The 62,006-nt window shown below is 42.5% G+C and overlaps 3 protein-coding genes across 3 annotated transcripts; all 3 read left to right on the top strand.

Annotated features, from left to right (window-relative positions):
* Positions 1 to 23,430: 23,430 nt before the first annotated feature.
* On the top strand, positions 23,431 to 31,506 carry kcnk13b (potassium channel, subfamily K, member 13b; the record flags this gene model as incomplete). The annotated part of the gene is made up of 3 exons (XM_079180339.1): positions 23,431 to 23,767; positions 26,996 to 27,783; positions 31,351 to 31,506. The coding sequence occupies 3 exons, from the start codon at positions 23,431 to 23,433 to the stop codon at positions 31,504 to 31,506; spliced, it is 1,281 nt and encodes a 426-aa protein (XP_079036465.1).
* Positions 31,507 to 34,747: 3,241 nt separating this feature from the next.
* Positions 34,748 to 44,222, top strand: LOC306711583 (26S proteasome regulatory subunit 4). The gene is made up of 11 exons (XM_079180591.1): positions 34,748 to 34,766; positions 35,314 to 35,367; positions 35,951 to 36,047; positions 36,329 to 36,453; positions 36,642 to 36,827; positions 37,111 to 37,239; positions 37,495 to 37,591; positions 39,312 to 39,501; positions 40,787 to 40,938; positions 41,857 to 42,011; positions 43,925 to 44,222. Exons 1-11 carry the CDS (start codon positions 34,764 to 34,766, stop codon positions 44,057 to 44,059), a joined length of 1,323 nt encoding a protein of 440 aa, XP_079036717.1. The 5' UTR covers positions 34,748 to 34,763; the 3' UTR covers positions 44,060 to 44,222.
* A 4,249-nt stretch (positions 44,223 to 48,471) lies between these two features.
* LOC306711565 (calmodulin-1) lies at positions 48,472 to 60,161 on the top strand. The gene is made up of 6 exons (XM_079180566.1): positions 48,472 to 48,582; positions 53,336 to 53,366; positions 54,048 to 54,191; positions 57,863 to 57,969; positions 58,265 to 58,400; positions 59,087 to 60,161. The coding sequence occupies exons 1-6, from the start codon at positions 48,580 to 48,582 to the stop codon at positions 59,113 to 59,115; spliced, it is 450 nt and encodes a 149-aa protein (XP_079036692.1). The 5' UTR covers positions 48,472 to 48,579; the 3' UTR covers positions 59,116 to 60,161.
* Positions 60,162 to 62,006: the final 1,845 nt, after the last annotated feature.

Here is a 62,006-nt window from a genome sequence, read left to right on the forward strand (position 1 = left end):
AATAAACAATAATCAAATGCAGAGACAGTTATTTACCAATATGTTAGGAGTAGTTACATTTACACAGTCTGACATTTACAACCGGCCCTTTGAGGGCGACCGTGATGCTGATGTGGCCCAGAGTGAAGATGAGTTTGAGAGCCCTGGTTTAGGGGCTCAGATTTGGTTGATCCCATTATACAGCCCCCCTTTATGCTCATGGTTGACAACATGGTCAACCATAGTTGCTCGTATTTCATCAGTGATTGTGTTCCTGACTCCCCTTCCTCTTCCATGTCCTCTCCTTCTCCCCCGCCCTACTTCACCTCTTCCTTCTCCTCCTCTTACTTCTTCCCCTCCTCGTCACTCCTCTTACTCTCTGTCCAATATTGACCTCCATTGCTGTCCAAACCAGATGAGTACCTGTGGGCAATTTATAGTGCTCAAGCTCTGATTTGTAAGTGAACTCATTATCGAAAAAAGTTTTCACATTTGTCAATGTAGAAGATTTAATTGGCAAAATAGTGTAGCAATGTAGAGATCAATGTTCCCCGTTTTGCTAGAAGTGTGTTCTTAAATTGTAAACTGAGTGTAAAGCAGAGAAGGGCCATTCAGTGTGGCACACTTGGTAAATGCATTGGCTACAAGTGTTAATGTGTTTAAACATTTAGAAAAAAATGTAAATGCTAGGACAACAGGTAACAATTTGGCCACTTGGAGGCAGCAGAAACAAGTTTTTAACTCAACATTGACACCTTTAAAGTTGATATAGTGAATGTGTTAGCAAACAGTTGCTTACTTACACATTCCAGCAGATATGGAACAACATCAGCATTCATTTGGAGTTGTGTTTCTAGCCACCTGATGAATCTAAATCCAGTATTGTCTTTTAGCTCTGTTTTGGTCTCCACCAACAAATCATTCACTTTGGCCATGTATTTATAAAGAGCCTTAAAGATATTTGATATAAATATTCAATTGCCTTTGTCACAGAAGCTGACTAATACAGAAGTTACATGGCAGGAGAGGTCCTCTACATTGTTCCTCCAGTCCAAGGACTTTAACCCTCCTGTTATGCTACGGTTTCAAAGTTTGAAAATCTAGAAAAAATATTTTAAAGTACTTTTTCTGTATGAAACTTCTTCTGCTTGCCTTAATTATCAACGTGAAAAAAAAAAAATACATATCATGTATTTGCAACCCCCCCCCCTGCAGGTTTATATAACAGAGATGATGTTCGGGTCAATTTGACCCGGCAGTGAAAGTGGAGGCTATAAGGGGTAAGTTTAGACCATTTCTTTCTTTGAAAATGTGAGACAAAGTATCTCTTACTCCTCCCAACATGTTTCACCCCATTTCACACACACACACACACATACACACACACACACACACACACACACACACAGGTGCGGTCTCACTACCGCACCTGTGCGAGAAAGATACTATTTTGGCGGGAACCTTTTTTTTTCTCGCGGGAAAACTCCGCCCACTCTTAGCAGGAGAGGGGAGAAACATATGAAAGGGTTGCTTGGGAGTCCTACCAACATTAGTCTCTGCAGATACATACAACACACCAGCTAACTGGAGGACAGCATGAGCAACAGAAACAAAAGGATGACAGCCCTGGAGGCTCTGGAGCACATCCTTGATCACGACAGTGAAATAGAGGAGGATGTGTCTGAAGATGAAGACCATCTTGAGGTCAATTCAGATTATAATGGAGCTGATTATGACCATCAGATGAGGAAACTGATATACCTGATCCTCCAAGCGAGACATTCGTGTCAAAAAATTGTGAAATACAGTGTTCATCCTCACCCAATACACGTATACCGAAAATATTATAAAGACAGTGGCAACAAGTATTAGCACAAAGCACACCGTGACGACATGTCACTCGTGTGCTGTGTAGACACACACACACACACACACACACACACACACACACACACACCTCATTCATTGTGTTCATATCTTGTTCATTTTTGTAAATGTCTGTTTCTTAACACTATAAGTAAACATGAGTAAAGTTTACTTTCAATACAAATCCTTATGACTCATTTAGCTTGATTTTGAGTGAGCGGGTCAATATGACCCTGAACAGCAGAGGTGTCTCATCTCCATTTATCTACATCACCCCATGAAAAAAATAATGTTTCAAAATGTAAAAATAATTTAGAGAAAAATACATGTTATAGTAGACTAATGCAATTTACATCTAGGTTTTTCCAATGTACCTAAAAAATAGTTTTAACATGTATTTTTCATTAAAACGAGTGAGTTATCCTCATTGAACTATGATCTATGGAGGGGGGAATTACTTCATTCCACTAAATACTGATTGAATTGTTAGTAAGGGTGTTGGTGATGAGGTACAAACTATATTTATTAGGATTTTTTGGTTTCTGACAACTTTTGGATGATTAAACATGCACCGGGTCATATTGACCCGTGAACATCATGGCTGTACCTAAGAAACGAACATAACAGGAGGGTTAAATAAGCTGCTGGTGGAGGGGGACATCCTTGCTGAACTGATACGCATTGTCAACAGTCACAACTGACCATTCCATAAACAATAAAGCTAAATGATGGCTTCCTGTGAGTTAAATTAAAAAAATACCACTCAGGAAAATGGCATAAACCTCTTATGGATCAATAACAAACATCACCCTTCCAGGTTTAATTCTAATTCTACCATTTATAAAGCACTTGTTAAAGAAGCCCAGTCTTGTACTGTAAGCTGCTGAGGTGTCTTTCCCTCTGGAGTGACCTGTTGACGCGCTGGTTGAACGTCTAATTACTTTAGTTACAATTGATGTGCATTAGGTACGTCATCCATAGACAAGTTTGTTGAACTTCCTTCAGAGTGGAACAACGTAAAACCAGTCCAGTTCTTTCCACCGACGTTAAACGCACCATTTGCATAAACACATGAAACTGTTATCGTAAAGCGGTCAAAACTCTTTGCCCTTCCGGGATCAAACACCTGACAACTACGGTGATTTCAGGATCTACTGTATATACCTGAGCCCAGGACATTAGTACAGCGCCACCCAATGCATACACAGAGAAATACAGTTGTATTTACAACAACATATTTGGCTCTAACAGCACTTTTTAAGGTTTCAGGCTGAAAGTAACATAAAAAATATACATATATATATATATATTATAAATCTATTGCTTTTTGTCTGTAATATACATTGTTCGATTCAAGTACTAAGCTTTGATTGATCAGCTTTTATACAAGTTGATCTCTTTCCTCCAACATAACCTGCTCCGGAGCAGTTACCCAGAGTTAAGCCTGAAGTTACCTCCATAACCCCAAATCCTGCCTCGTGGTACAGGCCCCTGAGCCTTCCTCTTGAAACAGCCTTTGGATGTTGACACTTGCTCCCATTGTCTCACTATATGGTTGTCTAACTGAGATGAGAATGGAGTCACTCTCCCACTGCTGTTCATTGAAATGTGACTAGAATATGTGAATAATCTTTTTACCGAAAAATGAATAAGAAAATGAAAAAGTTATAAAACGTATTAAGTTAGCAGTGATGGGAATGAAATACATCAGTGCGTTGCTGATTTGAAATAGTAATTGAAATTATGCATTTAATTGCAAAAATGCAATTTTGAAAAAGGATTGTGAATTTCATTTTGACGTGTGTAAGCAATCGCAGAAAATGTTATTAGGCACCATAAGTGGTCTTTCTTGTTTTAATATTGCGTTACAGCTCTGACCGTTGCATAGTCTAGTGGATGCATTTCATTCTTGTCCACCATGAAAAGGGATTCTTATTGAATTTCTATTGGCTAGTTGTTGTGCTTGGTGGCAAGGAATAACTGGACAATGTGTGCCCCTCTACCCCAAACCAATAGATTGCATTTTGTGACTATTCCACAACCTGCCATGACACTGCTGGCTGGGCCTACATGTGGGCTCCTTCAGGAATGAAGGGTTTGGGGGATAAGAAGATCAAAAATAGCTCTCACCGCACACACACACACACACACACACACACACACACACACACACACACACACAATCAGCAATAAGAGTCATTTTTGGTCCTTCAGTAGCAGACTCATTTATCTGGCACAAGAGTCATTTGTGCCTGCCTGTAAGGTCTTTCTCATCATAATCACTTGTTATCTTGTTCAATCCAGTTTTTGTTCATCTGTTTAGTTTCTTTTTAGCTCTTTGTTATATTTCCAGCTGCGTGTGCAAACTCCTACTAGACCTCAGCTGTTTAAGCAACAAGCCAACTGATGTTGATTGCCAAAGTGCCGATTCATGTTTCAGTCAGCTAAATTGAAAGGAGGGCGAGCGCTGCACATGAGTGGAATCCTCTTTCTTTCTCTTTTCTCTGAACCACTGGTATTACTTAACGATAGATTCTTGATGACAGCAGAGTAAACGTTCTTGACCTTTTGACCCCTGTCCTAGCCCAAACTTAAAACTTGCTGACCGTAATGTTAAAGGACGGTTACCATGACGCCCTCAAGTCCAATCAGTGCTTGAGTTCATCTCCAGAGTCCTTCAACAAGGCTCCTGATCACCCCCCCCCCCCCCCTCTTAATACAGATGCGTCTCCACCTTTGCCTTTCCCACCTTCAGTCCCTCCATCGCCAACACACCTCCCACCTCAGGGTTGCCAGGGAACGGCAGTGAGTCCTTGAAGTTGTGTGGGCGGACGAATGGATGGGTGAAGAAGACTGGAGAGTGAGGTGTGATGAATGAGCCTTGAGCGCTCTAGTCTGTGCTCTGCTTTTCTTTTTAATCTTCTGGCAGTCAGACACTGTGAGCCCAATTAGACTTGGACTTTTTCTCACACCACAAGAACTGATTGCTTTTTAACCGTTTTGTTATTATGTGCTGGTGCAGAATGTACAGTTGTTCTTTGGACATTCATGTGTCATTGAAGGGTTAAGAATCTAGCTAATGAGGCACTGGTTTGTGTTTTGGTGGACACTACAAAACAAAGTAGTTGTGTTTAAGTACCAACAGTGACAGGGTTAAAGGCCTTACTGCATGCTGTGCAACGCACTGGACAGCACCATTTCTACAGTTACACCCTTCCATTTATGTAGTCACACCTTTCAGAGGATGCACAGCAGGATCAGAAGTCCTCTAAACATAAACAGTGTGAGATTCACTGGCTCCCATTAGGAACATTGAGCTGTCATTCATATTTTTTATAGTAACAATGGATAAAATGACAAATCCACAGAGATTGGACCTGACTGCAGTCCTCCTCAGCTCTACAAAGCATTTTAGCATCTTTCAGCTCATTGTTGTATTTTTCCTTTTGTTTTCACTAGTTCTCACTGACCCCAGCACCCAACATGCAAGCACTGAACAACCGACAGGGTTAACAACTAGCTTGCAAACATAGTGGAGTATTTAACAGTTAAAGAAAGTTGGTGGAGATCAAAGACAGAGCTCAAAGAGAGTGAACATTGGACGAACATTTGTCAGGCTACTGTTTGTTAACATGTTCGACATAACTTTAAAAGGAGATTTTATGTCAATGTTGTGATTACAGATAGTTGCCCTGCCAAGTGGTTAATACATCTGAATACATCTTTAAGCAGATTTCTACCAACTTTAAATTATTTTCTTCCATGAACCACAGCTAATCCACAGCTGTTCACATCACATGTCTTATTTCTTCGAGCCTGTTTAGCCGTCACCCTACTGAAAAATGACATCTGTATTCAAAGCTTTAGACCACCTTCAGAGACGGATCACTGAAGGTAGATAGTCAAAAATCTTTTGGCTTATAGATAGTTAGGTTAAGGCAACAAAACAACTTAGTTTTTGGAAAAGAGCATGGTTGACGTTAACTTGACTAACAACTGACGTGACTATTTGTCAACTTTACTTTTAGTTTTGCATCAAACACAAATAGCCTGGACAAAAGTCCTGTGTTTGTTTGACTCATCTACGTCCCCTCCCTCCCACCCATCCTGTGTGGACTATCTGGCTCTTTATACTACTTCAGTTGCTCTGAGCGTGTAATAAGGACACGGGTGTGTGTTAGTTGCAAACTCGGTGTACCGCATACAGACGCTAAAGGGGGCCTCCGTGCGTCAATATAAAACCAAGTGGTGGATTTTAACATACTGATTCCGAGTTGAGTAAACTGTGATACCATTACCTCTGGGAGTTACTGTTTGTACACGTGAAGGCACTAGACAAACCTTTCTAAAAGTCTTAAAGAGAGTAAAGAGAGGAGACATGGGCAAGGACAGAACAATACCCTCACTGTCATGAGTACACAGCTTGTGAGCTCTCTCTGCTTCTGCAATATCAATTTAATAGATCCCCGGGTCTCTGAGAAGGTTTATAACAGGGCCGTGCTGGTGGCCTACTGTTGTGAAACTAGATGAGGAAGGGAGAGGTGTTAATTTACAGCTGGTGCAGGGACGGCACAATCACTGAGGGGACATGAATTGCTTCCACTCCAGCTGGATGCGGCGGCGTTGATTTGGATGGTGCTTGGTTGGTTAGTTAGCGTGAGTAAAGTTAATAATACAGCTCGGAGCTGTAATTGATTTGTTAGTGTTTGATTCGTTGTTTATTATTCAGGAAAAGGCTAAGCCAAGGCGAGCCGAGCTGCTGTTTGATTAATACAACATGTCCATGTGTCCAGGGAAAGGTAATAGAATTTTCTCATTTTAAATGCATAGATCTGTTTCTATAAATTTCAATGTAGCTTGCAATGATATCTTATATGCCAATTGTACACCACATGAAGCATTAAAGGTCTGGTATACTCTATGCCTGGTGTACATTACCAAACGTCGCTTGCACTCTGTGTGTATGAAAAGACACCGTCTTTTTATCTGTACAGTGATTATAACCCTCTTAACATTCACACAACATCTTCATAATTCCTGCAAAACAACAAATGTTTAGACGGCGCTCCTCTAGGCCTCAGTTCTAACAATGAGCTTATTTGTGTGTATGATATTAAAGGGGATATCTGGGGACTTCTCCTCTCCCTTTCACCTCATCCAATCTGTCGGAGGGTGCTGCGAGGCTCGTTGTTGACCTCCACCACATTGCTGCACCAGTCTTATTTGCACACAAAGATACTTCACTGTAGGAAAAGCTAACAATGGAACTCTGTTTTTGCATTGTTATTGCTGTACTTGAAGAAACACAGGAACAGTTTGGTGTCTCTTGTGGTTTTAATGGCTCACACTCTGGTGGCAGTAAAATGTTCATATTGCACTGCCTTTCACACTGCTCAATGTAAAAAAGAACCATCTTCGACCACTAAATCATTATAAAATGAATAGCATCCATTTTCAGATCTTACATTGTCAAAAAAGCAACCTTTCAACACCTCCTCTTGTGCATGAACTTTACCCTGAAACCATGGTGATGGTATTTATCGTTGGGATATTGGTATAACTTATGCTGCTATATCCAAATCCAGAAGTGTTTCTAATTATGTTCTCTGATACCCTATTACCCGGTAACCATCCATTCATCCACCCAACCATTTATTTATCTACACTGTCTGTACGTTATCATGTTATAACAGCTCTCTCTGCCTCCCATCCCTCGTGGTGCACTTTGACAATCAGTTCCACCCAGAATCCACCTGTCAAAGCTAAACAAGGTCTACCTTTCTGTCGACATTATCAACAAACTCCAGTCAGGATTTTTCTCCAGCCAAAAATAGACAATGACAATGTCATGTAGGTTTAGTAATGATAAGGCCCTTTCCACTGCAGCCATTGTGACATGTTATTGCAGGGTAAACACAGGTGTTATTAACTATGCCACTGTTCTTTATGTGGGCCACTGGCCTGGTATGTGCATGCTGGCTCCAAGCACACCAGAGTTAGTCACAGAGTTCCGCAAGGTTCTGTGCTTGAACCAATTCTATTCACCATTCATTCGCTAAACTTCAAGCAGCCTTAAGGACATAAAAAGCTGGATGACCTGCAACTTCCTGATGATAAACTCAGACAAAACTGAAGTTATTCTACTGGGCCCAGAACACCTCCGAAATCGATTATCTAATGATATAGTCCAGGCATCCAGCACGATTGTGAGTTTGTAGTTATTTTTGATCGATTTTAATTTATCCTATTAGCCCACTAGAGAGCTGCGCTCCCTAAAGTCAGGGTTACTTGTGGTTCCTAGAATCTCAAAAAGTAGGATGGGAGCCAGAGCCTTCAGTTATCAAGCTCCTCTTCTGTGGAACCAACTTCCAGTTTCAGTCCAGGGTTCAGACACACTCACCACATCTAAGAGTAGGCTTAAGACGTTCCTCTTTAATAACACTTATAGTTCTATATAGCGCTGGCTCAGGTTTATAGTTAGGCCTGGCTCAGGTTTGCCTTGGACCAGCCCTAGATATGCTGCTGTAGGCCTAAACTGTTGGGGGACTTCCTAGGATACACTGAGCTCCTCTCTGTTCTTCTCTCTCTCCTTCTCTATGACTTCATGTCCCATTAATGATCATTACTAACTTTGCTTCTACCCTGGAGTCTTTGTGCTTTCTCTCTTCACAGGTTTCCATGGATCGTGGTTATATTGGACCCTGGTCCTGCCTCCTGACTCAGGTAGGTGCCCTACCTGACACCTACTGCTACGATCATTATTATTAGTAGTCACATTACTATTACTATTACCGATACCATTACTGCTTTCATTATAATTATTATTCTACTATCCAACACTGCTGTTTTTATTCGTAGTCATACATTTTCCATCATTATTATACTTACTACACTCATTATATGAATCCTTTACATATGCATTGACTGTGTTATAACTCTGTTATGTTGTTCATTCTGTACACATTACATCTATTGCACTTCTGTCCATCCTGATCCTCCTCTGTTGCTCTCCCTAAGGTTTCTTCCTTCTTCTTTTTTTGGGGGGGGAGGCTCTGTTCAGATGCAGGAGTCCTGGGACAGAGGATGTTGTATGTGTACAGATTGTAAAGCCCTCTGAGGCAAATTGGAAGAATTGGAACAATTCATTTGATGAATTACACCTGTGTTTACCCTGCTATGATGTGCTGCTGTGAAAAGGGCCCATGGAAGCTTGAATAATTTCACAAAATGTGTGATTTTTCCTTTGAGAGACAACTTGCCATTAAGAGGTTGTCACACGCTGTATCTTCCAAATTGAATATCTCAATATAATTTAGCATACAAGGGATTGGTCCCATATTGATGACTTGATTCCCAGCAGGGTGCCGCGGCTAAATGAAAGAGTAGAGCACCAGTGTCAGATCAGATTGGTTGACCAAAGTGCGGTACAACATCGGTTGGAAAAGCTGCTATGACACATCAAAGGGCCAGCCGCTGGAAAGAGCCATGGCAACCAGTCTGCCTCACCATGACATCAGCACAGAGGGCAAAAACACCATATGTGGTCTTTTAGAATGTTTTATGATTTGTCTGGTTCACTGGGGCACAGAAAGGATACGAAAAAGAAGAAGGAGGTCAAACCCTTTGAACTTAAACTGTGTTTGGTTGTTTGATGTATGTTGAAAATGTAAAACCCTGTTGAAATGAAATTGATTGTATCGTAGGATAGTAGCTGTAAAGGTTCTTCTTTCTGGTGCTTTCGGTGACACACTTCTGATTTTGGAAGCAAATCGTATTCCTTATATTAGTACTACAAATCCGACTGACACATGAAAAGACTCAGAATTTTGCCATTTCTTTCATTTAAAACTAAGAACTGAATGCACTAAACCTTATAATACAGAAAACTACCTTGTGGCCCTTTTTTTACCCTAATAAGGGCTGTACCTATTCTGTACATCAACAACTTAAAGCTACTGCAAGGAACTTTGATTTCGAATTGATTTTGGCAGTTCCCGTGAATAAAAGTGGTCGTGTTTCAGAACACCAGATTCCCCTTATAAAACATCTAATTTGTCTGTCAGTCTGGCCCGCTCAATCCTGGTTCTGATTTTACCTTGCCTCCAGCGGGCCCAGAAATGCGGCCTGGGTCTCCAGACTACAGGTCAGAAGCGGGAGCAAAGCCGGATCTGGGTCACATTTCATCTCAATTCTTGCACAGATGACAACCATTAAGATTTAGTATACAGAAATAGCATCCGTATTAATGAAGATTGTAAAAGGAACCTTATAGTAACCTTAAGCAAAGTGCAGGATACATAAGCAACGAAAATGGACCACAAGAAATGGGAATTTGATCTGTTTGCAGTTAAAATGTTTGTTTGTTTGTGCAACTGCATGTTCCCTGAACGATAATGTAACTGTAAGAAATAAAACATAATTATCAAACTTTATTGTGAAGTTAATCAAAAGAGGCCAGAATGGAATTGATTTTAAAAACAGTACTTAAAGCTGCTCTTTAGGAATGTCACTCATGTAACTGTACAACATCTCATAATGTCTGTGCACTGCACTGCTTGTCACTGCAGCAATCACTGACTGAACAAATTCCACATTGTAATTGCTTCATTATGTGCTCATCAGCATATAATGAGATGCAGCAGTTCTCCGCGTGTTAAAAGGTGAACTTGTCAATAACAATGCCAGATTTTGATCGCATAGCTCACACTCACACTGAAGACATTCTCCTGCAAAAACGGCAACAATGATTCAACCTTGAAGTAGGAGCAATTCTAGAACCCCTTTAGAAGAGGATATTAAAAGATGTAAAAAGTGCAGCGTGATTTCTTTGAAACATGTTCTTACATTGGGATGAAGTGTTTGACAGATGAACATTTTCCCCAAAGTTTAGAAGGAAAGCACCTAAGGAGTTTTCTTTGATGGCATCATTTATCAACTGATTCCCATAAAATGCTAAAGGAGATGAGAATATGACTGAAACTGGATTTATGGAGTCCCACTGTAGATACCTGGTATACAATAGGTTTTGGTTTATTTATGTTGAGTTTCAGCCGCTGATAGCTCCAAAGCTGCAGGCCATATTGTAATTTCATTATATTCCCCTCAATAATTCTTACATTTACTCTGCGATATAGAGCGACGCTGGGTTAAAGACATTCTTTTAGATCACTTGCTGAGTGTTATGCCTAGTTCACACTAGAGGACTTTAGCTTTGATTGTCCGCACGTCTACAGTTTTTGGAGCTCCTGGATTCCCCAGTTCAGAGGCAAAACCATCGGATCGGCACTCGCATATCAGCTCTCAAGTTCTATGAGAGACTCGCCGGTGCGTCACAAACACATTCTAGATATCTAGCATGATAAATATCGAGACCTGTCGGGGAGAGCATGGGAAACGGGTTGAGGGGAAATCTGGTGGAGGGGTCCCCTGTGTGCTATGTGTGGAATTTAGACCAAAGTTGCAGTTGCCGTTGTTGCACCTAGGATGTTGGATGTTTGCATGAATAATATATAATAATATGATCTACATGGGGGAAATAGTAAAGACAAGTGGAAATAGGCTATTATGTGAATACATGTGCCGACGACAACATCAACAAGCCCACCAGAGTTCCTGGAGGAGCTTGACACAATAGTCTCACACTTCCATGATGATGGCTCTGCACTCATTCTGCTCGGCGACTTCAACATCCAGTTGGAACCTCTTCTTTCCTTCCTCTCCTCCTTTAACCTTTACCACTCCTCTTCTCCTCCTACCCACAAGGCCGGCAACCAGCTGGATCTTATCTTCACTAGACACTGTTCTACTGCTAACCTCTCCGTCACTCCCCTCCAGCTCTCTGACCACTATTTCATGTCTTACTCCCTCTCCCTCTCCTCTCCCCCCTTACTTCCGCCACCTACCCACATGGTTTCTACCCGTAGTCATCTTCGATCCCTCTCCCCGGCTGATCTTTTCTCTTCTGTTACCTCTGCTCTCCCTGACCCTGAATCCTTCTCCCTCCTATCCCCTGATACTGCTACTGATCTTCTCCTCTCCACCCTTTCCTCTTCTTTGGACAACCTCTGTCTCTTCACGTCCAGGACTGCACGACCAACCCCACCTGCCCCATGGCTGTCGGACTCAGTGTGTACTGACAGAAGGAGCGAGAGGCTGAGCGTAAATGGAGAAAAGGCAAACTCCCGGGGGACCTTCTTAACTTCCAAGCTCTTCTTTCCACTTTTTCCTCCTCTCTATCTACTGCTAAAGCTGTGTTCTTCTGCTCTAAAATCCTAACCTCTGCTTCCAATTCTAAAAAACTCTTCGAAACTTTATCTTCATTCCTCCAACCCCCACCCCCTCCTCCTACTTCCTCCCTTCTCCCTGACGATTTCGCCAACTTCTTTGACAAGAAGGTAAACGATATCAGGTCCTCCTTCTCTCAGCCCCCCTGTCCCTGTCCACCCTCTACCTCCCTATCTCAGTGTCCCTGTCCACCCTCTCCTTCTCTACCCTCTGCAGCTCTTCCCCCACAGCTCTCCCTCCCCTCTCCATGCCCCATCTTACCCTATCTGACTTCCCTCTCCCCTAACGAGGTCCTCAAACTTGTTACATCTAACCGCCCCACCACGTGCTCCCTTGACCCGATCCCCTCCCCTCTTCTTCAGTCTATTGCGATTTAAATCCTTCCTTTCCTCACCCACCTCATCAACGCATCTTTTGTTTCAGGATGCTTTCCCACGGCTTTCAAGACTGCCAGAGAAGAAACCATCACTTGACCCCTCTGATGTCAAGAACTTCAGACCGGTTTTTCCTCTACCCTTTCTACCCAAAACACTTGAACGTGCTGTCTTTAATCAACTTCCTATCTCCACCAGAACAGCCTCTTGGACCCTCACCAGTCCGGGTTCAAAGTGGGTCACTCGACTGAGACAGCCCTCCTTGCGGTGACGGAGTCGCTTCACGCCGCGAGAGCTAACTCTCTCTCCTCTATCCTGATTCTCCTGGATCTGTCTGCGGCGTTTAACACTGTGAACCACCAGATCCTCCTCTCCACCCACGAGGGGATGGCCGTCTCAGGCTCTGCACTCTCCCTGTTTGCATCCTACCTGACAGGTCGATCCTACCAGGTGACATGGAGGGGGGCCGTGTCGGAACCACGCATGCTGACTACGGGGGTTCCACAAGGTTCAGTCCTCGGCCCCCTTCTCTTCTCGCTCTACACAACATCTCTGGGTTCTGTTATTCGCTTGCATGACTTCTCTTGCCATTGTTATGCCGATGACACCCAGCTGGTCTTGTGATTTCCCCTGGTGACACTCAAGTGGAGGCACGCATCGCTGCGTGCATGGCTGACATCTCGAAGTGGATGACGACACACCACCTCAAGCTCAACCTGGACAAAACCGAGCTACTGTTCCTCCCGGGGAAGGGTTGCCCGCACCTAGACCTGTCCATCACCATTGACTATATCGTGGCGACGCCAACTCGGACTGCGAGGAACCTGGGTGTGACCCTGGATGACCAACTGTGATTCTCAGCAAACATTGCATCGGTTACACACTCCTGCAGATTCCTGCTCTACAACATCAGGAGGATTCGCCCCTTCCTCACTGATGAGACGGCGCAGGTGCTCATCCAGGCTCTTGTCATCTCCCGTCTGGACTACTGCAACTCTCTACTTGCCGGAGCCACGGCGTCGGCCATCAGACCTCTGGAGCTGCCTGCAGAAAGCTGCAGCTCGTCTGGTGTTCAATCGCCCCCAAGTTCTCCCACACAACTTCCCTTCTCCGTGCTCTACACTGGCTCCCTGTAAGAGCTCGCATCCAGTTTAAGACTCTGGTGCTAGCCTACAGGGCAGTGAATGGAACAGCTCCTTCCTATCTCCAGGCCATGGTCAAGCCCTACACCCCCGCCCGACCACTTCGCTCTGCTGCCTCGTGGCGATTGGTTGCCCCGTCGCTCAGAGGTCCCTGCGGCCGATCGACCCGGTCACGGCTTTTTTCTGTCCTGGCCCCACAGTGGTGGAATGAACTCCCCACTGACGTCAGGACAGCAGAGTCGCTGCCCATCTTTCGCCGCAGGCTGAAAACTCACCTCTTCAAGAAGTACTGAGCTTTCCACTTAGCACTTACTTAGCATTTATTGTATTCATACTAGTTTGTTGCACTTATTGTATTCATATTAGTTTGTGGCACTTATTGGATTAATTTGTTTCTGCACTGTACTTTGGCTCTGGTTTATGCTCTTAGATGCTTGTTTAAAAAAGGAGATGCACTTGTGACTTCTGGTGACTAGTAGTTCTCTTGAATACCTATGTTGAATACACTTATTGTAAGTCGCTTTGGATAAAAGCGTCTGCTAAATGACTGTAATGTAATGTAATGTAACAAGCACGACTACACTTTGCCCGTGTCACTTCTCTGTAATCACCTTCCAGGCGAGGACGAATCCTTTCTTTGACATCACTGATAGCATGAGGCTAGAATAAAGGACAGGTCTGACCAATTTAGTTTGTTATTACGACTCTTCTGTCTCTGTGGCCGATCGCTCTTCTTCAAATGAAACAAGCAAATTATTCCTCCGCGGGCCAATTATAAAGGACTTAAAAGGCTGCAGTGTGTCTACTGGTTGGACAGTAGGGCCACAGTGCCACCCATCGCCCTGTGTTTCACGAAATAAAGGAAAAAGCTGTGACGCACAAACACATGAATATGTAAAGACATGAACAGAACCACGTGTGCACATGTGCTTTCCCCCAGAGAGACGCACTTTTACAGATAGCAGCAATAGCGCCTACAGCAGTTAATTGGCTGAAAACTAATCCCAATATGTCGGCAACCCTTATGCAATAGAGAGAAAGCCTCCTGCTTATAGTCCAACACAAAGGATTAGGTAGGAGGACCGAGTCCCTTATAGAGCAACACATTTAGACATTTACATGAGGGAAGGTGAAACTAGAGGAGAGCGTGCTTCTGAGAAAAATACAAGTCATCACCTGAAGCCACAGCTACTGTGGCCCTGACAGCCAAAACAAAACAACGTTTCATAAAACTCAACAGCATTTCATAAAACAAGGCACACAATTTGGGCATTAGAAAGGCTCACTGTCTGTCAGTCTGAGACAAATGTAAGTACTTCTTCTTCTTTTGGACATTCGGCAGCCTCTCACAGGTTGGGATCATTGTCACATACAGTACATACCAACCTTTTGCGGTTTAAGTCTCACCTTAATGTCGTTGTGTTTTCTGTTTTGCTGTTGTGCTTTGTGAAATGTTGTGTTTTAACCATAGACTGTATATAAGAAATGTTGACCCTCAGGGCCACCAAACAGCAAATATCAAAAGGAGAATCATTTTCTCATACACCTCCAGCTTCAGTCTTTGAACTGATTGACCAATAAATGTTATTTTATGCTGTGTTCACACCAAACAGTAGATTACATACAAAGTCTATGCACAGATGCGATGAGACTGGAGTGACGCGAATTTGCTCGAATTCAAACTTTTTCAACTTTGGCAAAAATATTGCGTGATGCTGCGGCGCAATAGCCTATCAGCATTGAGATGTTTCTCCCGTCATCACTGACGTCCTGCCATTGTTGAATCAGGAAACAAATACTGTAGCCGTCTGTGTTCACCCAGAGCTCTACGATACCTCATATCAATAGAGACCGGACCAAACTATGTGTATAAATATGTGTGTGTAAACCATATGGTACAAACAATGGAAAAGACCCTGCCATATTTACGTCTATATGACGTTATGTTGAGTGTTGATGGAGCTGCTACAATGTTAGCATAGCCTAGCACAGATCGATCCGTGCTCCATTGAGAAAACAACTATTTTAAAAGTTATTTGCTTGTCGTCTTGCAGAGAGAACGAACAAAACATGAATTCAGACTTTTTACAAATCGGCATCATTACGTAGTTATTTCGGAGTCCCTTTTTGTCGGTTTATTGCAGTTAAATCACAGCCAAATCTGTTTATTTTGTGTTCATACAGCTGTAGTAAACAGCCGACTCGATAAAATCCACGGAGCTCCTCCAGATGATGTTATGAACCCAGACAAGACAGCGTTTAGTTCCTCGTGATATCTGGGACTTCCACAACAAGTACTAAGCAGAAATATAGGTTATTTTTACCATGGTTGATGGCGGCTTTGAGGGCAATATGCCACGCCCCCTCTCAGGTGCGTCCAGCGCGATTCAGGTGATTCACGCGAATGAACACAAATGGTCCCCGGCGAGCCCGGCGAGCCCGGCGGCGCGAATGACGCGATTAACGCGGCAAGTTCTTAAGTTTTGGACAACAATGGTGCTATAATATGGAGACCCAAAGTGTTGAATATTCAACAGATTATTCTTTGTCTGTCAGTCAAGACAAACAAGATGGAGCAAGAAATGTGATTGGCTGGTTGCTTTCTCAGACTTACCATCACAAATCGACTCTGACCTGTCCTGATTGACAATGACGTTGAGGACTTATTGGAGAAAAATGGTCGATTTATTTAATTGTATCTACAGCGACTGATAGAGGAGCAATAAGCCCACTCAGCTTTATCTACAGTGCTAATAATTGTTAATATCATTTTTGTTTGTTTCAGTGGGTATTCATAGGATTTGTTAACGATAGGGAAAAAAAACATGAGACTCATCAATGTGAGTACGTCAGTGGCGGGCTGTGCATTTTATACCTGGGCCTTCACTGCTGTCCTGCAGCTGAAACACAGCTACGGTTATCATTTGTTTCGTGTAAAAATGAAGCCAACACCTATAAATACACTAACTGCAGAGAATAGGCCGAGAGTTTGTCTCCTCTCTGACTGCTGTGAGAGTAGCCGCCTGTGAGTGCTTTCGCGCCTCACGGCAGCACCCGCTGCTCGTTCCAGACAGTAACTGTAGAACGGTATGTGCTTTCATGTCAGAGTCAAAACACCAGAAAAGTCTCCAATAACACCAGAAAAAGTCGCTAGATTTGTCGCTAGTAGCTTTTGACAAAAACAGCCGCCATGAGGGTTTGGAAAGTCGCCAGATTTAGCGAAAAAGTCACCAAGTTGGCAACACTGGCACCGGCTAAATATGTCCCCAGAGCAACATTGGACATAAGAATAGTTCCTATCGCATATAAAACCAAACAAAATACAAATAATACAAATTATAATAATACAAATAATATATAAACAAGCATATTAAAGCTACTGCAGATGTAAAAACAAAAGCAGTTAACTTACCAAAGCTGCTGTTCACTTAAAGACAAAGTCCATCCTCCTTTCTTTGATTACAAAGAGTTTAATCTCACAGTTGTTGAGTACATCCGTGCGTTTTAGTTCCAGTAAGAAGTCCTTCTCGATTCATGGATGTCAGTGAAGACAGTCGAGTCTCCCCAGTTGTATTTCTTGAATACGTTTTAATGCGTTGGAGGGCTGAAAATGTCCGCTCAGAGGCAGCAGATATTGGCATTGTCACCGCCCAACATGTCACGCTAGCCCACTGACCAATCACGTATGGCTAGGCCAGCTAGAAGGCTCTGGCACGTCAAATAATACGCCCAACATGTCAAACTAAAGATCTGATTGGTTGAAGACTATGAAAATCAACAATATCGTCCCCATTTACTTAAACTGCAAAGGGATTCACTTGTAAGTCTGCAGGCCTGGGGCCTTTCTTCTACCTAGAGACACAGAGGTGAAATCTGATTGGACAAAAGCTCTACTTAAAACATGCTGCACTGGAAGCAGAGCAACTGAGGAAGACAGTAGCTGTGCAATGAGAAAATAAGATAATGGGAAAAAAATTATAATACATGTAGTGTATTTATGAAAAATTATTAAATCATAAAATAGCTATAACTTTGTGATTCTGTTTAGGCCAGCAGAGAAGGCCTTGCTGGCCCCGACGGCCCACCACTGGAGTACGTTGTACAATTCACTGAAGCACTAGAGCAGTACTAGCACATTGGTCACGTAAGTTGTGGAAAGAGTATCATCACCACATATAGAATCTAATGCAGTCCATTTATACACTGTGTTTGGCACTGAGTGTTCTGTAAAACACACAGAGTATGCTTCAGGAATGGCATAACAGCTTTATGATACAATGTGTGTCCCACTGAATGAAAATAAGAAAGAAGATGGAGAGAGGGAGTCAGATACAGAAGACAGACAGAGACAGACCCGCATGATGAAACAACAAAGATTTGGGTATTTATGATAATCAAAATCCTTCTCAGGAGCATATTGTCTGTCTGAGATGGTGGACTGTACGCTCATGTGCACTTCACTGTTGTTTATATACAGTACTTTATAACCTAGTTTCTAGTTACTATGGTTACCCCATGCTCAGTGGATACATGAAAGAGAGAGAGAGAGATAATCGTTGTGAAATCACTCGAAATATTGTGATTTAGTTCAACTGAAATTAGATTTGGTTTGCTGTTATCCAGTTTAAAAGAAATAAACGTAGCAGTGGTGCTGAAAAGCTCAATTTCTAGCTAAATTGGGATAGTGGTGTTGTTCAGATGTTCATACTTCATAGCCAGAACAAAACACTGTGTTTAATGAGTCAGAAATCTTTGTCTGCTGGGGAAGGATGGTATTAGATCAAAGAAAAAGATGGCTATTGTTCGAGCACTGCATGATATGATGGTATTTACTCCTCTACATTGTTGCATGTGGATCTCTCTAAGCTATTGAGACTGTCGACATGGCTAATGTGATGTTTAAGGCCAAGCCAAGACATGCTAGCGGCTCTGTGAGGCTGTACATGAACAGACATGATCAGAATGACAATGCTCCACTCACCAGTTCTCCACTTATTCACAGGCATGTGTTGTATCAGCAATGTCGTACTATCTTTCTGATAATTCCTATTTATCTATTATTTCTTTAAGTATGTTGTACTGTGTCAGACGTAATCAATTGCGATTTTCATTGTACTTGTCAATATTACTATGTAAAATATGATTGTGGTACAAGACGAAAAATCATGGTTTTCACAGTAGCTTCAATCCTCTGCGGACAGTGAATGTCTCTACCACATTTCATGGCAATCCATCCAATAGTTATTGATTCATTTCAGCCTGGACCGAAGAGGTAGAAACTGGCCAAATTGGGTTATTATGGAATTATGTCATGAACTGGTTCAAGTGATGGTGGACAATTGTTTTATCAGAACTGACTGAGAAAATACAAGATATATTGTGAACTAGACCTGAATTACAGTAATTGTCAATTTGTTTATATAAACAGAAAAGCCTATATTGAAGATTACTTAAAGCGCCATTATTTAGCATTACGGGGGTTCTATTCACAGAAATGAAATATAATATTCATATTTGATCGGTTTTTAATTACCTGAAACTAAGATTTGTTGTGTTTAGTTCAGCTTAGCCCTTCATATCTGCAAAAGGAGTGGGTCCTCTTCACGGAGGCGTTATTTTTTCCCAAGACTAGTATTAGCTCTGTCCTACTGTGCTGTCATCGGATAGTACCACTGTGCTGTGTACTTTTCCTAGACCTAACCAAGTTGGTTAGGAGATTTCTGGTAAAGGTAGACTTCTCCCATGTGCGCTCATTTTCTCTAACCAGTGTTGAATGAAAGTAGAATTAGCAAGTTAGCTAGCAAATTAGCCAGCCACTAAATGAGTACATTTTAAACGTAATGCTTCATCCACACATTCTAGTCAAACGTAGGAAATCCCATTGCTTGCCAGATGAATGATAACTTTGCTCGGTCCATTTTTAGGAACCAATGTGGCATGAAAGCATACTGGAATTAGTACTCGGCAGCTCACAACACCGCCATCTTGGAAAGGAATGAGTGACTTATACAACCGATAGCTGAGGTTCAATCATTTATTCTGGATTGATTAAGTGTGAGCTACATTGTTTATGTGTGAGCTAATAGTACGTTAGGTGAGAAAGTCCAGCTGCAGAGAAGGATTTCCCCATGTGTTCTTTTGTGTTACGATCTGAATTTGTGATAGAGTTTACTGCCCTGATTCCAAAAAGCATTATTGATTGTTGGCATCAATCCGTAGTGCAGCTGCAACAGTGTAAAAAGAATCCTGGGACTTCTAGATTTTATACACATGCAAAGAAGATTGTTATTAGGTTACAGCAGGTCTGTAACCTAATGTCCATGAATAACCCTTATTTTAATATTCCCAATGTATTTCCATGGAAACAGAGCTCATATCTACTAGAAAAATAAAACAGTAATTACATAAAGTGATTAGTCATTATAGTATGGTATAGTATAGTAAAGTATAGCAAAGTACAGTGTAGTATGTATGGTATGGTATGTTAAAGTATAGTATATTACAGTATAGTAGTATATATAGTATAGCCTGGTATGTATGATATAGAATAGCATAGTATAGTATAATATAGTACAGTGTAATATAGCAAGGTGTAGTATGGTATCGTAACATTTAAAATAGTATAGCATAGTATAGTTTACTACAGTGCTGTACAAGATAGTATAGTATAGTACGGTATAGTATGGCATGGTATGTATGGTATAGTATAGTATAGTATAGTATAGTTATATAGTTTAGTATAGTATAGTACGGTATAGTATGGTGTATGGTATGGTATAATATATTATAGTATAGTGTAGTATAGTACAGTACAGTATAGTATAGTATAGTATAGTTATATAGTTTAGTGTAGTATAGTACGGTATAGTATGGTGTATGGTATGGTATAATATATTATAGTATAGTGTAGTATAGTACAGTACAGTATAGTATAGTATAGTATAGTATAGTATAGTAAAGTATAGTATGGTATTGTGTGGTATGCATATGGCATGGTATGTGTCAAGGTTTTGGGTTTCATTGTTTGTTTTTTTGTTTTGTCTTTCCCTGCCTCTTATGTCCTGTGTTCACTTCACTTCCTGTCCTTGTCTATTTCTCGCCTTTGTGATTGTCTGCCCCGCCTTTGATTGAACCCTGCTGTGTCTTATCACTTGCACCTTCCCAGTATTTAAACCCTGTGTGTCCCCTGTCTCACTGTTGGTTCGTATGTTGTGATACCTGCTCTACTTTGCTCCCTGGTTTTTTCGACAATGACTCCTCTGATGTCCCTGATTTAATCCCTGCTCTTCTCTGCCATGTTTCCTGTTTAGTGGTTTTGTTTTCCTGGACTTTTTTTGTTACACATGTTTTGACTCCCCTGCTCTAACGGTTTTGTGTTGAACATTTTCTTTATAATTAAAGCCGTCTGTTTCAATGTGTCTCCCTGCATTTGGGTCCGTCCCCTATTACTGTTTTGGCCTTAAAGCTATGTATAGTCTAGTTTATTATAGTATATTATAGTATACTATGGTATGGTATGGTATGGTATAGTAATAGTAAAATAAGGTAGTATAAATTAGTACAGTATAGTAAATTATAGTATTAGTTATCACTACATTTCACCAACATGAAATCCCGAATTACTGAAAACACAACAGAATTATCATTGCTGTTAAACCCTGAGATACCAGAGAAAATCAAAGCTATTCCCACTTTGTCTCAGTGTCCTGCATGCTTAGGGTTTATTCAACATTCTTTGATTGTTTTAACAGCCACTCCAGACACATGGCAGTTACTAAGCGAGACTCCAATCAACACTAATCTCAAAATAACTGCCAGTGAAATACCAATATGTTGCCGTGTGCTATGGATTTGGCCTAATCTATAAAATCCTGTTAACAGGGAGGGAGTCATGTACAAGGTTAACGTTTAAGTACATTATTTACTGCACTGTTGTTTTATTTTATCAAGTATTTGTTGTACTTATCAATTGCTTCCTCCTCTTCAATGACTATAATGACTCTTGACTTGCACTGATTTAACTCTGATAAATTGATTTTTTCTATTACCCTTGATGCTCTCAATTGTTCAGGAAAAATATCACCTTTCTGTTAACACTGTTGTCTTGTGTTGTCTAGTTTATCATGAATGTGCTTGTCATATAAAAAAAACTACCCCATTACCTTTCCCCTTTTTTACCATTATCGTGTTGATTTAGTGTTATAATTTATGTATGAACAAAGGATTGGCAAATCTATCATTTGATTTTATCTTACAAAGAAACTTTTCAATACTTTCATGGTCGAGAAAGATTAGACTGCTTCCGCATACAGTTTAAAACATCTGTATGAATGTATGTTAAAAAGGATTGCCCTGCACTCTTGTCTTGTAGCTATGACCAAGAACACTCACAGGTCAGTCAAAGCGGATGAGCTGCTAGGTGGTTGTCGGTTATAGAACACTGAAAATGACTTCCATTGATCAACCTTAGGAAGTACAGTAGACCTATCTAGACCTAATGTTGATTTAACAATAGCCTACCCTCATAACCTTACTGCTGTCAATACTGTATTTAAATGAGTTTAATAATAACATTCACCATTGGCTATAACTTAATCTTATGGAACTGTACCTTCTTTTGAGGGAATGCCCTTTTCTTTGATAATCTGTTCTTGTTTCAAATTAATGCTGGTTTACAGCACTTTTGTCATTCTAAGTACAAGTACTGTGATGCACAGGTCTTTTATTACCACTCACTTTAAAAGACTGTGTGTGATATTAATGAAATGCTAATAATTGATACAATTAACACTTTTATTTGAAGTACTTATAGTAAAATAAATACTTAATTTCCAAAAAAGAGACCATTACATAATCTAACGCTTAAGTACTTAACAGTCATCACTCATATAATAATGTTAAATAAGCTGCAGGTTTACGTCAAGACCACTTAAAGTGTGACCTAGAAAGGCTGCTGCTCTGTCCATAGTTCTGAAATGGCCAATGACGTCTCATCGTGTTGTTAAATTCTCTTTTACAGAAATAGCTCTTTTGTTGTCCCTGTGATCCTGAATAATGTATCTCAAACCGCCGTTCCGTCGTGACATTTGCTCACATCGTCCCCGGTTAAGCATGTGGGCAGGAGCATGAATCCCTCATCAGAGCCCGCAAAGGTCAAGTCATATTGATCTCACTATGCAAACTCGCTCCATATTGTTGGAATCAAACCTCCAAAGTTGGGTTCAGGTCGAACATTTTCAGGCCAGAACTCACTGTCCGATTCGGCTCTTATTATGCATTTTAAGAGCTGAAATGGGCAAATCGCCACAGGAATTTAGCAGATCCAACAAAATATACTTGGCATAAAGTGATAAATTGACAGAGGCTGTTCATCCATATGTTGGTGGTCATTTCGTTGTGCGTAAAACGCGCGCTCGTGGGTGGGGACTTGTTTGGAGAGGCAGGGCCACAGAGCACAGGACGACTCTCTGCAGCCACAGGTTGCCGCGCGGCTCTCTCCTCCTCTCTGAGCATCATAGCAACCAGACCCAAGCTGGTGGAGATAAACTGAGGAGTCGTTAGACTCGGACTTGGACTGCACATAGAATCTCGTGAGCAAAATGTTAAATCTACAGCCTTTGGAAAATACGATCATATCCTGCCTGAACAATTTAATTGTATTGCACAGGACTTTTCTGTCGTAGAATATCTTGTCAACGTTTCTTGACAAGACTCTGCGTTGTTTTCGAGACCACCATGCCACAGGTCCCTCGCAGCAGCTGCATCGCCGTAACAACAGCAACATAATGGCATGTAGGAGTGGTTGCTGCTGCGGCTCCGGTCCAATAAACGAAGATAACGCAAGGTTCCTGCTGCTGGCTTTGTTCATCATCTTCTATCTCCTTTGTGGAGCCGCAGTCTTCTCCGCGCTGGAGCAGCCAAAGGAGCGGGAGGCGAAGGAGCGCTGGACGCAGAGGTTCGAGCATTTCAGTCAGAGGTACAACCTGAGTAAGACAGACCTGAATAACTTCCTCAGGAACTACGAGGAGGCAAACGTAGCGGGTATCCGTGTGGACACAGTCAGACCTCGATGGGACTTCACCGGCGCTTTTTACTTCGTGGGAACTGTAGTGTCAACCATTGGTGAGATGGCGTTTAAAAAGAGTGTCAAACGCAGTGTTCTCCGTCAGCTCTATCATCTTTTTATCATCAACATTTTAAAATCCACCATTGAATATGTCTTTTAGAACATCATCACGTATGAACTATGTGCTTGTGAGCGTTGGCATGTTATTAAATTAAATAAGTTGTAGCCATTTTCTACATTTGTAAAAGTAACTCATGAGTCACTTTTACAAATGTTGCATTGTACAGTTTTCCTACTTTTGCAAACACTCACTATTACTCACTTCCCATGACCCAAAATGATAGCAAATGACGGCAAACTAACCCCCTCACTGTAATTTGTGTCTGTAGGATGTACGAAGCCAGGTTATGTGATGGTTGACTTGTCACAGCAGCATTAATGGTGGCTCTGGTCCATTTAGTTGTACTGGTCAGCTATGCAGTGTGTCAACACACACACACACTAGCCATGGAACTAGCTCACCTGAATGAACTGAAACATAACTAGAGACCATCTTCAGACCAGCCGCGATGCCAAATCGGGCCAGGACATAAAGTGTGTGTGCGTGTGCGTGTTCCTACCACCATACTTCACCGCCCTTGCTTGAACCACACCCATCTTTGAACTCTGCCTTCATTTTGATCTCAACTATACACCTGTAGTTTGACGCTATCGTAGTGACAAAATCTGTCCACAGACAGGCAGACATATTAACACCTGGCAAAGTACTCAACACCTCCTCAGAGGTAGTTCCTGCTACAGTGGGTGTCTCCACATTTTGCCACTCAGACCCACAAGGGGAAAACAATACCAGTGGTGCTATCGCAGCGTTTTTTTTATTCAAGTAAGACCTCCACTTTCCACGTATCTGTTAAGAGATCCACTTCAAGTCATCTATAAAGTAACATTAGCTGTGCAACATCTCTTAGTCATGAATTAGAACATGCGATTTGAGTCAGTGTGTTCCACCAAACTAGACTGATAAAAAAAAGAAACTTAATGTCTGCATCAGAATAAGATTTATCCTTGACAGCCAGTTCCTGACGGGTAGTGCTGTTTCAACATCTGTGATTGGTGTGAGTTGATTAATGATGATTGAGAGTTTGACAGGCCTTCTGACTAGATGGGACTAAGAGTTATGGTGATGAAGGACCAGACCGTATCAAGTTCTTCACTTCACACACTGATTGATAAAAAAGAGGTGATCGCAACAGTGATCCCATTATTCTTCCATGATTCCTAAAGCCACCGACAATTTTCAAAATGAAAATACATATTTTCAAATCAAACACATTGTTTTCCTCTGCACTTCTGCAACTTTATCACATATTTCCTCAAGTAGCATTCATGTAGTACTACATCTCTGGTCCATTAAGTAATTGACCTGCTGATCTATAACCGTAACAAGATTGCATCTTATCTCAGATCTTATACATGACAGTGGCATCGTCATAAAATCACGTGATGTCATCATTGATGCAACCTCCTGTAGAGATACTGTATGCTGTACCCCACTTTCTCTTCTGCTGAAGTTTACAATCACAGAGATTTTCTATTATTTAATTAATGTCAACTCTCATTAATCTAAGCAATAACTCTTAATGATTTTCATCTTTTCACTCTCATCTCTCAGTTTTACCAACACATCAATATTTGCTATCCTCAAGGAGAGAACTGTATGCATCAGTGTGTGGCATCTTTTATGTATGGTGGTCAGAGCATATGCACATAGAGTGTTAGTCCTCATGTTTAGAGCACCACTGATGTAGATGCATCAGTGAATAGCAACAACGGTTTGAATTGCAATCATACAACTTTATTTGGCTAAATGACCTAATTAAAATATAGGGTAGCACTGTGCATTAATTGGTTTACTTTCTAATTGAAGTCAATAGTTTGAAATGTTGGTTAATGCGCTCATTCTGAGATGAGAAGATAAGAGGGTCTTTACCACTCTCATGCATCTGTTAAACCTGCACTTTGTAGAGTTGCAAAGTGGGAGGAGATATCTCGGACGGTGCCACGCCATTGTTCCACAGCCCAATACTCCAAAAAATGTCACATTGGACCGAAAGCCCATTTGTTCAACAGCCCGTTATCCTGAAAACAAACACCCATTGTTCTGAAGGCCCATGGCACAAAAAACACACACTTTCCCTTGAAAAAACATGTGAATGATGCCATCAGTTGCTTGTTGTGGCTTGATATTTAACAGACAGATATACTTCCAGCATACTTCCTAAAAAGACAAACTATTGACTTAATGTTTCCTTGAGTGACAAATTTGAATGTGGAGGCAATCAAATCCTCAGAGTATGTTTTTCATGCCACGAGATGCAGTAACATGTATCTCGTTTTCTAGTGAAAAGAGCTCTAATGTTTTAAGAGTTCACAGCTGCCGCTGCACACCACGGCGCACTGTGCATGTGACCGTGTAACACCCTTACAAATAACAGTATGTGTTCAAATCAAATTTTCAACAATGCTATGAACAGACTGAGAGACAGATAGTGCTTCATTGAGCTTTCATTGTTAAATGAGGGATGAAAAGGAGACAAGGATCACTGAGACTGGTTCAGTCGATGGAAAGACCTCTCAGTTTGACTCCCATTCTGTTCATCTGTCTTTTCACAAGAGACAATGTTGAAATCACACTCTAGCAGCATCTCAGAGTGAAAATAGCTTAATGGGTTCTTTTTACCTATAAGAATACGAGAAAATGATCAAATTGAGATGTGAATGGGCCCCAGTGGGTCTTTTAAACTGCAAATGACTGGAGGGACTACAGTGAAATGTGAGACTAACCCACACTTTGGGACTAATTGCTATGATGTGCTTGGACTGAAGACATCTCAGCTCTTTAAGTGAGTTACAAAGAGACGGAGAGAGAAGAAGATAGTGTCATTAATGGCAACCCAGGCGGTCAAAGTAGTTGTGTGACAGAGAGGATGTGAGTTTGGTTTAAAAATGAGATCAAAGCAGCTGGAAGGAATGGACACAATCATCTTCTCTACAAATGACCCATTCATTTACTCATTTGTAAGTGTGTGTGAGTTTAAATAAAATAGGGGCACTAAATGTGTTTTTCAAGAGATGGTAGTTTTTTTGTAAAATGATTAGTTCATTCTTTATTCAGAGACACTTGCACCGGTGAAGGTTAAGTACTTCAATTACTCTCAGTGTTCATTCATTTTATCTGCATGTAGATTTCCACCGAGTGCATAATATTTTTGTGTGTATCTCAGGGTTTGGGATGACCACTCCTGCCACCATTGGAGGAAAAGTCTTCCTGATGTTCTACGGCCTACTCGGCTGTGCAGCCACCATCCTCTTCTTCAACCTCTTCCTGGAGCGCGTCATCACCGTCATCGCCGTGGTCCTCAAATCCTGTCACGAACGACGCCATAACAAAGCTATGCGGCCTCCAAATGGCCAGCGGGTCTCTGGGGGACACAGAGCAGGCGGAGCTGGGGGAACTGGAGGAGGAAAAAAACAGGATCTGGCTGGCTGGAAGCCTTCGGTCTACTGCGTCATGCTCATTCTTGGAGCGGCAGCCATCTTGGTGTCCTGCTGTGCCTCGCTCATGTATTCAGCAGCAGAGGGCTGGGGCTACCTGGACTCGCTCTACTTCTGCTTTGTGGCCTTCAGCACCATCGGTTTTGGAGACATGGTGAGCAGCCAGCGGGTCGTCTACGAGGGCCACGCCACGGCCGCATATCGGCTGGGCAACTTCTTCTTCATCCTGACCGGCGTCTGCTGCATCTACTCCCTCTTCAACGTCATCTCCATTGTCATCAAGCAGGTCCTCAACTGGCTGCTGAGGAGGCTGGAGGCCCCTTGCCGCTGCTGTTTGCCCAGTAGGGGTGACCACCCCCACCGGCGACCCCGGCGGAACGTGGTGGCCCCGGGTCACCTACGGGCCCGCAGGGACCCCTCCATCGAGACAGACGCCATCAACGAAAGTGAGACTGACACCGGGCGCAGGATGTCTGGGGAGATGATCTCCATGAGGGATTTCCTGGCAGCCAACAAGGTGAGCGCTTCAGGGCTGGAGCAGGTTATGGCTGACAGCAGTGTGACATTCAACCTGTCTAATATAATCACATGTGTTACTACATGCAAGACATTCGGTTATCTCCCAGAGTAATTAGAGTGATTAAAGTGCTCACAAGAGTAGCAGAAAGGACATTCAGTCAATAACTGTTTCCCTGGAGTCATTAACTGCTTATTCACCCTGCTCTCAGTCATCTCCCTCATCATAAGCTGCATCGAATGTTTAATGCTCTATCGCAGCTTTCCTGCATGGCTGTCAATGCAGGATGTAACATATCACGTTACATATCACGGCATGTCCGTACTTATTATTTAATTATTGAAACCAATGATGATCTTAGTTACTGTCTAAATAGAATGAAAATATGTATGATCAATAGCTCAACCAAGATTACATATTGTGATTGATTTGTCGATAAGGACTTCCAGTCAGCAGAAATGTATTTTTTTTGCTGCTGTTGTCTAGGCTACATTTGTATTATGTGTAAAATATATCTGAATACCAATGACCTTACTCCACTGATATCGCCCCTTCAACAGCCCTCAAAACCACTCAGAGGTGTCAATTGTCCAAACATTTACATAACTGCTAGCCCACTTTTCAGACCAGACGAATGAGCAGTGTGAGCTGTTGAATGTCAAAACAGTGCTCATTCACCGCAGGATCATTCTGAACTGGAAAAACTAAATCTCAATCTCAGAGTAATTAGAAGACTAAATGGTGTACTGCTGGAAGGATGTGAATTAACTGATAATGGTAAAACCATTAAAACAAAAGTCATCATTAAAATGTGAAAACATGGTATAGACTACTAACACAGTATACAATATCTTACATACCTTAAAGATGGTAATTACAGAATACAGATATTTTTAGTAACTCCACACGACTTCCAACATGGTGATGGCTGAGCTAGCGGCTAGCAGCTAACTGCGAACACTGCAAAGAATGGCAACAGTGCTAACCGTGTTTACCTGAGGGGGAACTGGAGGGTGGGTGCTACACTTCCGCAACGATGCTGTCAGTCGGGACGGCGTTATCAGCTTTCCCCGCCGTACATGTACTACCATGCACTAAAAAAGCCAACAAGACTGGCCTGGCTAGATCAACAAGGCAAGGAGAAGCTCTGATAACACCACACACACACAGAGAGTGACTTCATTCTCTGCTCAGTCTCCTCTATATCTTGACACAACAAATAATTCTGTGATGCTATATTAATGCTCTGAATCCCGTAAATATAAACTTTAAACAAGACTGTGTTATTATAACACTGACATACCACCTGATTATTAGAAACCATGAGCAGCTTATTTATTAAACATGGCAACTCTGGTACAAATATGTTTATTTCCAATATTTCTAAAGGACTATTCAGTAACAAAATGTCCATCACTTTAGGTACAGGTTAAACTTGTAGGACAGGGAGAAAAAAGGAAGAAACCATAGGAAGAGCAACAGAGGGGATCCCTCTATCACGATGGACAGAAGTGTGATAGATGTCATGTGTACAGAATGAACAACATAACAGAGTTACAACACATTCAATTCATATGACAGAAATTATTCATATAATGAGAGTAGTAAGTATAATAATGATGGAAACATTACGACTACTGGTAATAACAGCAGCAGTGGATATAGTAGAATAACAATGATAACAAAAGCAGTAATGGTATAGGTAATAAAAATAGTAATGTGACTACTAATAATAATGATAGTAACAGTAGGTGTCAGACCACGGCAGGAGGCAACACCAGCGTCCAGATATAACCATGATCCATGGAAACCTGTGAGGAGAGAAAGCACAAAGAAGCAAAGTTAGTAATGAGCGTTAATGGAACATGAATTCATACAGAAGGAGAGCGAGAAGAGGAGAGAGGAGCTCAGTGTATCCACGGAAGTCCTCCAGCAGTCTAGGCCTACTGCAGCATATCTAGGGCTGGTCCAAGGCAAACCTGAGCCTTACTATAACTATAAGCGTTAGGGCTGGCATCACATGATGGACCTGGAAATAGTAATTCCACAGTTTGACGACGGTGTAAAGTTTGCTTCAAAGCCCGGGCGCTCTTCCTGTGGGATTGGGTTCCAACCTGGAATGCAAACATGCACAGCGTTGCAAATCGCATACTTTTTTTTAACTTTTAGTAAAACTGCAATTGCCCTTACGAAGTGCATAATGTTGCTGGTAGTATGCATTCAATTGAGACATACTACTTTGTCATAATATGGCACATTGAGCTTTGACCATCTAGCTCATATATCCACTGGATGGATTGAGGGTCAGAATAGCCAGAAAAGCATGCAGGCTTTTACACTGCAAAATGTGACCGGATGCAGTAGGACATCCTGGTATTTATGGCATACTGCATTTGACATAATATGTATTTCTCTGCCATACTTAATGGGTATCGGGTATTGGAACACACAGTTTATTAGTCCTTTCAACCTTGACATAGGTAGCGTATACCAGATCCACTTCCTCAGTTCTTACCTTTCACAATAAAAGCCCTGGAAACATATCCTGTTTACCAAAGTGAACTCAGATTCACTCAGAGCACTTAGTTAAACGAAAACTCAATAAATTAGCTTACAGAAGTTTAGGATAAACAACAGTTTATATAAGACAGACTGCCAGATGCTTCTCTGGAGCCAATATAATCCTGTGGGTTGGTCTTCTGCGCAAATCTATTCAAATCAATTTTTGAAAAAATGCTTCTGTCGCAAACTCACATATCAAATATCAAATATTCATCGGCAAGTATTTCGCATTTTTGTGCCATTTTATTTGTCTCGCCCGTGGAGTGTAAAGGCCTTAAGGCTCATTGTTTTAGTTAAAACTGAATTATGAGTCTACAGCAATGCCAGCAGTATTGCACAGCTGTGCTTTGAGCTAAATGCTAAATTCAGCATGCTAATGGCAGTAATAAACCAAAGTATTGGTCAAATTTAGATTTTGACCTCATGATGGTTTCAGATCAGTTATTAAAATTCATCCTGAGGGTTTTTAACACGTCATGGCATTCCATCCAATGTTTGTTCAGACATTTCACTAAAAATGTAAAGTGTTAATCTCAAAGTAGTGCCAGAGTAAGTCACGGGATCACCAAAGTAAGGCTACAAAGTAATTGGCTTTGTATGTCTGTACATAATCAATCTAACGACATCGACATGCTGCGTAGTAATTTAATATTGACTAAACACATGTAAAACAGCACAGCTATATACATTCTCTACATATTGCTTTGTAGAGTGAAAAATTAAACAGAAAGGTTGGAGTGTGGGAGAGTGAATATCTGGTTTCTGTCAGTCACACTTATTAAGTACTTGTCATCTTTGCTCACATAAATCGACACACCAAAGGAGACCAAAAACACACCATCTGGTAGCCTCATATCACACCTGTGAAATCAGATGTGCCTGCCGCAAACACATTGTATTCATCATTGTTTCGCGAGGCTTCACAGGTTGCACACTTGACAGACAGAGAGAGACAGCAAATATTTTCTCCTCTGCTGATTTCTTTATCTCTTTCTCCTCCTGCAGGTGAATCTGGCCATTATGCAGAAGCAGCTTTCGGAGATGGCCATCGGGCACCCGCGCCAGTCCAGCTCCAGTTCACGCCAGAACGGGTTCTCAGGAGGGGTGGGCGCCCTTGGCATCATGAACAACCGGCTGGCAGAGACTAGCGTTGACAGATAGGGAAACAGCCTGAATCCTTTACAAAAGGATGACATGTAGGGATAAATTGACACTTCCTGGAAAACAGAAGACTTGGGTGGTGTACAAGATTGGATTTACGACTAATTCATCTTTTCCATCGACAAGCAAGCTGGCCTCCAGCAGCAACCAACTTCCCTGTCAAGAACATGGCTACATTAATGATGCATGATAGTTTGCTGGAGTCTCACATCTGGACCAGGCTCAGTGTGCCGGAATGTTCTCCCGTGAGGAAGTCAGTTTCCATGGTAATAAAAAAAAAAGCCTGCCTAGAGCCCTTGTATCGAAGCCTTAAAAACATGATGCAGTATATGCTACTTCACAGCTCAACTTCCACTCATCCATCGTACTTCACAATACTCACAGGTATACCCACCAAAACCGTGTCTGATATAAAAATAGCTTTATTCAAATGGCTGTTTGGTTTCATGTCTAGTTATTACATAAAGCTGGTTGGATGTTTACATTTAATGCAGAATGCCTAATTTTACAATTATCAAATTTCAAATGGCAAAATATAAATACGTATATCAATGGCAATCTCATTCACATCATCCGTGACTCAGACACACATGATTCACATCCATATTATTTGCCATTCAATAGCCTCCCTCTTGGCATTGATTTAATTCATTATCAGGACAAACAGAAGACAAAACCCTTCAAAGAACCTCATTATGAAACAAACAGACCTATCTCTGGCTGTATTGGTGGTGTTCAGGGTCTGAGATGACACCTGTTAACTTTGGCATTTGCTGAACATTATGCTAACATTGTTGTTCAGGCCTTTGGGCGGTTGGTGTTGATAAATGCAGTGATACAAATCGCTTCGGGGATTATTATTTGATTTTAGCTCAGCGGCGTTAGGTTTATTTTACCTGTAGTCTGGATTCACCGCAGGTGCAGTACACATAAGGACAAAAGACAGACATTGTTCATAACATGCTGGTGGACGGACTGACTTTGGTGGAACCTGCAAGCAGCCAAGCAGGAGGAGCACTCATGGACACTACATTATGCTTGATTTAGTGAGATTGTATTGACATCTTCATTCTCTCTGTAAATGTGTCTGAGAGGAAACTACAGGGTGGGAATCCTGCAGGCTTCACCTCTGATGTCACCAGCTAAACTTTGGTAGATCCGACTTCAGTGGATCTGATTTCCACAGAACAAGAGCAGAGAGACAACCTAGTAAACCTGCAAAGAAAGAATGTGCTATAACATTTTCGTCATGGATTTTATTTTCAGGATGACTTCCAATTGTTGTGAGAATACTATATCTGAGAGACATCTGTTGCGAAATACTTTTCAGTTCACAGCACAAACTGAGAAGAAGAAAGTGCGATTCAGACCACACACGGCATTAATGAAGCATATGCAGAGTGAAGAATATATTTGTATAAAAAGAAAGAAACACAATCTAAGGAAGTTTACATTTGAGCCATGCATGCAGCTTTAGCCTCAGTCTTTTCGCACAATATCATGTAGGCCAGTCTTGCTTTTTTTATCGTCTGCTGTAAACAAAGTAAGCCAGAGAAAGCCTTTTCAAACATTACTCATTGAGCTTACATTTAGCCCAGTTAGCTAGCTAGCCAGACAAATCCTAAAATACTGAACTCCAATATCCAATAGAGACAATCTCCCCTTCAGACAGAATCATAATCTGACACATTAACTGCAAAGATGTTGCTTTGCCATTGCCATGCACATGCACGCTGCCCACACACAAATACACACACAATCACACACACAAGATAGCCAAATAGAGAGAATATGTCCGAGAAGCTGTCGCTACACAGATAATAATAGCTTTGATCAAATGCCTGTTTGTTACTGTCTGTTTTTGTACATGTGTACATGTGTGCATGTGTGTGTGGGACAGGACGGACTCGGACAGATGCAGACATACAAAGACTCTTTGTTGAAGCTCTTTTCTGAGTCACCGCAACTCCCAAAGAATTACTGCTGTCCTGCCCACTGTGTTGGAGACAATTTGAAACACACTCTAATGGAATAGTCATGTGAGATTTGACAGTGTGGTTTTATTCTGCTGCGCTGCAGAGGGGGTCTCAGTTTTACACTGCCATTCATGGCTCAGCGGTAATACACTTCATAGGTTTTATTACTATGTTCACAAAAGGTGTGAAAACACTGTACCTGAGTAAAGATGCATGTGTGACCACACTGTTAGCAATTCTGAGAATAAATGAAAGTGGACATATTTTCCTTATTATGACTATATGTTACATATAAATTGTAAGATGCAATGTTATATCTGTTAAGCCCAGTTCAGCTTAGTGGCTGTCAAGCAATGGCTTTGCACACATACAGACATGTCTGAGGCGTTAGCTGTAGCACATAAATAGTGACAGCCCTGCACAATTAGCTAATTATCATAATGACTCAATTAGAATGGGTGGAATGCACTGTCAATGTTGTGTGTATAATTATTGATCATGTGCATGAGTGTGACTGGGGAGGGTAAATAGCACGCAAACCAATTAAATAATGTCTGAGAAAACCAAGGCTGTGAGATTCAGGTGGCACATGGTCCTTATCCAAAATATGCACAGTGAACACTGCATTTGTTCCGTAAAAAAAAAGACAATAATATTTCTGCAGCTTTAGTCCATCCTCTTGTTGAGCACCCATGTTTGAGACATTGTGCAATACTGAGGATGCTGTCATGAAAGGTCTACATTAAACTCTACCCTGTTTGGTTAAGTTTGAGTATTTCAGTGTTAACATGTTCTAGATGGCATTAACCTTTCTGGTTCATTTGCTTAACTTCATGGCATACAATAAATGCCATGAAGTCTTAATAAAATACAGGAATCAACTGATAGTGTGCTTTTTACCTGCTCATGGTTCACCAATACTCAGCCACAATGTGCAATAATTGAAATTTCAATGTTCATTAAAATGAGTTTAATAAAGTTGAAAGAAAAACAACCACACAATGTGTTATTCTAATGAATGTAGACTGCTGTGGAAGCTGCACTGAAAATCGTTGACTTGAAAATGTGATGTCATCAAACTATATATATATATATACATGCACACAATATTGTTTATAATGGTAATCAAACCTGAACTGCATAGTATTGGTGTAGGCCTGTAAAAGTATCTTTATCTAGTGGCTTCACATTAGACTCTCCCAGCATCCTGCCAAATGAGTTTAACTTTTGTCCCTTGGTGTTGCCTTACCCTCTGACGTCACTTTAGTGCGACAAGTAACAATGGTAAGTGAGCAAGCAGTTTTCTCTGCGGCTCGTATATTTATTTTTGTAAACACTTTATTCGTTAATACAGCATTGTTCATAATACTTGAAACCTTAACATTTGTGCTGCCATATAGTCTCAGGTGGCTTTATGTCTGATTTGTGATGTAACAACGGAATTAAAAGTAGGTTAGAGCCTACTAGCCGAAGGCTAACGTTAGCTACATTAGTATTTCTCTCGTTTGGCAACAGTCGTTGTCCTAGCTGTAACTAGCATAGTCATTCATGTTAGAAAGGTAGCCTTTTCCCTTTCTCTAAGTGTTTTATGTTATATCATTGATGACAATGTTAAAGTTAGTCTCTCCAGTAATACAATGTAGCGTGTTGAATTTAGCTATTCTGGCAGGTATGGTTAACGGCGAAGTAAGCTAACGTTAACTTTACTATAAACAGCTCAGCTAATGAGCTATTTAGTACGGGAAATATCGAACGCTATAGTTAAAGATCACGATGCACTGATGGGTGCGTTTCCTCTCCTCTTTATTCACGCTGTCTGATCTTATTTTAGGGTCAAAGCCAGAGTGGAGGCCACGGTCCGGGAGGAGGCAAGAAGGACGACAAGGTGAGAATGACACAGCTTCTGCTAGCTAGCGTCTGAACCTGTTATGGTAGCCAAATATTATTCTTTTGTGATGATTTAACTGATATTTAGGGTGGATTTAAAACACAATTAGACCTGAATTATTTGGTAAAACTGAATGTAAATGCCTGATATTTATCTACTCAATATCGTATTGTAAGACTTTTTTGTGTTGCTTCTTTTCTGCTTACTATCTGTCCAGCCAGCCACACATGCTGTTTGCTAACACTGTGGTCCAGTGTAGACCACTGGCTTTATGCAAAAGATTATGTGAAAAGTATTAAACGCTTCTGTACTAAATGTAGACTAATATCGTGATGGGCAGGTGGCACCTTACATGGTAGCTCCTGTCATCAGTGTAGGAATGGGTGTGAATGAGTGAGTGATGACATGTAGTGTTAAGGAGCTTTGAGTGGTCAGAAGACTGGAAAGGAGCTCTACAAGTACTAGATAATTTACCATATATTGTAGGGATGTTTGTGCCACGGTAACAGACACCTATTTAAACACTGTATATGATGGGTTACCTTTTCTGACATGTCATCCCACTTTGTCCCAATCGAAGGATAAGAAGAAAAAATATGAGCCTCCAATTCCCACCAGAGTTGGCAAGAGAAAGAAGAAGACCAAGGGACCAGATGCTGCCAGTAAACTACCATTAGGTAAAGAACTGAAAAAGCAGAGTCTTGTGAAGACGTGTTTTTTATCTGTCTGGTGGCCTGTCTCAGTTCTTAGGTCTCCTGTCGAGCTCTATTTGATCTCACTGGATACAACTGGGTATTCTGTTAAGCATTTTTCCCGGACATAGCTGGTAGAGAATTTGTAAATAGAATCAACTGTCCTTATTTTGGCATTATTGAATTTAAAAAGAGACCACAAAGTTCGTGTTTATGTCAGTTTTTAGTGTACACTTTAAATGTGCTGGCCTGTGTTTGTCTTCCAGTCACCCCTCACACTCAATGCCGTCTGAAGCTGCTGAAGCAGGAGCGGATCAAGGACTACCTGTTGATGGAGGAGGAGTTCATCAGAAACCAGGAGCAGATGAAGCCTCTGGAAGAGAAACAGGAGGTCAGCCCTTGTTACACATTTGCCTAACTTGCTTTTGCGCTGTTATATTTCGGTACAATAATCCTGTTTTTTTTTTAATGTATATACACTTTATTGAGTCAAACTATAGAACAATACAGAACAGACCAAATCTTAACTTCTCTTGCTATTTTTCTTTTATAGTAATCCTAGTCTTATCTTTTTTGCAGGAGGAGAGGTCAAAGGTGGACGACCTGCGGGGGACCCCCATGTCTGTCGGCACTCTGGAGGAAATCATTGATGACAACCACGCCATCGTTTCCACCTCAGTGGGATCAGAGCACTATGTCAGCATCCTGTCCTTTGTGGATAAGGATCTGCTGGAACCGGGCTGCTCTGTCCTGCTCAACCACAAGGTGATATTTAGTGAGAGTTCTTATTTAAGTTTACCATTTTAATAATACATTAATTTTGATCAAAACCTTTTGTTCGAAAGAGTACTATTCAAGACAATAACACGGAATAATTACAGTTACTTAACTTCCTAATGACATAACTTAACTATGACACTGCTCTACTATTCATGGATCTAGGGTCAATAAGTATCCAACTTTTCCCCAAAACACTTTTATAATCTCTGCCCCCTCCTTCAACTGTAATAGCATTCACATTTGTCTTGTGTTTGTGTGGTGCTTGCAGGTTCATGCTGTGATTGGTGTGCTGATGGATGACACTGATCCCTTGGTGACGGTGATGAAGGTGGAAAAGGCCCCACAAGAAACCTACGCTGACATCGGTGGGCTGGACAATCAGATCCAGGAGATCAAGGTACAGTAAATATTGCATGAAAGGCTCTTCCATCTCAAAACAGATTCTCTCCATCCACTTTTGGAGCATAAATCATTTCTCTGCTCCCCATCTTCATTACTAGTTCTCTAAACACAAATATTGACCACAGTATGGATAATGCTTATCGTAACTTTCACAGTGACCTGTTTACATTAAATTGAAGGTTGTAATATTTATGTGTATATAACATATTTTCCTTGAGGTTGACGGTGCTGTTTCTGTTGGTTTTAATAGGAGTCAGTGGAGCTGCCTCTCACACATCCAGAGTATTATGAGGAGATGGGCATAAAGCCTCCCAAAGGTGTCATCCTATATGGACCTCCTGGCACAGGTGAGTGCTTCATTAAACATGGGACCAACAGTGGCTCTTACAGGCAGTTATAGGAAGCAAAAATGTAACATTGTATTAATCTACTTTACCTTCCACCCAGTTCATTGTACCCCCTTTATGAAGCACTGGTAATGTTTCACTAATATGTGGTACCACAGTATATACCATAACCTTCAAGTGTTTCGGTTTAATCAAGTCATTTTCAAGGGAAATTCAGAGATAAAGGTGTATTTTCCCCAGATTGATGTCAAAGGCAAATCCCATTGAGTCATTGGGGACGTTTTAAAGGGCACCACAGCAGGGAAGTGCTGCTGTGGGAAAAGAGCTCTACAGCCAGTGTTAATGATTCAAAATGTGTAGATTTGTAAAAAAAGAGCTTATCAGCGGGGGGTTTCATTAAAGCAGTATAATTAGCCATGGACCTCTGTGATTGCTTGTGTGAACTCAATCTTTGTCACACTGTACCCCATTTGAATTTTTTTTTTTACAAATATACAAATCAAACCTGCTCCCCGCTGATCAAGAGCTCATATACAAAGCAAGGAAAGAGATTTCAGATTGGTAAATTTCAATACAAGGTCCTAGTGCATTTCTGTAGAACTATGTGTAGTTACACATAATCACTGTTACAAATAGAGTAGCATAGAAATACAGTTTAATTCCTGCACAAAGGCAAGTGGATGAATAGTTTTTAAAGGCTTAATCTTTGTGGATGTCAGTGGCTATGTTTTGTTGTTGTCCTTGGGAGGAGAATCATGTTTTTATATATAATGTGTATTTTCATCCGGACTCATTTAGCCTTTCTCACTGCAAAGCATCACTACAGCAAGTCATAGCACCACGACTGCCCCCTTTCTGTTTATATCTGCTCCCTCTGGCACGATCATGTCAATGATGTCCTCTAGTGTGTGATGCGCTATTATTTAGAAATATTGCAGTGTGCATGTTGAGATTAGATAAGGTTTTCTTATGTGGGTGATGCAAGGTGATTTTAAACCCTGTCTGGCTTTATTCGGTGCTGCTGGTGGCACTCTGCATTGTTGTAAACCTTTATCACCTTTTTATGAAATGCTAAAATATAATATCACTCTATATTTTTATGAAGGATAACACAATAGATGCACTGAGACATTTATAGTCTTTGATATCAAGAGATGCCACTACTTCTTTTAACCAGGCAATAATAACACAAAATGAAATAACGCCCTCCTTTTTTATGAGCTTTATGATCACCAGTTTAACTCTGACTTTTGTCTGTCTTCAAATCTGATAAACAATTGTTTGATTATATCTCAATCGAAAAAAAAACATTAAGTATTGCAGAAAGCGCATATATTGATTTCTTTGGGCGGTTCCAATCACTTATGATGAAACAATGTGATGTGTGTGTGACCTTTAATACCTGCTTTTAGATGCACCTGGGCAGTGTGTGACTATTTTGATACAAATGTATTCATTACTGATCAATTTATATATCTGAAAAGTCCAGCGTTGGTGTGCTCCTCTACTCTGCTGATAACTAATATCCATCTGGATGTTAAGCAACTAGAACATAAACCTGGAGGGAACGAGGTGTGTTGATGTAGGGATCCTCTTAACTAGCTCGTCTCTTTTCACTCTCGGCTAGTGCTACAGCTATGTAGTTTTTGTGTTCTCATGCTAAAAGTATACTTGAACATGTGGCACAGAATTAATGTATGTCATGTTATGCATGTACCAGGTAAGACACTGCTCGCCAAGGCCGTAGCCAATCAGACATCCGCCACCTTCCTGCGCGTTGTGGGCTCAGAGCTGATCCAGAAGTACTTGGGAGACGGGCCCAAGCTGGTCCGAGAGCTTTTCAGGGTAGCAGAGGAGCACGCACCCTCCATCGTCTTCATCGACGAGATCGATGCCATCGGCACTAAGAGGTACACACTCGTCTACAAAACTATTTCAGGCTGAGAACTTTAGAGACGGAGCAGTGATAACCTACACCTTTGAGGTGTTGGATTAGTACGTGTGATAAGTGGTTTACGCCTTGATATATTACAGCTTTATTTTTAGCAATACCTAACACCACATTGAACGACAGGAGGATGGATTTGTTTTTCAGGTGGGCATGATGTAATGCCGCAGCTAGTGGCGCACCGGATCATAAAACTCTAAGATCGGATCAGCGCAAAAATAAAGGGGCGCAGATATAACTTTTAGAAATCTTTGATCACTTTTCTTTTGCCACTGATACTAAATGCCGATCATTGATGATCCATAATGTTGTTTGAGTAGCAGCTGGTCTACAAAGCTCCAGACTAAAAATCCTTTCAACCACTCTGAAGTCTGTAAAGCATAAACAATTCTAAATTGTTATCCTATTACTTCCTTAAATAATAGATGTATAATAATGTATTTTTTGGGATTAAAACAAATCTAGTCATTATTATTTTTAATGATGTATAATAAGCTGCTTAGAGCTAGTGTTATGAAGTTAAACAGCTCATAATTCATCTCTAATACCTATTTTATATTCATGTGAAAACATCTCCTTTAAAAAGGTTTCTCACCAAAACTCCATTTGACAGATTCCAGGTGAACACATCATGAAACCTTTTCATTTACCTTCACCCAGTACTCATTTTCACTGAGCAGAGCCTGAAGGCATCAGAATGTAACTGAAGTGAACCTCTGTTCTCCTGTTGATTCAAACACGGAGTGGTTGTGGTTGTTTACATTGTAACATTATCAGAGATATATAGATGCTATAAAAGCATAAATAATGTCCTGATCACATAGTGGCGTACCGGTCACGGATCAACCGTGGTCTGTTCCACCCCTAGCCGCAGCTGTAGCTTTCCTGTCTGTTATTTGAAAAAAAGTACAGCAGTGACAGGACCAGTGGCAACAGACGGTGTCGAAAATACAGAAGCAGCTTTCTTTGTCTGTTTTTCATTTCTGTTGGCAACAGCATGTAGAACGACAGTAACATTGTTAGGTAGGACATTGCCTGACTTGCATGAAGGAGCCTGGTTGGATATTGATGTGCATAATAAATGAGCTTGTAGATGTTGCCGGGCTCGGCCTCACATAGAAAAGGCAGCAAACATCCCAGTTAAATGGGTTAGTGACAACAGGACTGCAAGATGGACGCGCTTGGAGTTTGAGGATGTAGATCTAAATCCTGAATAATAATGTACATGTCCTGTCTGTGTTGTGTAGGTATGATTCCAACTCTGGAGGCGAGAGGGAGATCCAGAGGACCATGCTGGAGCTGCTCAATCAGTTGGATGGGTTTGACTCCCGGGGAGACGTGAAGGTTATCATGGCCACCAATCGGATAGAGACCCTGGATCCAGCTCTCATCAGACCTGGTCAGTAGGAGTCTGATTAGATTGTTGTATGTCAGTCTATGAGAGAATGACTCTACTTCTCTCTTGATTTATTACCTCAGTAAACATTGTAAACATGAGTTTATGGTCTCAATCTCTAGTTTCAGTTCTTCTTCAATACAGCATGATGATAATTTAGAGTCAAACAGACCATAAATTAGGGTATCCTTTAGGGCGGAGCTACACAGTGATTGACAGGACTCTACCAGAGACGTATACAGCGTGTCTACGTCACTCCTCCTCAGTCCAGATATGGACACTTCTGTTCATTGGTTGTAAAGAAACTAGATGGCCAAAGACTCAGAAGAGTAATTCAGTTTCCTCTTGATTAATGTTGTGATGATGTTTTGAAAATCCTATTTGATGAACAAAACAAACATGAACCGTGTTTGGTCAATAGCACTGCTATGTTTATTCTTCCAATAGTTTTGAGTGACAGTTATTGGCATTAGTCTCCTGAATGAAATGTGTAAGAAGTTGTTCGCAGCAGCAGCAGATGATCCCGGCTCCTCCAGGCCGCATGTCAAAGTGTCCTGTGGCAAGATACTGAACTCCAAATCGCTCCAGAAGGCTGTGTCATCAGTGTGTGATTGAATGTGTGGATTATGACATTCAATTCATTTCAATTTGTAAAGCCCAAAATCACAAATTAGCCTCAGAGGGCTTTACAATCACATATCACATCCTCCGTCCCGGGACCCTCACATCAGAACAGGAAAAACTCCCCCAAAAACCCTTTAACGGGGAGAAGAGAGGGAGAGACCTTAGAGAGAGCAACAGAGGAGGGATCCCTCTATCAGGAGGGACAGAAGTGTGATAGTTGTCATGTGTACAGACATGGAGTGACTCTCTATAAAAGTCCATTGACCAGTTTGTCAAGTGGTTTTCTTCTCTCCTTAGGGAGAATCGACCGTAAGATCGAATTTCCGCTGCCGGATGAGAAGACCAAGAGGAGGATCTTCCAGATCCACACCAGCCGCATGACAGTAGCCGATGATGTCACCCTTGATGAGCTCATCCTGGCTAAGGATGACCTATCAGGAGCAGACATTAAGGTAAGAGCGAGCCTGTCCACTCACAGCTGCAGACTGGACTCTGATCACAGTAGCTGGATCATTCAAATTCAGCCAATAAAAGTAAAACGTGCACACTGCATGATGACTCGAGCTAATTGCTCTAGTGAGGTTCTTTCTTTACTCCCACAGAGTAAGTGTCTGTAAGAATACTCTGTTTTCACATAGAAGTGGTTGAAGCCGCATGGGTTCGGTGAGGGCTGCATCCTGACTGGAGATGTGTTCTGTCTGTCCAGCCTGACTCTGGCCTCAGCATGTATAGATTCTGTGATTCAACAGGTGTTTGCAGCGAGCCAGTTCACACTCAGCAGAAACGGGGAGTCAAGATGAGGGGAAGCCACAAGGGCTGATTTTCTAAATTATTATTGTATCAACACTTTAATTGAATTGTATTACATCCTCCATTCAAAAAGATGGAGTCCTTAATGTGCTGTACATTTAACTCTTTACTTCTCATTGACTCAACTCTGCCGCCCTCATGTGGGATCTGACAGAATTACACTCAGAAATGATTTTTCTTTTTTCTTTGTCCTGTGCGCAGTTTAAATCTTGTCTGACTTTGAATGAATCTAATGGTGACAAGTTGTCATACTGGAATAACAGTAGAGTAAAACCCACCTACAGCCATTATGAGAATTGTATGTAACTATGAAGCCTGTGTCCTTCATAATATCTCAGTAACCGTCCGTCTATGGCTGTGGACCAAGGGAGTGCTGTGTGGAGTTTGGTGCACTCTGGACACTCGAAACGTTCAACATGAATACACTTTGAATAAACAAGTGAATAGCACTTTGTAGAGCAGCAGGGGCGGGTCTTCTACAGGCAGCAGCTCATTGGCTGCAGGATGTACTATCCTACAACCCAAACAAGCATGTGAGCGGCCGCAGGCTGGGAGCACGAGTGTCTCATGTAGGGAGGGCTATCGGTGGGAATTTCTAGATGCTGCTCATCGGTTCGGTTCCTCATCGGTTCTTTTTGATTACATTGCTTTATTATTCATATGTGAACAAATAGTCTCTTGAACGGCAACAGCAGAAATGTGTAAATAACTCACTATTGTTGACTATTTTATTTCAATGGCAACAACAAATGTAGATTTGAGAATATTCCTACAGGATGAGTATATTATTATTATTATTATTATTATTATTATTATTATTATTATTATTATTATATATTAGGAGTTGCGAGCCATGGTCGTCTCCCGACAGTAAAGAAACTGTAAAGTGTGACTAGCAGCTTCTAAATAACTTCTAACACAGCTGCTCTCCTTTATTATTAACCACGTATCAAACGGCTCACTACACACGCGTTAGCTGTTCCATAAATCCCTTTGACTTATGGATTAGTTTGAAGCGTGCCCGAGCGCACCGACCTAGAAAGTATCTTTGTATTTCTACGTAGGATTGTTTCAGACTTGTGTGATCAAACATTTCCAATAATTCCAAACAGAACGTTTTTAAGTCCAAAAATCAACATTAACTAAAAGTAAAATGTTATAATTCCCCAAATTATCTTTTGTTTTTATCTGACAAAATATTCAACTTCAATCCATATTTGCTGGCGTTTAGCCTTTCAAACACATCACAGCTCGATCAGGAGTACCGTATTTTCATTTATTAAGTTATTTATTTTATTTCAGTTTTATTTATTTTTTAAACCAGAATGTAATACTTTAATGCACTAAATGGGTTGAGTTGTTTTATGTAAATTTAGCAATAAAGATGTTTATACGAGACGATTAGATGGTCATAAGAGACCCGTCTTACTTTATCTTTTGTATATTTATTATTGCCCTTTAATAACAAAGCAATCGATGCAATAATCACTTGAATAAAGTAAATAGCTGCAGCCGTCGTCCTGATGTTCATCTCTCCTGTCACTGTGTCCTCCAGGCCATCTGCACAGAAGCAGGCCTCATGGCGCTGCGTGAGCGCCGTATGAAAGTCACCAACGAAGATTTCAAGAAGTCCAAGGAAAACGTCCTGTACAAGAAGCAGGAGGGCACGCCGGAGGGGCTCTACCTCTAACCTCAACTTTGATGTTTCTCTCACCCTTCTATCTATGGCCGTGTGAAAGACGGGAGGCAGCAGTTTCTGTCTCCTCAGAGAGAGTTTTGATATATTTTGTGCATGTCATGTCTGGCTTATCCCAATCTCCTGTTACCGTTATAAAATAAAAGGACAAAAAAAATGATGGTGGTGTGTTAGTCATCTTGTTTTATTTTCTGGAGCCTTCTTCTGATTAGATCCTGGATGTTGAGTTCATCGCTGTAATGTCTTGATCATTTATCACATTCATTTTTCTATTAGTTCAGGCTCGGTGTGGTGTCACAAACACAATCCATCATAACAATATGCAAACTTACTTTCAGAGGAAGATGTTTTATTTTGACAGCTCAGACGAGACAAATGCGTGAAAGAATTACCAATCTGCTCATTTGTAGAAATATTCTTTGCTAATTACTACAGTCTTCCATATGACTCCCACACACTTGGTGACCGTGCACATATATATATACATACATACATATACATCTCTGAGTGACAGATGGAAACAACACACCCTGACTAGCATTTTACTCTGACGTTGCCTCCAGGAGCAGCAGCGTGTCTTTGCACTAATGCTTCACTCCTAAATGTTTAAATGGCTTGAGCCTGAGCAATAGAGAGGACAAACATGACTTCTGCACATGCTCATACATCTGTGGCAGCGGGATGAGCGCAGCCTGTGATTTCATTTTTCCATCTTCAATTCAAATGAGCTGTTAAGTCCCTCCAGCTAAGCTGCCCTTGCTGCAGTCTTGACATGCGGCGTTGATTTAATTCTTCTTGATGTGGAGCAACGTGTAACTCGGTGCTCAGCAGAAAGTGGCCCCATGCAGCAGCATCGAGCCGCTTGGCAGGGCCATCTCTGGGCCCGAGTGAGAACGGAGTCGCTGCTGCAGCCCCCCTCCTCGGAAACACTCCTTATTAAATCAGTCACGCATTTCAACTGCAGCTCCTACATCTGTGCGCATTCAGCAAATGGATGGAAAAAAACATTTAAATCAAGCATGACGAGTTGGGCCAGAGAGTCTGGGAGGGTTACAAGAAGAGGGGTGTGTGTGATGGAATGAGACATTTGTCCTGTCAGCTAAAGGCATACTGTGGGTTGGGTGTTCCTAAACTACCAGATACTGATGGAGGATGATACAGCACAGGGATGAACATGGTGTTGACATTCTCTGAAAGGTCACATCCACATTATCGTCCATTCACCATGTGGTCACATTGTGCTCTACTTGATGTCTTGTTTTCATGATCATAACTTCCCCAATACATGAGGGGATGAGGAACAGGTGATGAAACCTTACAATGTGCTGGATATATTAATAAAATAGTTTTTGTATAGGATGGATTTATGATAACGATCAAATCAACAATCTATTTGTATACTTTAAGCTATTATGCTCAGTCTGGAGTGGGTGCTGACTAATCCTTATTGTTAAATGTATCATCTATAAAGGGCTGCAAGAGGTTAAAGGTGACAATGCTCATCCTCTCCTCTGTGATGCTGCCAGGAGTAAAGCTATAAAACAACCGTGTGTGTGTACTCCTGTGAGTGAGGTGGTGACTGGGAGATGTGTACAAATATACCTCTGATTATGCAAAATCTCATTTCTCCTGATAAACGGGGCAAAAAACAAACCACTGAACAAATCCAGTAAGAAGTCCCGATTAGTTCCAGTCGATTAACAAATGAAATGGCTCCTCTTGGGTTGGAGTTCCTTGACCTGATGAGAGGAGCACACTGCCTCGCTGAACTGCACAGATGTGCCACGTGGTGCTGAAATGTTCGCGGAGACCTTCCACAAGTTAATGTGGAACATGAAGACGTTTGTTTTTCTTCAGTGGATCTACATGAGCTGTTACCAGTTTAGCAGCTACTCTTGCTAGGTTCCACGGGAAAACGGTTCCTATGATTGATGACATGATGATGATACATGTGCATATACACAATGAACTAAAACAAGCTACAGCACCTGTCTGCAATATAAGCTGCAGTACTGCAGCATACACACTACAGTGATATATGCAGTCTACAAATACAATAAAGATTATTCCTCCCTATTATATTCTTGTTATATTCAACTAAACAAGGTTCAAGGTCGTTTTATTTGTCAACAGGATTGCACAGCGACACTTAGATTGTATTCCCATTTTGCTATATAAGAAAAACACTTTTTTTTAAAAAAAAAGCAACACTATTCAGGGAGTTTGTGATGAATAATAATGACTCTGCTCTAGTTTTAGTGTTCAGGACAGTGATGCACACAAACACATTGAGAGACCGAACCAACGCTATGAGTGGGGAACACTAAAGCTACCCACCCGTCACTAACACATTGCAGTGAATTCTAGACGTGTGTGTGGTTGTTTTTGCATCGAACACATCCGGGTCTGTTGAAGGGTTTGGCGGCTCCTCCTTCCGCGTTGCCACCTGGCTGCTGGACACAGCCGCTGATTACTTCTACACTTTGTCCGCTTGGTGGAGCTTGTGTCAGGTCCACCTCACAGAGACTGGAGGACTTGTGTCTGAGGATTATGACAACACGATACCAACTGCTCTGCCCAATTCTGCGGAGTCATTCTACCTACCGAAGTCTATGCGTTTCATTGAGGAGGAGGCAGACATGTTAGCTTCAGTAAATAACACGACAGGCTCGTTTTGGTCGTGAAATGCAACGCGCCACAGTTGTGTGCCGCTTAAATACGGAGGCACCGACCCTGCTGCGCTTCATTGTTAATTCCACGTAGCCCTACCACACTTTGTAGTAGCCAATAGTAAGTCTGCGCACTTCCCATGTCGAGCCTATCAAACATTTAGCCCGCACCAATGGAAACCTGTCGCATTTTCCACCCGTCTCGACCAAACAAATCCAAATAATTACACGCACTGATGAATCTCTGGAAACGCGGTGCTGGATGGTGCTTTGGTTTTTACGTTTCCTGTATTTATATTTATTATATTTCCGTTAAGTGCCACTGCCTGGTGCAATGCAGGTCCCGTGTAGCCAATCAAAGCGGCCGACACATGGAGTATAATATTGCAGGTCTGCAGCGGCCAATCAGAAACGCCATCACACACCGCCACGGCAAATTCTCCAGTGTCAGCCGGGCTACTTCCTACACTAGTGGTATCCTTCCGCACTTAAAAACTAGTACTCTGGGATAGGGAAATCTAACTCTCTTTTTGGAATAATAAGAAGCCAGGTGGATGGATGGTAGCTAATGTACCATTGGGGATTTGATTTTTCAAAAGTGAAGTTGATCTTAAGTTAAATCCTGTGAAGTTGAGAGGTATGACAATGATATGCTACAATTTAAAGGCACAGTCTGCATTTTTTCAAGCCTATGAGTTCTATTACGGTAATCAGAATTGCTACACATGGCAATATAATTATTGATAAATTGACCTTTAGTGGATTAATAATAATAATAATGCATTTTATTTGTAACGCACTTTTCATTTGGAAATCTCAGACAAATCTTAAGACATATTAGCCTTGCTAGACTGTATGTTGAAGCCATAGGCTTTAATTGTCTAAATTATATTTATGATTGTCGTAATTTTACCAAATGCCCACTGTCTTCCACGAATTTGGTTGTTGATTTATTTTATCCTTATTTTACAATGACTTGTGATGGTTATCAGGCAGTAAAAAATGGGAGAAATTCTAGATAAGTGACAATTACCAAAACTCCTTATTGTACCCTGTACATTTACATATGGGATGATAAAGATGGTGGCTCAGTTCAGCTGTAGTTTGTTTTTGCCCACTCAAAGTTTATTCCGTTGTTTATGTAAACCATTAACACCTCAATAACTATTTGGCCGTAACTTTAATTTGCAGCTTTAATGCCACTAATCTAACCTGGCCTGACAGCTCCCAAGGGGCCTACCATAAAAAAACACATTAAATACTGCTTCTCGAAAGCATATAAAAAGGTGATTGGTGATTATATAGAGCAAAAATCCATGTGAATACAAGTATTTTCACCTAAAAACACCCATACAGGTTCACCTTACAGGACGTTGGCCTTGTTTCCTGTGATGGAGGTCAGTGACTAACTCAGCACAGCAAAATATTAACTGTGGAGGTTTGAACCCAGTGTGTACTCTGTGTTTAGTATATCCAGATATGTTTTATGGGCACCACTCTTAATGTACATCATGCAAACATTACCACGCAAAGACAGTGTTAACAATCATCCTCCAAACATCCAGTGCATCTCCAGTTGTGTACTTTCATGTGAGTGTGAGGAGGATGCCCCGGTGATTGACATGTCTTCATGTCTTCTGCTGGAGGCCTGCGCCGCTGCAGCAACCCTCAAATCGAAATAAGGAAGTGAGTGATCAGTGCTAGTGCGCGGAGGGATACACAGGCAATCCCCATTCTGGCCACGGCCGATATACACACTCCTAACCCGCCAGTGGAACTCCATCTAAGGAACGAGCACACTCCTAGTCTGCCTCCACAGACCAACAAGCACACAACCCATCCGCCATGGTATGTATTGTCATTCATTCTGTGCGGTGAGGAAATGCGTTTCAATTCTAGCGCAGCCTGTTTCCTACAAGTGATAACGCGGTGTAGACGAATGCCTTTCCGTTCCTGCATGTTTCATATCTGCTATTCAGTCATTGATTCCGATAGGAGCTATTCGTACGGAGACGGAAAACGCCCGCAAACCGCATTTGATATGTTCTAGCTAGTGCATGGGGTGAACAGAAGCTCTGCTATGGGCTGTCTTTAGTCGTCTTTGTGGGTTTATGGCTGAAATAATGTCCACCTTCCAAACTGTATTTCCTCATAACTGCGCAATTCATACGGCATTATTTGGTATTGGTCTACGTCGGGTCAAGTAGCTGGTTTGCGGCTGCAAGGTGCAGATCGAATTAATTCTTGGACTAGAATGAGTGGTATGGGAATAACTTGCTAGCTATTCTGGGTCATTACAGGATAATTCTGCAGCCATACATGCATTAGGGTGCATTTTACAATCCGCTTTATGAGCGCAGGCGTGTTGGGAAGCCCACCTAACGTTGCTAGAGACACGGCAGAGCCATACGCGGACATTTTCTCTATCGGAGCCGACATGTTTCAACAATCTGTTGGAGAGATATCGGTTTTATTCTCAGTTTCCGCCGTCCACACGGTGCCCCCCCCCCCCCCCCCCGTCCACACGGTGCCCCCCCCCCCCCCACACACCTATGAGGAGAGTGAGCTGGCTGCGTATGGCTTCCCTTTTTCTCTGTTGCACCATCTTGCTGCTCGAGCCGAGCCGAGGCATGATGGGTAACGACACTGTTGTATCTCGTCAGTGTTCCGCAACGGAAACGGACCATATTCTGTAATTACACAGTTATAGCTACAGTGTAAAGGCTACTACACACGGCACGAGACGCAGTTCCGCCCTGACTGCAGCTCTGGGGGTTTATCTCGGCCCGTGCTATCTGCTGGTCTTATGTCGGCTCATTTGGTTGCCTCTTTGCAAATTTTCGATGCCATGCAAATGTGGCTCCCGTGAGAGTAGTCCGTGAAGCTCTCTCTGGCTCTGGCCACCACAAAACATCAACAGCTGTGAAGTTTAGTGACTTTTTCCAAACCAAATACGAATATCACAGGACCATGGTGCCACTTTAATACTTACATATTTTAAAAGCTTATGTATTATGCTGGTGCAACTTACATTCTGAAAAAATACAGTTTCAATAGGCCTCAGTGACTGCAAAACACATTAACATGCACATTACCACGCCATTCTAGCCAGATGTTGGAGACACTCTCTCACACACACACTGACATCTGCAACCAGCTAATGAAACCTTCTAGTCACACACGGAGAGGTTACCGGGTGGAAATGACCTGCATGTGGAAAAGAGTCCTTCAAACTAATCCATTGATTATCAAGCCTGATAGATCATTAATGGCCCAGAGGGAGTCAAGAAGCTGTACCTCTGATCAAATATCCCATGTATGGTATCGAGCTGCGATGCAGTTTGGTTTTACAACACGGCGCAGTAATGGGAGTGTAAATTGGAATTGTTATGGAGTTAGCCTGCGTATCAGTATCTCTGAAAAGTAAAATCCACAGTCGTAAGCATCTTGTCAGCCTCAATGCCGCCATTGAAGTGGAAACGGCCTCCCCCGTTGAGCTGGAAGTATCGAATAAGTAGTGGGACCATGCTAAGGCCCTATCCTATTGCTGCTACGCTCTTGTTTGCTGATGCATGTTTAGTGAGTTGACGGACATCTGATCCGCTGCGATGAATAATTGATATGCTTGGCGGCAACACCTAGCCATGTCCCATGTTCCCGGTTTCCAGGAGCCACTAAGTGCTCTCTGCGGTGCGGAGGAGTACCACCAGGCCATACGGTGGACCGGCCCTGTCCGCAGGGCGTGGGGAGGCTGCTGTTGTTTACACCCATCCTCTCTCCCTCCTCCCCTCCAGACACAGCCCGGGCCCCGGGGCCTCACTGTCTTTTGTCCAGCCTCAAAGAGAAGAGGCGTTCAGCGCTCTGTGGAGCTCAGCTCCATAGAAAGGAAGTGTGTGTGCCACACTCACTCTTTGTATTTGTGCTTGTGTTAGGATGAATGGAAGTGTGTGTGTGTGTGTGTCATACCCATCTGTCGGAGTGACAGTTGGTTGTGCGTCTTTCACTCAGTGAATATAGAGAAGCAAGCTTCTTCAGGAATTGTTTGGGCCCCTCTCTGTGACAGATCAGAAATTTAAAAAGTGCCTACAGCGTTGATAAAGACCACCATTTTGCATCCCCTATGAAGTTAAAGCTAGTGTGAACAGTGAGCGATGCAGTATGTTTGTACAAGGGTAATATGACATCCTCGCTGGCCCAATGAACTGCCTCTTGCCTCCGCAGTCTTGTTTGAAGCGCATTGCTGGGGCCGGCTGCCCGGGCAACAGAGGGAGTGGTTGACCCACTGGTGCCAGCAGAGCCCCCGATCCCCAAACACTCCTCTACAAGCTGTTATCAGGCTGGAGGCCTGGCAGTGAACAAGCCCGTCTATAGAGCGCTGTGGAGGGTGAATCACAGGGAGTTTCCTCTGAACTGTATGTCACATATAGAGAGACAGAAGAGACGCACAGAGGGGATAAGGTCTGGAGGAGGAGGAGGAGTTAGTATTGGCTGAAGTCCAAGTGCCAGAGAAAGAAGGAGGAAAGAGGAGAAAAGGAAGGGATGGGCCTGGTGGTGCAGCAGCACCGTGAGGCTCCAACAGCTTGGGCCTAAGCCAGTGGAGGATCCATAGCACTGAGTCACCAAACCCCACACCCAGTCCACTTAGAGAGACAGCAGGGGACAGAAAGAGACGCAGTAGTGACACAGCATGACAAAGAGGGTGACTAAGGAGAGAAAGGAAGGGAGACTTCTCGACAAAGAGGGGGTGAGAAATGAACAGGAAGAGATGAGAGGGACAGAAGAAAGATGGCACCAGAAAAAAACACAAATGAGAAAGAGAGTATTGGTGATGGTGGGCGGCGCGTTAGCGGTTTTGTCTCTTGACATTTCTGATTCTCATGAATGGAACTGGAGACAGGAAGAGGGCGCGGGAGGGAGAGGAAAAGCATTGAATCATGTCAGCTAATTTATGAGCGCTGCCGATGTTGTCCATGAAGCCCCTCGCTGGCTGGATCAATCCATCCTGTGGCTGCTGCTACTCAAGCGGTGGGGAGAGGCCTCTTGTTTCTGAAAAGTCAAATGTCAGCTCGCAGTTTGTCATCTGCTGAATCTTGTCCAGTCCAACCCAATCAAATTCAATTTACTGGTACGTTTTTACAAAATACAGAAGCTCTACCTCCAAACATGGACTTTATAAGGCTCTAATTTGGGACTTACGGTGGTTTTGTTATTGTTTGCTTGTTTGCTTGGCGGTATCCACGGCTAGATTGCTTGTACAAACATTAACACACCGACAGGCTGAAGGAATGCGCTTTGAGGCAGAACTGGCTTCTCTGACTAATTCACAGGAAACATGGGGATGGAAAGTATTGGTGATGAGGAAGAATGCCATTAAGAGGAACTCAGTGTGTGTGTGTGTGTGTGTGTGTGTGTGTGTGTGTGTGTGTGTGTGTGTGTGTGTGTGTGTGTGTGTGTGTGTGTGTGTGTGTGTGTGTGTGTGTGTGTGTGTGTGTGTGTGTTATATGTTAGTGTGCACATCTGTGACTACTCTAGTTTTATCTGTGTGTGTTCCTTTGCTGCCAGGCCCAACGTTGTCAGTGTGGTCTGTTAATAATAATTAAAGAAAATCTTTTTTTATATGAAGCGGGGATGGAAGGGAACATGTGGGAGTTATTTGCGCCTCAAGCTTTGTATTCACACTTTGCTGCTGAGGGTTTGTGTTTAAAAACAGTAGCTCCTTCACAAAGAGGCTGCATCTTTCTATGTAAAAGGCCTGGAAGTGGACGCTCGCCTGAAAAACCACTTCTAGCACGTGTGAGTCACTATCAGCCATCATGGAGCCCCAGCTAGAGGAGGGAGCAGGCATGGGACCCAGCAGGCCTTCTTTCCTGTTGGTCTGGCCATGCTGGTATGTCCTGGAACAACCCCTCTTGGTCTGGAGGCAGCACCTCAACCATCTTATTGCAGCATCTCTTTGCCCAAGCAGTCCCTCTTGTGTGGACCGCCATGGTGTAGCCTACTCTTTGAACATGGTGTGACTGGATCCCATGGAGCCACTTCTCAGCTGGGAATAACATCTTGTGCAGTGCCTTTTGTAGAGCTCTCTATATCGGAGCTTTAAAAGATATCTTGATAACGTCCAAGTCTGATTACTGATTTTAAGCATCAGAATCAGACTGGAGTCAAGGTGGGATCCAATCGGCATTAAGCTATGACAGGGACCAAATCAATAGCATGGTACGGTTCTACTCAGAGAAGAACATGCCATTTAGATAAGAAATTGAAAGGAAAAGTTCAATTATAGAAATTGAAACAAGTCCTCTAACTGATTGGCGCTCCCTCCCCCGGTGCATTGGGTGCTAGCTAATGAGGCTAGTAGTTCATGTGGGATTGTTGTCGTTGGTAAAAGTTAGCTGTCCTGAGAGAAGATTCCAGCTGAGGCCTCTGGCGATGGCCCAACACTCCCAGAACAGTAACACTGAGGCCAGTGTTGAGCCACGTGGTGATCGGTGGGTGGGGACGACGAGGAATGTAGTGACGCAACAGTTTTTTATTTGGAATTGTTGCCTTGTCGAGAAACTTTGATGTTTGTAACCCCCTTTTTCTTTTTTTCCAACCACAGGCTGACCAACTAACAGAGGAGCAGATTGCAGGTAGGGGTCTCCTTTACTCCCTTCCTCACATACACACTGGCATTAGCTGCTCTGGTTGCCTCCACCACACTTGAACATGGTGTGAAACAGAACATTGAAGGACTTGATAGATCATTAGCTTTTCAAACTGAACAGGAAGTAAGAGGAAGAAGCATTTACAGCATGTCAGGAGTAAAACCCATGAAGCAACATTAAATATACATTTTTCCAGGTGAGCTTATGAGCAGGTTGATTCACTGAGGCACCTTGATATTCTTGATTAATAAATTATGTGGCCTTTGTACTAAAACTAGAGGCTGCACCGTTTCATCTCAGGCAAACCCCCTCTGTGGCTAATTAGCTTGTGCTAATGCTCACTATTTCCTGGTCCTCCCTGGATGGCTCTTTATGGCCTATCGTTTAGAAGCCTGCTATCACTGCCAGGATTCTGCATCCTTCTGTCCTCTCACAGTCTGAGATAAGATCTCTGTGTGGTTCTCAGAGCTCAGCACATTTACAACTTCACCTCTGTCCACACTCATGAGGGCCAATTTACAGACAAGCATGAGCTTAGTTAACACAGTATAACTTTAGTCACAGGTGATTGATTAACGTTTGCGACCTGACTGCAGCGTCCTAACATTTCTGTAACCGCATAGCAGCGGTACTCTTAACCTCCCACTCTTTCCTCCACCCTGGCAGAGTTCAAGGAGGCTTTCTCCTTATTCGACAAGGACGGCGACGGCACCATCACCACCAAAGAGCTGGGCACCGTCATGAGGTCGCTGGGCCAGAACCCCACAGAGGCAGAGCTGCAGGACATGATCAATGAGGTGGACGCTGACGGTCAGTATACACACTTGTATTTTAGGGCTGAGAGGATTCGCTGAAATATACATTCCCCCAGAGAACTAGCTGCTGCTAAAAGACCTGACCCACAATCTACGAGTGTAGAAGTTTAGGGAAAGGGTTATTAATTAATGTGTCATATAGCAATCCTTCTGAATTTATGTCAACTATTATTTTTCTGATCAGGCATCTGACAATACAGCCTGTTATCGTGTTACATCTGTTCGTTTTTAAGATGATTAAATAAAATAAATATTAATCAGACCAGTTTGTTATATTTTATTTTGGATAAATTCAGCGTTATATTAATCAGGAAATTTAGAAATAACCCTAAGAATTATCACTTCAATTAGTCGACTAATCAAATCAAATAATCGTTAGGTACGTCCCTCTTTGATTTGATGTTAAGTTATTGTTAACTGTTAAAGAGATCATATCAGGTGCCACATAATGAAATCGAGTAATACATCTTAAACAGAAGGGAGGACTAACTCATCATGGGTTGCTAGAAATGTCCTGCATTACAAAGACAGCAGAGATTTACATCTGTTTTGAGTTTGCTTTTCCATCCAGGCAGTTGAAACATGTCACAGGACAAACTCTCAGTGCACACTTCTGGGAAACTGTATTTCAAAGATGGATAATCAGCAGTTAATCTGTTAATTGCACTCCCATTTTACAAAGTAAGCGAGTGGGAAGGGTTTTAATATTTAGGTTAATAAGGTGATGCCATTCCGTTCCCATCAGCAGTTGAACTGATCCTTTCCTGCTCACGCCCCGTTTTAATCAGTGTAATGACCAACCTCACCTCAATGCTAGGTGCTGCAGTTCTTTGGTTCATTTCAGAGGAATAGGACTATAATTCCAGATAACCATTCTGTTGCATGACTTCGGTGATGAAAGCTCTGTTACATGATGGATTAAGTACAGCATCCATTACTGCCCCATCTCGGTGTTGTTGCCCACCTCCCTCCCTTTTCTACCAACTATCCAGGCCGACTGTCCGGCCGGCGTTACTTTCAGATGACGTGTCCCTCTGTGTCAGCAGTTTAGTCACTGAGTGTTCAGCTCCATCATAGTGTCAGAGATATGGGTGTGCAGGACGTGCTTTCAGTGCTGTTGAGTAGAGCGGGCCAAGTGTCAAAAGACTGTCAGTGTTAGCTCAGGACCATGATTCAGGCAGATTCAGTCACTGCATGAACACAGATCTTTATCCTCCACTGCAGAGTCTCCCAAAGGTGCTGTGATAGAGAGAATGAAAGAAAAAAAACGTATAAAGAGAGAGGAGTCGTAGAAATTGGTTTGCACCTGAGCTGACTGTCCTTGTGGCGGCATAGTGGAGGATGTGAGCTGTAAGTGGGCCTTTAGCCCAGCGCTGCTCTGTCAGCTTATAGGATTTTGTAAATGGGACCGCATTGATCAGGAGAAATTGATTGCGCCGCAGCACGGCTGCCCCTTCATTGAAACGTCCTCCCACCATCCTCAGCGCCCACTCTGTTACACCCAGGAGCAAGCAAGCACACACACACACACACACACACACACACACACCATCACTAACATCCCCTTGTTCTGCCTCCCTTGGCTGATGCAATCTAGGTCAGACGGCAATGAAGCTAGTAATGGAAAATAAAAGTGGTTACATAAGGTCTCTCTGTGCTTTGCACATCCAGTACCCACATCAGAAGCCATGGGATGTCAGCTGGCCTATTGAAAATGTGCTTTATTTACCAAACAAGAAGGCTACGGCAAAGAGGTAGAATGAATGGAAGAGAGGACGGACGGCCTCAGACGGACAGAGCGCTGTTAAAAAGAACTAGTCTCCTGGCTATTAGACTGTGAAAGCCACACAGTGTGGGATACAGTATCCGAAGGAATGACTGCAGTTGGTCTCACAAGCACACAAGCTCAGCACACCTGCTCCAGGAAACAGGACTTCATATTCCTGACGTATAATAGAAGGTGGAACGACTTAAATAGGGATCAAATAACTGCATGACATAAATATTAGCTTTAGTCACAGCACATCACTCGTCATCATTACACAACGCTGCATCTCGCCCTCCTCAGAGATGGAAGTTGGCTTTATGATGCAGGAGGAGCAATGAGCACACACTGAAGAGCGCTGAGATGCCTCAGCCTTCCATAGTTTGCGTCAGCACCTCTTATGTGTAATCGCACCGTCTCCCACTCGGTTCACTCCTTATATTCTCTCCTCTTCACAGCTCCCTCATCTCCATCTCCCTCTCTACCGCCCACTCACTCCCCCCCCCCTCTCTCTTTTTTCTCTCTCTCTTTCCCTCCCACCATTTTCTCTCTCTTGCTCCCTATCTTCATCCCTCCTTGCCTCCATCCCTCCCTCCTCCAAGGTAGCAGCTTGCGGAGCAGTTGAGCAGATATGGCCGGAGGGCTGCCTTGCCTCTCCAGTCGTTGTCCCCCTCAGATGATGGTTTGCCAGTTGCCCTTCTCCAAGCCCGGCTCCCAACCCCCCAGTGGCAGAATGTGTTCCCTCGGTGCTGCTGGCTGTCTCTGTGTGTTAGATAACAGGTCCTTAGATTGTTACCCCAGGCTATGAGATCACCATCTGCCCCATCACATTACTGCATCCTTTTTCGTTACACACACACACACACACACACACACACATCCATTCTGGCTCTCTGTTCTCTCGTTGGCTCTCTGAGGCGTGCTCTGTCATTGGTTAATCTGCGTACAATCCCTCCACCCTATCCGTCCCACCCTGTGGCTAATCCTCCCGGGGGCTTTGCCCTCGGTGTCCCTGACCTTCTCTTCAATCCCCTGACTTTTTATTTGTCGGTTTTTAATTACAATACACCGCCACGCTTACTCCCAACATCTCCAGGTCTTCATAAAAGCAGAGCGTCCCATCATTAGATCCTTCTCCAGCCATCCCATCCTCCCCCCTGTGGTGTCAGTTGGTGAGCTGCTGAGTTCCTCATAGATCTGTCCTCTGTCAAGAGGGTCTGATCCCCTGGTAATCCTGTCTTGACAACAGTTACATGGATATTGATCCGATTGCAGCACAGCAGCTGCCAGTAGCCCCACCAAAACATAGTGTCAGAATGTTGAAGGGAAAGGGGGACAAACGAGGACTTAAGGGTGGATATAAGTGGACATGAAGGATGGATCTAGGTTGAAGCTCCCCAACCTCTTTTTGGCCTTCTCCCTTCCCCTCCAGCCAGAGACTCTGACAGGGGCACCAGGAAATGAGCCATAGGTTTATCCAGGCTGCTTGAAGGCCGAGCTACACAGTGTACTATATGTCTGCATTATGGATGACTGGCCATGGGTCCCCCTGCTATCCTGTTGCCTAGTGTATAATATGCAACATCTTCCCAGGGCTTCCCTGAAGAAGAAAGCCCCCCCCCTCGTCCTCTCAGCCTGCGGTAGCTGTGTTTATCACAGGAAGGAAGGTTTATATTAACATGATTTTAGGGCTGCTCCCTCGCTGCGATTACTCACGTCTCAAGTTGCAGTGCCAGGTACGCCTCTGGAGAGAAGCTATAGGGTGTAAACGTTGGTAGTCCTCCGTTGCTTCTCATCATCTAAATGCTGGGTTACATTAGCTCTACTTATCCTGGTTTGCTTTTAAGTAATTGCAGCAATTTGTTGCTGATTTAATTTTCCTCATTGATCACCCATTCCAGGTAATGGAACCATTGACTTCCCGGAGTTCCTGACCATGATGGCCAGAAAAATGAAGGACACAGACAGTGAGGAGGAGATCCGCGAGGCTTTCCGGGTATTTGACAAGGTAAATAAAGGTTTCACAGAATGAGGAAATGAGAGAACCGTTTCCATGCTTGGCAAACGTTTTAGCTTCATTTTGACCTTTTAATGTATGTGGAGCAAGACGTCAAGTCATCTGGGAATCTATTTAAATAACTGACTCAAAAATAACTTGAAGTTTTCCAACTTCCTGCCCGCCTAACACCTGTCGGCATGGCTCCTCATTTATCAATCTGGTATTAATTCTTCTCTCCACAAGTCGTTAGCCTGTGGGATTTTTTTCGGTTTCACACATTTGATCCAATGCCGAATGTTTCCAGGATGGAAATGGCTACATCAGCGCCGCAGAGCTCCGTCACGTCATGACGAACCTGGGGGAGAAGCTAACGGACGAGGAGGTGGACGAGATGATCCGAGAAGCAGACATCGACGGTGATGGACAGGTCAACTATGAAGGTAAGAGAAAGACGGCAGTAAAGGAAGCACACAAATAGCTTTGGTTTCTAGGCCATGGCGTAAGCTTTTATTAAACAGGGGAACCATAGCACTTCATTTTCCAAGCTGTGTATTTCTCTGAGGGTGACCGCCAGACAAGCCAGCCACACATTATATTAGTTATTAGATGGAGGCTGCTGAGACGGAGATGGGAGAAAGCCATCCTTCTGAATTATCATCAGTGAGCCAGGAGCCTTTTCACTCCTTCTCGCTCCCTCCCCCCTACTGTCGCTCCCTTGGAACATTACATGAGGGACTGCGCTCATTTTCTAGAAGGCTGTTGATATATTATGAACAGTCCATAAGTTCTGGCTGAAAAGTGCCCCGCTTTTATACTCCCATTGTACCAAGGAACAATGGAGAATATGTACTCACCAGACAATGAAAGCCTTCTCTTATTTAATCATATTCATTTTGTATGTGTGCGTGCATATCACCATCCACCAGCTTTTTAATCACATGTGTTTAATGAGGTGCACATGGAAGCTGTTTTGAAAGGGGACACTAATTAGGATGTGTGTTCTGGACCTGCACAGGTTGATTAATACAAATGAATAAAGCGTTTAACAATTTAGCAGGTGACTGCTCTCACAGGCAAGCCCTAAAGCTGACGTCCCTGTTGTCTTTTGTCCTCTCTCCCTCTGCAGAGTTTGTACAGATGATGACTGCAAAGTGAAGCTGGCCCGCCCCGTCCTGTCCCCGCTTAGAAGAAAAAAAAAAAAAAAATGTTTTACTTACCTCTTGGGAAAAAAAAAAATGTTCATTTATTCATACTGTTTCTGTATAGAAAATAATTGAATGTTGAAATAAAATATCCTTCTGTCCACACAGGAAAAATATAAAAATATACAAAAATATCTGCATGAAAATGATGGTTAGTGATCCTGTCCCCTCCCCCCGGAGATCAGTTTAGCATCAGTACTTAACAAGTAAAACTAATAATAACAACAAACCCTGTAACTACTACCTTCAGACTAAAGCTAAAGCATTTGGCGAACTCCTTCCAGTCCCATTTGCTGGTGGTAAATGTCTGGGCTGCCATCTCTTCTTTCTCTGTCTGTTTTCTGTTCTTCATGCATGCAGCTTGAGACCGGAGCACTAACCCCCTGCCCCCCCCATCCCTCCTCCGGGCTACCAGAGCGTGCTGATTCCACTATAAGCTGTCCTCTTGTTGGTTTGGTACAGTTTTTTGTATTTGGAGAGGAACCCTGTACTGTTAAGATGAGCGAGTATACCAGGTTCTGACTCTAGCGTTAAAGTGGAATGGGACTTAATTGTATGCTAGATAAAAAGAGAAAAAACAATGTACAAAAAATACATTTTCAAATGTTTGGCATGTTTTTGTTTTTGTTCTGTTATTTGGACGGCCATCTTAGTAGTTGTGCGTCCTGCCCTTTTAAAGGAGCGGGGACTTAAAGAGTCTTACGGTGAGCTTTCTGTTTTCTTTCTCTCTTTCTTTTCTTTCTTTTTTTCGCTGAGATGGAGTGTCTGTCCTCTTTTCTTGCAAGAGAGAATCACTGGCCTTCACTTTTCTTTTTCTTCTTCTGTTTCTCGACTCAGACAACAGCGTAGTGAGGGGTGTTCTGTGTTCGCAGCGCATGCTATTAGGGGTGTCAGCACACCAGTCTTCGCAACTGTTCGTCTGAGTTCAGTTTACATTCATTCCAAGTTGTACATGCTAGTCTTTATTTTTTTTTTTCAAATAAAAGACCATGAACTTTATCATGTCTCATGTCGTTTCTTTTTTGCTCGAGTGTTGAAAAGACAACAAATGTTGTTCACCAACAAGACAAACGTGTCAATAATCAATCAATGAAGAGCAGCGTCCTGTAGGACTCATGGCTGCAGAGAGCGTCCTCACGGGGGAGGGAGAGGCAGAGTGTTTGCTCTGGTGCTCAGCGGTGGATATACATACACATCTATGACGCCTCTCTTCTCTCTCAAGACCTGGCTGGTTGCTAGGCAACAGGAACATGCTGTAACTGGGATGTTTTCTTTTTTTAAAAGGCAAGTGGGAGTTTGAATAAACCCTCCTGCTTCTGCTGATGACTCCATGTTGGCTTGTCCTAGTAAGGTAAATCAGGCCACAACGCTACTGCTGTGTGCACTTTTACTCAACACACACACACACACAGCGTACAGCACAAAAAGGTCTCCACCATACCTCTAACACAACACTACCTAAATGTCTTAAAAGTCAAGTAAGAGCTGCATTGTTTTACTATATTTGGACTGTAATATGACCATGTTCAGAAAGGAGCAAAGATAGCCTGAGACAGCTCTCCACCCACCTACAGCATGAAGCCAGCACTTCCCTTAATCATAGCCCTGTACAGAGAGATACACACACCTTATTCCTTTTACACAGCTGGGGCGGGGTTCTGCTTTCAGGGGGAAAATGCAGAACAGTCTCTGCATTCCTCATCCACTCATTATCTGTAAATTTGTTCTAGATTAGAAGCCATTGGATGATTTATGTCATGAATTTAATCACATAAACAGAGGCTCAGTGAAGGAAGTAGTTGGTTACAAGAAACAGGAAGGGAAACCCTCCCAAATGCTGCCAGTAACAATACTTGTTATGTCTATCGTCCCCTTATTACAGCCATGCTGTTTCATTTTTGAAGGAAACAGGCAAACTAATGCCCTCAGCTGTCCCCTCCCTGCAGCACCAGACGAGCCAATAGGAACCGCCGAGAAGTTGAGCCACAGCTGGGACTGACTGCTCAAGTCAGGTGCTCAAACCTTGAAGTTTACATTGGTAGGACAATAGCAGAGCTCCTTTTTCAAGCCCGTGTCTCCAATATTTTTAAAATAATTAATGCATAAGATGTGAAATTAATAGTCAACCAATACATTGAAATATTGAAGTAAATCGATATGTATGAAGCGTTGCTTCATCTTATTTTTAGGTTTAATAATAAGTTATAGCATAGTAAGCCATTAACATTTACATAAAAGTCATACTATAGTATGTAATCGAAATGGCAGCGGGCAGAAGACCTGAACTTCATGGGTCAAAAGGGACAATAAGGATTTTGTATGCAGCCGGTCTGCTCGTCATCTCCGCTTGTGTGCACGTCTGAGAACGCGCACCTAGTGGGGCTGGCCCCACCGAGGCGGGTCTATGAAGCAGTTTAGCCAATCGCTGATTAAAGATATAAATGAGTGACATACAATTTAGCCAATCAGCGTCCTCAAATAGATTCAGAGTGGGGCCTAATCGTTTTGGCCCCACTAGCTGCGCGTTCTCGTCAGGAGAAGTCTCTACAGGCGAGCGTGAGCGCCAACGCGAGCACTACTCCTCCAAGATCCGTCTGAGAGGAGAAGTTTGAGGAGAAAGTACAGTGAAAGAGCTGATCCCAGATCAGCCTGACCTCACAATCAGACAGCAGACTAGCGGGAAAGAGAAGCAGTACATGAAGCTTCTCTACTAGCTGCACCAGACAGGTTTGGCTAGCTGGATGATGTCATGCTAATAACTTATTTAGCTTTTTAAAACACCGGGGACAGATCCATCACGGACAGTTAGGGAGTGAGGGATGAGGAGGTAAGGAAACATGAGAA

The sequence above is a fragment of the Pholis gunnellus genome (assembly GCF_910591455.1).
Source record: "Pholis gunnellus genome assembly, chromosome: 19".
In the NCBI taxonomy this organism is placed as follows: Eukaryota; Metazoa; Chordata; class Actinopteri; order Perciformes; family Pholidae; genus Pholis; species Pholis gunnellus.

What these genes read in the sequence shown, in the direction of transcription:
- LOC306711583 (XM_079180591.1), top strand. An exon ending in TGCCAGTAAACTACCATTAG is followed by an intron (nt 36,048 to 36,328) that starts GTAAAGAACTGA and finishes TTTGTCTTCCAG; the next exon opens with TCACCCCTCACACTCAATGC. An exon ending in TATCAGGAGCAGACATTAAG is followed by an intron (nt 42,012 to 43,924) that starts GTAAGAGCGAGC and finishes TGTGTCCTCCAG; the next exon opens with GCCATCTGCACAGAAGCAGG.
- LOC306711565 (XM_079180566.1), top strand. An exon ending in AACAGAGGAGCAGATTGCAG is followed by an intron (nt 53,367 to 54,047) that starts GTAGGGGTCTCC and finishes CCACCCTGGCAG; the next exon opens with AGTTCAAGGAGGCTTTCTCC. An exon ending in CAATGAGGTGGACGCTGACG is followed by an intron (nt 54,192 to 57,862) that starts GTCAGTATACAC and finishes CACCCATTCCAG; the next exon opens with GTAATGGAACCATTGACTTC.